Here is a 71,851-nt window from a genome sequence, read left to right as displayed (position 1 = left end):
GGGCAAAGTAATATTTATGGTTGGTGACTTTCGGTAAGTACACAGCAAAATTGCTCACAACTGACATGGATGAACATTTAAAATAGGCCTTTTCGGTAGTACCTGGGAAGTATTTTGAAATAATACATTTTCTACCATAGTTAATATGCAAGTGAAGTAACACCTTTTGATGCTTTAGTCATTAGACTTATTTGACGTTCCAATGCAGTCCAGCACATACCTGCTTCATTAAAATTTGCTTTGAGTATATAATAACTACTACAGATTGGGTAGAATTTGAATACATTCATAAACTAACTTTTGCAAAAGTGTGCATTCATTATGTTTAAGGAACAAGTGCACAGGTAACAGATGATACTGCTGTCAGAAGCCTGTCACAATACTGTGACATCTTTGGGAGCCCAATTTTTAAATAACTTAATAAAACAAGTTCCCCCTTCGCTCCAGCAATCTAATTATAGCCCTTAAAGGAGACTACCTTAGAGAGTTGACAGAACTTGGCAGTGTAAACCTCAGCCAAAGTAGCTGTTACTGAACTATCTAAGGGAGTCTGCATGTGTGCCTTATCATCAATGGTGATGGTTACAGGTTGGAACCCTTTTTGAAATTGTACCTCTTTTCTATTTGATTGTCTTTCTTAGGTTGTTTCAAGGTTGGAAGACAAAGACTTCTATGGTACTGCCAACAAAAGGAAAAGGTCTTTGAGTTCTGATGATTTAATTGATCTTCAGTGCCTTAAGGCCATCCTCTCCTGAAGGAAGAAGTGAGGGGTTATGTAACATCTGAACTCCTCATCAAAAAAGACAGGAAAATGTCACCTTTCCTGCTGAAGAACTAGAAAAGTACTTTCAAAAGAAGAAACACCTACAATTCAAGTTAACTCAAGGACAACTAGGATTGCACTTCATAGAAAAGAATGGGACCTTGTCAATGCAACAACACACTCTTACACTCTTCTGTCCCTTTTAATGTAAAGGGAGTTCTAAAAACCATTCCAAAATGAAGGCTCCTATGTGAGCTGATAGCAGTGAACTATGTAAGGGTTTTAAAACAATGGTTTAAAGTTTTAGATTTTAAAGATAACCTTTCTGTTTCTTTTATACTTTTCTTTCCCCCAATATTGCTGCATATGCATTTAGCATCATATTACCATTAAAACATAGGACTCTTAACAACTCATAAAGCCACTAGGGGCAAATACAGCATTGTCAGGTACTGAAGGGGCTCTTCCTTCCTACTCTTGGAATCAAAGCTACTAGTTACTGGCAATCATTTTAAGCAAAAGCTTCTGGATAACATTTGCCATTCATATCCTCTGTAAGCACTTCTTATTAGCAGTTAGTATGTTTGGGGTCATAAAAATAGAAAATATTGGTTATTGATTATCTACTTTTATTAGGGTCTGTGGTGTATTTCTTGTGAAGTATAATGGTTCTCATTTGCTGATAAATTTTCTTATTTTTTAAATAAAGGTATTAAAAGATGTTTTCATAGTGCCAAGCAACATGGTGATCCAGTGGTAATAAAAAATGATAAAACATGAGGTGTTCTGAAAGTTTCAGGACAGTTTTTAGCTTAACATATTATGCTCGTGCCCTCCAGAGCACTGCAGCATACATATGTAGGCTATAAACCTTTACAAAATATCATTTGAAATTTTAATTGTATTTCTTCTTGTTTTTTTTTTAAGTAGATGTTGTCTCAGTATGTTACCCAATGTATAGTGCAATGATTATTCAGAGGCACAGTCATAGCATACCACAGCCTGGAAATCCTGGCCTCAAGCAATCCTCCCATGTCAGCTTAGCAAGCAGCTGGGACTATAGGTGTGTACTACCACCTCTGGCTTCATTTTGCAGAATTTGAATATTAAGCATTTAACTTTTTGTCTCATCAATACCTGCTATCTTCAAGAAGGACTGAAACAAAAAATTAAAAGGTTAATATTCAGGAGCTAGGCATGCCTGTAGTCCCAGCTACTCATAAGGCTTAAATGGCAGGATCACTTGAGGCCTAGCATTGGAGGCTGCAGTGTGCTGTGATTGTGCCTGGAAATAGCCATTGCACTCCAGCCTTGGCAACATACTGAGACCCTGTCACTCTAAAAAATGGCAAAACTAAATAAATGTAAAAGAAATATAACAAACCTTTCAGTGATGCTTTGTAAATGTTTGTAGCATTGATACTTCTACAAGTATCAAAGCTTAAAATTACACTAAGCCTTTTGGAATTGTTGTATTTTTATAAAGCGCCCTTTTCTCTTTTAAAGTAGTTCTTTGCAGGGCTTTCATCTGCATTGATCACCGAAAATTATTTTCTCTAGATGTGATACAGAATAGGATCAGTTTTAATGCACATGTAACAAATTTGAAGGAATTGGACCTTAATAGTAGTAGATGATCTAATACATTTTATTATCCCACATGTTAACCTGGAGGCAGGTATCATATTTTATGTCCATAAACCTTAGGAAACTTACCTCCTAAAAAAATTATCATTTATGGAGTGCAGAGCTTAGAGATTAAAGTATTGACTGCAGTTTTATTTTCAAAAAGTAAATGCTACAATTTATGTGGTTTTTATTTCTCATGTTTACATTAAAAGAAAGCCTAACAAACTTTTAATTAAAATGTGACTAGTGGGCCTGGCACAGTGGCTCACACCTGTAATCCTAGCACTTTGGGAGGCCAAGGCAGGTAGATCAGAAGGTCGGGAGTTCAAGACCAGCCTGGTCAACATGGCGAAACCTCATCTCTACTAAAAATACAGAAATTAGCTGGGCGTGGTGGCGCCCACCTGTAATCCCAGCTACTTTGGAGGCTGAGGCAGGAAAATTGCTTGAACCTGGGGGGCGGAGGTTGCAGTGAGCCAAGATCGCGCCACTGCACTCCAGCCTGGGCGACAGAGTGAGACTCCGTCTCAAAAAAAAAAAAAAAAATTGTGACTAGTGTGTTTTTAACTCTTCTATTCACATAGTGTTACATCTCTGCATAACTTAAATGATTCAAGTCAGTCTTGATATGTCTTAAAGCATTTTTATAAGTTGCCTGGACTATTCACAAATTGGTTTAATCCATGCCTCTATGTAAGACATAATATTTGTTTTTTCTGGCTTAAGCTCTTTTCAATTTTAAGATAATTTATTACACTTAAAATCACTCTCTGGCCACAATACTTAGTGGCATAGTGTATTAGATGGCATCTTTGAATAGTTGGTTATTGTGTCTGAGAGGAAAAAGCATGTTAGAATATAAAATTAGGTCAATACACCAAAGAGAAAGGATTCCCAGGAATAGCGTAGAATTAGAACAAGGGTGTTTGAGGTTTTCAAACAGTTACACAGAAAAAAATGGAAGTACAGAAAGTAGAATTAAAGTTGTTGTACAGAGGGCAGCTTAGACCACATAATTTGACTTTAGCACACTGCTTTCAAGCTTACATTTTAGTTAAAAATATATCAAATCACTGTTAGTTTTTTTTTTTAGAACTAAGAGTCTAGCTACTTAGCTTCAGTGATTCTCACTAAATCCTAATAATATTGGTGTATTTTCATCTACTTTAATTCTTTAGCACCTAAGGTAAAATCTTTAAATAACTCATCACCTCATCTTGATAAATTGCAGACTAGAATCAGTGATCTGATTTAAAAGAAAAAGTCTATCATGAATCCCTGTTTATAAGATGCTTTGCACCATATAATATGCAATAACTAAGTAGAGGTCCTGACATATATGAGTGGTCAAAGGTTTAAAAAACTAGTTTGGGAGAGGGACACTGGACATAAATCCATGACTTCAAGAGTAAGTCAGGGCCAGGTGTGGTGGCTCACGCCTGTAATCCCAGCACTTTGGGAGGCTAAGGCGGGCAGATTACTTGAGTCCAGCAGTTCAACACCAGCCTGGCCAAGGTAGCAAAACCCTATCTCTACTAAAAATACAAAAATTAGCCAAGCATGGTGGCATCTGCTGGTGGTCCTAGCTCCTTGGGAGGCTGATTCATGAAAGTCGCTTGAGCCTGGGAGGCAGACGTTGCAGTGGGCAGTGAGCATGCCTGCACTCTAGCCTGGGTGACAGAGCGAGACCTTGTCTCACACACACACACAAAAGAGTAAGTCAGTAGAATAAGGACCACTAACATTGCTCTCCCCTTTGGCTTGAATTCTAGAAGGCAATACAGTCATTTTGATAAATGGAAAATTGGGTCAATTTAGAATAAGAATATAAATGTGACTGAAAGTGGGCAGGTTCTCTGACAAATGTTTGGGGCATGGAAACTAAGTTTCTAGTAGAGTGGTAACTATGGCAGTTTTCTTAGAGTTTGATATCTAGGAAAGATTTGTTGTCTAACACAAGACTATGAGAAAGATTATCTGACTACCAAAGCTCAAATTTACTTTCATTTTTAGGGTTATTTCCACTTTTGTAATACAGACGCCAGTGAAATTTTTAACTCTGGTATTGTGTGAACTAAAACTTACCTTTTCATTACAAGGAAAAGACAATAGATCACTACCCATCAATACAAAAGAACAAGCTACTAAAACGTGGATGACCTGGACCTGTGACGGACTAAATGGCACTGTGTTTGACTTGTGGATCTGACACAAACTAAGTGGGTCTGGATAATTCGTGGACAATCTGAGGTCCAATCTCTTAATAGTTTCAAATGAGTCACAAGTAGATGACCATAAATACCTTTCATGAACCATCACTGTGGAATTCTGTGAGGTTAAGATATCAAGACTAGCGTGACTAGTGTCACATGTGATTATGGACAGGTGTGAGAGCAGTGCAGTGTCTTTCAAGAGTGGGAGTTGTTTAGAGATGGAGGAAACAGGATTTCCACCCTCTGCCTGCTTACCTCTTACCCCTAGACCTCCCCACAAGCTCTCCATTGAAGTGGCCTCCTGTCTCCCCTTGGTCTTCTCAAAGCTGGTCCAGGCATTCCACTGTCACAGACTCTAGTGGTTTCTGGAGATAATGACATCACCAGATCCAGCTCATTCTGGCAGGTGGGTCAAGCACTGTTTCTGGCTATGCTCTGTCCTGTCTGGGCTTTTCTGCCTCTGCTCAGAAGCTCTGGAGAGTGGTAAGGTCAGACGGGTGTTCTCTTTCTAGGAAAGATTCCTGTTCCCAGTGGCCCCCTGCTTCCTAATTCACAAGAGCTGCTTTGCTCTATAGTGAAATTATTTCTTGGGAGCTGGGACCAGGGCCTGGGAAACAAATTTTAGGGACACAAACTTGGCCCTCTGGAATTCAATACATTGGACTGAAAACATAGACAGATTGGTAGTGCAAGAGTGGCTAGAAGCCTTCGTGTGACCCAACGGATCTGACCAGACACTACCAGAAAGCCTAAAATATATCTGACACAAGGTAAGGTTCTATCCACATTCACTTCCCATTATATCCCTGTGTATTTTGGGTCATGTCACTTTGCTCAGTGCTGTAAAGACTGCAGGGCTGGTTTTAGGCAGGTGTGATATTCGACAGCACCTGAGATCGGAAATAAATCACAGCTGCCCTTGAACCTAAATTTCCTCACTGCTAGCTTGTGACCTGGGCGCACTGTTCCTCCAACCTGAACCTCGGTTGTTATTTTTAATACAGACGGTTATGCCGGCCTCATAGAGTGCTTGTGAAGTTTAGGTGAGTCATCCAATGAAAAGAACAAAGTGTCTTCTAAATACAATAGCAGCTGTCACTTACTCAGCGTTTAGTAACTGCACTTGGCTGTTTGCTTTACAGCCAAGTGTATGACTTACCTGAGTTTCAAAACAACGCCATGAAGCAGGCATTAACACCCTCATCTTCAGGCGAGAAACCTCTTACCCGGTTCCCGCCCTCGCCCCCCGCTTACAGGTGACAAATTTACCCAGCTCTTTCGGTCTCCACAGCTCGGGGTCTTGCCACAGACACAGCGCCCACGAGTTCTGGCGCTTTGGTCAACGTTTATAAACGGGCTCTCCTCTGCCGCCGCGGGCATGGGATTTTCCCAAGGTTCGCACCGAACACCTGTTCCTAAAGTGGGCGCAGCCCCACCTGCGTCCCCGGGACCTCTAGCGTGAGGGGGTCGAGCCTGGGGTCCTCCCGGGCTTCCCGTTCTCACCCTCTGAATCACAAGCCCCATTCTCACTAGAAGTTGACAGGCTGTGGGGAGACCCGGTCTCCCCGCGTCCCACTTCAGGTGAGCACCCTCCCCGCCCGCGACACCCAAGGGCCCCGGGACCACCTCTCAGCCGTAGCCACAGCGAGCTAAGCTTGCACATGCGCAGATGTCATCCAGAAGACCCTTTCCTAGAGTGTGGCGCGCGAGCCATCCGGATTTAAGACTACGTTTCCCAGAAACCTCCACGCCACGACTTACTTTGCCGCGCTTTCTCTATTGGATGATTGGAAGATGTCCCTGACTGCCTCGCCTGCCAAGGTTCTGCCAGAGCCCCTAGAGATATGGGTTAAGTTTGAACTTTGCTGCCAAAAGGTCCTCCATCAAATCCCGATTGGAAAAACAGCTGCCAAACACGTTGGAAACAATTTGGGAAATTTGGATGTGTACTGACAATTATAAATATTAAAGAACATTGCCGTTATTCTTAACTGTTAAGTGGAGTTATATTGGAAAATACTAGTTTTTATAAAGACATGCACAGGGAAGCATTTAACATTGAAAGGATAGTTAATTCACTTTACAATTTTTCAGCAAAAACTAACAAAGCGAATATGGCAAAAGGTTAACTTTTCTTAAATCAAGGACATGCATGGCTGTAGATAGATGCTCATTTTACCGTTTCCTACGTTTCTGTGTGCTTAAACATTTTTCAATACAAAGGAAGAAAGAAAGAAAAACAAGGATCCTCCCTCCATCAATTTGCCTTTTCAACTCAAAGCAGCCCCTAGACGTTAAGGTACATACAAATATGTCTTGGGAATAAGGCTGTGAAATGTGAATGAAATACTTGCGCACGGAGCACAGCGTTACTATAAAAGAATGGTACCTGTGACCCTGACCAACAAGGTTTCAGGAAAGGGGAACAAAAGAAAAACAAAAAGTCTTCAAAAACACATAATAAATGAAAATACGCACAACGCAAAATAAGAAAAAAATGGCTATGGCCGGGCGCTGTGGCTCACGCCTGTAATCCCAACACTTTGGGAGGCCGAGGCGGGCGGATTGCCTGAGTTCAGGAGTTCGCGACCAGCCTGTGCAACACGGTGAAACCACGTCTCTACTAAAATACAAAAAATTAGCGGGGTGTGATGGCGGGCGCCTGCAGTCCCAGCTACTCGGGAGGCTGAGGCAGGAGAATTGCTTGAACCCGGAACTCCGTCTCAAAAAAAAAAAAAAAAGAAGAAGAAAAAAGAAAAAAAATTGGCTATCAAGCAAATCATGGATCTCCCAGAGATGTCCCTACTTAAACTTTACATGAGCACCTGTTGATTTTTTTAACCAAACCAGGGAAATACGGTCATAATATCATAGGAACATCTTTTTACTAAATAATACATATTGAGCATTTATCCGCTCAATATTATTCCGTAACATCAATAATTTCTTCTGTGAGATGATAAATTTAAATAGTAGCACCTATTCCCCCAAGGGTTGGTTACGAAGTCAGTGCGATCCCTGTGAACACACGCGTGAAGCTTTGCTTCCCAGCAACTTTCCTGGGGGACGCGGGCAAAGGGACATCCCCGGATGCCGCTGCGCAGGGACAGGGGACGCGCCCAGACATAGGGGCCCTGACCTCTGAATCTTGGCGGGGCACCCAGGAGCCCGGCTTCGCGGTGCTTAGCGGGGCGAGGCCGCCCCCGGACGCGCGTGGCTCCAGCCTCCTGGGGGTACCTGGCAGAGGGGGCTGCAGCGAACGCCCTGCCCCGCTGCTTCCTTCGCGCGTCTCCCGCCTGGCTCCGCCAAGACTGGGGGCTTCCCCACAGGCCCGCGTCCGAGCGCGTCCTCCGGCTTCTCTCCGCGAGATCTGGGGGCCCCGTGGGCTGGGGTTCGGGCAGGGTCCGTTCCTTGAGGTCCGCGGTCTTGAAGCAATTTCCCGGCAAAGTCCCGGGACAGCGGGAAAGAAACTGGTCTCCCTGCCTGGGGTCGTTCCCGGTGGATGCGCCTCTTCATCAGACGGAATTTTCCGTCTGTGCAAAAATGAAGCTTACTCGGTATCATGTGTGCTTTTGGGGGGGAAGGACAAAAAAACATATTTTCTATAAACAACTTAATTGGCTTATTAATACTCAAATACCCTGCTTCTGTTTTATTAAATACAGTCTTCCATATAAAAATCCTTGAACTCGTAATGTAAAGACTAAAGGTAATAGTATAATAAAGTCAACCCAACCATATTTGTTCGCTTTGTAGTAAGCTTGGCAACTTGGCAACTTGTTATTTTATCTTCCTTAAGTTCTGTACTGAGCAAGGCTGTTAAGCCTAGTTTCGCTCTTGTTGCCCAAGCTGGAGTGCAATGCCGTGATCTCGGCTCGCCGCAACCTCTGCCCCCCGGGTTCAAGAGATTCTCCTGCTTTAGCCTCCCGAGTGGCTAGGATTACAGGCGCGCGCCACCACGCCCGGCTAATTTTTTGTATTTTTAGTAGAGACAGGGTTTCACCATGTTGGCCAGTCTGGTCTCCAACTCCTGACCTCAGGTGATCCGCCTGCCTTGGCCTCCCAAAGTGCTGAGATTACAGGCGTGAGCCACCGCGTCCGGACTCCCCCGTTTATTATTTAAAGTAAATATATTTAAACGTTTCTTTAAAAAAATTTAGACACTGTAAATTTGCTTATAGCAGTGCATAAAGCTATAATGTAGCTCCCCCTCCTAATCTCCAGCCCACCTCCCAAGTACAACCAATGTCCATTGATGCCTAACTCTACACTTTAGGCTACAGCAAACAATGCATTTTTAAAAACATGGTTACAGCTTCTTTACAACTTGCTTTTAACATGTAAAGTTGTCTCCTAATCGAGTTATCTGGTCAGGCTACAGAGAACGAAATCTTTCTGTTCCTTAACTACATTGTAGGGAATATCATGTTTATTTAATCAATTCTTTGTGATGGATGTTTGTTTCCAGTTTTCACTATTATAAATAATATGTGGCAAATAGCATTGTTCATGCATCTTTTGATATTTGTGAGATTATTTCTTTGCACAAGCGCCAAAATGATAGAATTGTGCAGTTAAAATGTGTACAAATGAACGTGTAACAGATGCTAACACGTAATCCTCAAAGAGGCTTGTATCAGTTTATGCTGTTTCCTCACATCCACTCCAACACCAGATAGCACGCATTTTTGGTAACCGATTTATAGAAATGCTTAAGGTTAAACATCAAATGGTGCACCATAAATTTCTTAAAAACAACAACAACAACACAATGCCTAAAGAATTACTATTCATGTTTTAATGGAGAGAAAGTGGTCCAAACATATATTCATTCAACAGACACTTATTGAAAACCTGCTGTGTGACAGGCATCATTGTAGATGCTGGCATAATAACATGGAATAAAAGAGATAAAAAATCCTCACTTTGGCATAGTCAATTGTTAAGAAACAATGGGATACTTAGGTCTGGCGCAGTGGCTCACGCCTATAATCCCAGCACTTTGGGAGGCTTAGGTGGGCGGATCACGAGGTCAAGAGATCGAGACCATCCTGGCTAACATGGTGAAACCCTGTCTCCACTAAAAAAACAAAAACAACAACAACAAAAAATTAGCCATGCCTGGTGGCGGGTGCCTGTGGTCCCAGCTACTCGGGAGGCTGAGGCAGGAGAATGGCGTGAACCCAGAAGGCAGAGCTTGTGGTGAGCCGAGATCGTGCCACTGCCCTCCAGCCTGGGTGACAGAGCAAGACTCCGTCTCAAAAATAAACAAAAAAAGAAACAATGGGACACTTAAAGACATCTAATAAAAGGGACTTTTACAAAGCCTGGGCAGAGTTGGTGAGGCGCCCGGTGACTAGTGACAGTGAAGTCATTATCACCGCCAGGGTTGATGTGAGGGGAAGGAAATGTTACCAGAACCTGGCAAAAAAGACCATCCCAACAGGAGCTATGGCCTTAAAAAGAGGAACATTGCTAGATTTGTTTCGCTTTTTTGAAGCTATTGTAAATAAGCTTATGTTTTTTATTTCAGTTTCCAACTGTTTTTAGCTAATATGTAATATGGTTGATATTTATGTGTTGACTTTGCATTCTGTGATCTTGCTTAACTCACTTATTAGTTTTAGGATTTTTTTTGTTTTTTTTTTTGTAGATTCCTTGGGATTTTCTATGTAGACAAACATGCAATCTGTAAATAAGGATAGACTTATTTTTTCCTTTCCAATTTGTATGCCTTTTCTTTTCTTACATTACTGTAATGGCCAGGATTCCCAGTACTATGTTGAATAGTAGTGGGGAGCTTTTTTGGAGCAACTGTAAGTAACATTATGTTCTTTATTTCAGTTTCCAGTTGTTTTTGGCTAATATGTAATATGGTTGATATTTATGTGTTGGCGTTGCATTTTGTGATCCTGCTAAACCCACTTATTAGTTTTAGAATTTTTTTTTTTTTAGATTCCTTGGGATTTTCTATCTAGACAATCATGCAATCTGCAAATAAGGATAGATTTATTTTTTCCTTTCCAATTTGTATAGCTTTTCTTTTCTTACATTATTGTAATGGCCAGGATTCCCAGTACTATGTTGAATAGCAGTGGGGAGATCAGACACACTTGCTTTGGTCCTGATTTTAGGGGAAAAGCATTGAGACTTTAGCCATTAAGTGTGATGCTAGCTTTAGTTAATCTGTGGTTCCTCATTTTTTAGGTTGAGAACGTTTTCTTCTAGCTCTAGTTTTCTGAGAGTTATTATTATAAATGGATGTTTGATCTGGTCAAATGCTTTTGCTGCATCAACTGATATGATCCTGTGGTGTTTTATTTTTTCTTTAGTCTGTCAAAATTGCAGATAACATTGGCTGATTTTCAAATATTGAACCAGCCTTGCATTTGCTGAATAAACCACACCTAGTTGTAGTGTATCCTTCTTTTTATGTATTAATAGCTATGATTTGCTGATATTTGTTGTAAACTTTGTGTCCATGTTCAGAAGAAGAATTGGTCTACAGTTTTCCTTCTTTGTACTGTCTTTGGCTTTGATATCAGCATAATGCTGGCTTTGTAAAATAAGCTGGGAAGGGTTCTCTCCACTTTTGTTTTCTGGAATGGTTTATGTAAAACTGATGTTATTTCATTTTCAAAAGTTTGGTATAATTACCCAAGGAAGACATCTATGCCTGGAGATTTCCTTTTCAGCATGTTTTAAACTATGAATTCCATTTCTTTAATATAAAACTACTTAAATTATCTATTTTATAGTGGTTGAGTCTTCTTTGTGTTTTTCAAGCAATTAGAACATTGAAGTTATTGAATTTTGGATAGACTTGTTCATATTATTCCCTTATTAAGCTTTTAATGTCTGTAGGTTCTATAGTTAGAACCCCTGTTTTCTGCGTAATGTTGGTAATTTACATCTTCTCTTCATCTTTGTCAATCTTGCTAGATGTTTATCAATTTATCTCTTCCAAAACCCCCCACAACTTTTGGGTTGATTTTCTCTTTTGTTTTCATGTTTTCAATTTTCTTGATTCCTCGTATCTTTATCTTCCTTTCTCCTTCTAGCTTTTAGTTTATTTTGCTTCCCTTTTTCTGTCTTGTGGTAGAAACTTACATTGTTAATTTGAGACTTTTCCTTTTCTAATATAAACATTTAATGTTCTAAATTTCTTATAAGCACAGCTTTAGGTGCATCCAATAGATATTATATTGTAAATGATACAAATTGTGAATGGATGAGTGATCAACCAATAGCTCTGCTGGTAATTGATTTACTTTTCTTCAATAAAGTTGCATAAACCAATGGAAAAAAATTAAAGACTATAATCCATTTTGTGTTAATTTTTGTGTATGATATGGAACATGTAGTAAGGCTTGAACTTTTTTTCCTCTTCAAATATCTAATTGTTCCGTCACTATTTATGGAAAAGACTATCCTTCCCTTGTTGAGGTATCTTGGCACCTGTGTAGAAAATCAGTTGTTCAGACCATAAATGTTCATTTTCTGTTTCCGGACTTCATATTCTCCTCCATTTATTTATATGTCCATTCTTATGCCAATATCACACTATCATAAATACTGTAGTTTTATATTAATTATTTAAATAAAATGTAAATCCTCTAGCTTTGTTTTATTTCATAAAGTTGTTTTGGTTATTTATGTCTTTTGCATTTCCACATAAATGTTAAGCTTTCCTTGTTAATTTATACAAGAGCTTGGATTGTATAAAATGAACTATTTTGGAAGTATGAGTGTGTGTGTGTGTACTCATTGTAATAACATGTTATCAGAAATCTAGAAAATAAGGCCTAAATTCATTAAGACAGTCTCTGTGAAAATGGGATGTTAAAGGTTATGAGAAAAGTTACTAGATCTGCATTTTTAAAATAAAAATGACTTTCTGAGATATTGGACAGAAGCAGCCTTAGTTATTTGGAGGTCGAGCATACATGTCTACTATGATTCACCATAAAGCCATATTAGCAGCCATCAGCCAGTACATTTCGCATTATTTCCTTTTGCATATTTCATATGATAAATTCCTTTTAAGTTTGAGCACCAATAAAAAATTAGGCATTTCTTTTTAAAAAAGTAGGCTTCCTTTAATCAGGGATTTTGAATTATCTTTTGATTCTCTTTTCCATTGTCAATTAGCAAATTACAGAGATTATATTAATTTATTATAAATGTACTCCCATTTTATTTAAAAAGGTGATAGTATTATACATTTTAATCTCTAATCGCTGTAAACTATGGAAATATCAAGCCTCTAATTGAAAATATTCCTGAAAGCATCAGTAGGGAAGAATCAATCTCTTGGTCTCAGTCATGTAGCAAGAGCATTCTATGATTGTTTTAACTGCATGCTTACATATTTTAGTTACGTCTTATTGTAAAATGTCAATGCCATTATAGAAATTTCAAATTTAAAAAGTACATCTTGTCCTTGGACACTGTGGCCTCAAAAGACTAGCTGAAGTTTTCCTTCACCTTAATTATCATTGCTGAACTTGTAGGAGGGGTGGTTTAAATGTGTCAGTGACTTAAAACGAGAATTCTCTCTTTGATTTGGATAACCCATGAACACTAGTGATGTTACCTTATCCATGAAGGAACAATGCAGAGAAGACACCACACTGGCTGTCATGAGAAGAATGGACAATAGGAGATGAAGAATGAAAAGACAGAATTCTGCAAGACAACAGTGGCAGTAAAGTTGTTTAGTTTCTTTGCATTGCCACATTAAAAAAAGGAAAGACAAAGCAGCTAGATATCGAAACAAAACTAAACACGAAACACCAAGGACAATATATTTTTAAAAAACATGGTGATAGGATGTTCTCATGAACCCCAAAATATGGGGTGTGGAGACAAGCCACCTGACTACAAGTGACATCTTGTGTAGGAGGAAGCAAGGAAAGCATTGGGGTGGGATGATTCCAGAACAGCAGCTCTAAAAGGAGGGGTTTGCTTTCTCCAATACCAGTAGGGCTCAAGGGGCTTGTATAAGATAAGCTGAAGGGGATGGAGCAGTGTAGCTCCTCTGAAATCACCTGCCAGGGATCCCTTTTAGGGCAGGGCCCTACACTGAAGAGAGACTGCTTCTAGTGGAATGAAAATCAAGCAGAATAGGGACAACAAAGATGACAGAGAGAGAGGGTTTAGACTAAAGGGAGGGAGGAGAATAAAAGCAGAACATCTCAGAAAGCCAAGTTGCCGTATTTTTGAGCCCTAGACACAACCAATAGAAGGGAGCTCTGTGAAATTTGAAAGGCTTTTCACACCTCTTTCAGAAAATTCAGAAACCTTCACATCTCTTTCTGAAAGTTCAGAAAAACTAACGATATAAAAAATAAAAGTCCTTCCTACTACACATAGAAATCTTTGGAAACAAAACAATAAACAAGCACAGCAAAACTCTGAAAAGATACATGGAAGAAGATGGGCTGTCCAGGGACATCAAGAGTTGATGAACTGTGGGGTGATGAGTTCTCTGTTTCCTTCTGCTTCTCGTATGCCATGGACAGGGCACTACAGAAACCTCCAACCCAGAACTACTAACAGGCACAGACAATGAAACAAAAGCCTTAAGAAAAATGTGTTCTCTTTAGCCAAAGGTCTTGGAATGGATGGGCTATGAATAGAAAACCTTTTAGCCATATCAGCCCTACACCAGCCAAATACCAACAGAAAAGCTGTACTACCCTCTACCCTGTGGAAGCAAGCAAGGGAACTCTGATTTCCCAGTCTGGTGGTATTGGCAGGGCTGAGCACAGAGCTAATCTTGCATCCTCTGCCTGGCAGAAGTGGGTGGCAGGAGGAGCTGAGATTCCATGCCTTGCCTGGAAGCAGACAGTGCTGTGATTCCCCCACAAGGGTAGTGTCAGTGGGGTCAAACAGTGAGCTGAGCCTTCACCCCCACCCAGCAGCAATGAAATTTGACAATGCAGTAAAAGGCAGAGCTGGTTACAATGAGGCTTCACTCCTCCAGACCCTGTCGTGAAGGTCCTTTGGGTGCTGACCCTTCACCTTCACTTGGCAACAACAAGGCAGAATAGAGTGCCATAAGGAAGGGTAGCTGATGTTTTCCTTCTGCCTTTTCCTGATATCAATAATATGCAGAGCGGAGCTGACCCTCCACCCCTACTCACAGCAACAAGGTGGTGTGAGTCAGCCTTCCACCTTTCCTCCCTTCCCTCCCACCCCACAACCTTGAAGGCAGCGGAGCCAGTCAGGGAGCTGGTCACACAGTCACACTCAGAGGCAACAAGGTGGTGTGAGTCAGCATCCCACTTTGACCAGGAAGATGACTGTGAGATGAAGAAGGACTTGAACTTTCACTCCACCCATCTGCAACAATGCAGTGTGAGTCAGTGCCCCATTTTTACCAGGATGGTTTGGAGGAGTCTATTAGGAAGCTGAACAAACACACCACCTGACCCTGGCACTATACCCACTTAAAAAAGGTTAAATAGCATTCACGGTCTCATAATATAGAAGATATCTGGGATGCAATTTAAAAAATGCTTGACATGCCAAGAATCAGAAAAATCCCACAGAAATGAGAAAAAAAATGACAGACACTAACATCAAGATAAATCAGATAGGGTATTATCTAACAAGTGTTTTCAGGCAACTATCAAATGCCTCAACAAGCAATTGCAATTTTAAAAAAGATTAAATAGGATTAAATTTAAAAAAGATTAAATAGGATTCACAGTCTCATAATATACAAAATATCTGGGGTACAATTAAAAAAATGCCAAGAATCAGAAAAATCCTACAGAAAGAAGAAAAAAATAACAGATACTAACACCAAGATAAATCAGATAGAGTATTATCTAACAAGGGTTTTTGGGCAGCTATCAAATGCTTCAACAAGCAATTGCAATTTTTTTGGAGTAAAAAATTAGAAAATTTCATTGAAGAAACAAAAATTACAAAAAGAAACCAAATGCAAGTTAGAGAACTGAAAAATATGATAACCACAATAAAAAGCTTGCTGGATATGCTCAATAGTAGAGTGGACATAAAAGAGGATAAAATCAATGAACCTGAAGACAGATCAACAAAATTTACCCAATGTGAGCAGCAGAAAAAAAGGTAAGAAAAGAGAACAATTACAGCATGTCAGGGATCTGTAAGACAATAACTAAAAGGTTAACATTTGTGTTAACAGAGATCCAGTAGGAGAGAGAGAGAGGCACTGAAAAAGTGTTTGAAAAAATAATGGCTGAAATGTCTCAAATTTGGGAAAAGACATAAATCTACAGATTGAAGAATCTGAGTGATTCCCAAACATGATAAGCCCAAAGAAATTGATGCCAAGACACATCATAATTAAGTTTCTGGAAACAAAAAAAAAAACAAAAAAATCTTGAAAGCATCAGAGAGAAACAACACATTACTCGCAGAGCCTCAATTTAAATAACTTCTTTCTCCTTCCTTCCTTCCTTTTCCCTTTCTTTCTCTTCTTCCTTCCTTCCTTCTTCTTTTTCTTTTTCTCCTTCCTTCCTTCCTTCCTTCCTTCCTTTTCTTTCTCTTTCTTTCTTTCTTTTCTTTTTTTCTTTCTTTCTTTTCTCTTTCTCTCTCTCTCTCTCTCTCTTTCTTTCTTCTTAGAGAGAGACAGAGTCTCACTCTGTGGCCTAGTGCAATCATGGCTCACTTCAGCCTCAACCTCCCAGGCTCAAGTGATCCTCTAGCCTCAGCCTCCCAAGCAGCTGGGACCACAGGCACACGCCACCATGCCCAACTAACTTTTCTATTTTTTGTAGGGTCAGGGTCTCCCTATGTTGCCCAGTCTGGTCTTGAACTCCTGGGATCAAGTGATCCTCTTGCTTCAGCCTCCCAAAGTGCTGGGATTATAGGCATCAGCTATCACACCTGGCCCAACATTTTCAATCTGAAACCCTGGAGCTGGAAGAAAGTAGAAAGCAATTTTTAAGTACAGAAAAAAAAGAAAAAAAGAACTGCCAACCCAGAATTCTACATCCAGTGAAAATATCCTTTAAGAATGAGACCAGACACAGTAACTCACGGGTTGAAACTTAAGACAGGAAAGAGCATCAAAATGGGTAAAAATAAAGGCAAATATGACAGACTATCCAAACTCTCATGAGTTTCTTAAATGATATCTGAGTGTTAAAGCAAAAACTCTACACCTAATGTGGTGTTCAATGTATAAGGAGGAAATGCCACAGAAATTTTATTTTAAAAGTGGAGAGAGTAAAGGGGTGCAAATGTAGAAAAGGTTGTTAAACCACACTAGAATTGGTTAAACATCAGTATTAGTAGACTGTGATGAGTTACATATGTATATTGTTATACCTAGAGCAACCACTAAGAAAACTATCCAAAGCTGTATGATCAAAAACACTATAAGCCTGGGCATGGTGGCTCACGCCTGTAATCCCAGGACTTTGGGAGGCCGAGGCAGGTGGATTGCCTGAGGTCAGGAGTTTGAGACCAGCTTGGCCAACATGGCAAAACCTCGTCTCTACTAAAAATACAAAAATTAGCTGGGCGTAGTGACATGTGCCTGTAGTCCCAGCTACTCAGGAGGCTGAGGCAGGAGAATTGCTTGAACCCGGGAGGTGGAGGTTGCATCATCACTGGCCATCAGAGAAATGCAAATCAAAACCACAATGAGATACCATTGTGCTAGGTATTATAAGGAATCTAGAGATAAAGTATAAGGGAGGATGTGTGTAAGTTATATGTAAATACTACACCATTTTATATGAGGTAATTTTGAGATGCTCAAGTTATATATACTACACCACTTTATGTAATACTACACCATTACATAATGGTGTATTACATACTTTATGTAATACTACGCCATTATATGTAAATACTACACCATAAGTTACATGTAAATACTACACCATTTTATATGTAGTTTTGAGATGCTCAAGTGGATTGAGCATCTGTGGATTTTGGTATCTGCAGGGGGTTGTGGAACCAATCCCCCATGGATATCAAGAGATGACTGTATGTGTGATGGGGCATGAGGAGGCCCTGAAGGCACAGGTAAGTTACAGGAAGAAGTGGTCCCAACACTGACAGTCCTAACTCCTGCTACATCATGTTTTCTTTCCCAGCCCACACCTATGGCCTCATAGAGAGTTCCCTACCATCAACTGGGTGAGGAAGAGAAAACTTGGGCCTGATTATAGATGGTTCTGTACAATATCCAGGAACCAACCAATGGATGCTACGGGATTACAGCACGTTTCTGAGACATCCTTGAAGAACAGAGGTGAAGGGAAACAAAACTTCAGCAGTGTACTTGGTTGTTCATTTTGCTTGGAAGAAGAAATAGCCAGGTGTATGATTATATACGATTTTATGGGCTACGGTTAATGATTTGGCTGGGTGGCCACAGACTTGTAATGAACATGATTGGCAAATTGGTGATAAAGGGGTCTGGGGAATGCATATCTGAACAGATCTCTCTGAATGGGTAAAAAAAAAACAAGTGAAGATATTTGATCCCATGTGAATTCTCACAAAAGGGTGACCTCAGCAGAGGAGGATTTTAATAACTGAGTGAATAGGATGACCTTTCTCTGGATACCAGTCAGCCTCTTTCCCCAGCCACCCTGGGGTTCACAAACAAAGTGGCCATGGTGGCAAGGATAGAGGTTATGCACGGGCTCAGCAACATTAAGAATGTAAGCAAGGGAGGGAGTGTGACTATTTGCTTCACTCGTGTCCCCAGAGCCCAGCACAGTGCTATTGCATAGGAGCCCAATAAATAGTAGATCCTTGAACAACATGGGTTTGAACTGATGGTCCACTTATACACAGATTTTCTTCCACCTCTGCAACCCAAGACAGCAACTCCAACCCTGCTTCTTACTCCTCCTCCTCAGCCTATTCAATGTGAAGACAACAGCGATAAAGACCTTTATGATGATCCACTTTCACTTAGTAAATGTAATTTATCTTCCTTGTGATTGCCTTTTTTTTTTTTTTGAGACAGAATCTCGCTCTGTCGCCCAGGCTGGAGTGCAGTGGCACGATCTTGGCTCACTGCAATCTCCGCCTCCTGGGTTCACGCCATTATCCCGCCTCAGTCTCCCGAGTAGCTGCGACCACAGGCGCCCGCCACAACGCCTGGCTAATTTTGTTTTTGTATTTTTATTAGAGACGGGGTTTCACCATGTTAGCCAGGATGGTCTCGATCTCATGAGCTTGTGATCTGCCTGCCTCGGCCTCTCAAAGCACTGGGATTACAAGTGTGAGCCACCGTGCCCGGCCATAATTTTCTTAATGACATTTTTTTCTCTACCTTACTGTAAGCATACAGTATTTTATAATACATACACAAAATATATGTTAATTGGCTGTTTATGTTATCAGCAAGGCTTCCAGTCAACAGTAGGCTATTAGTAGAAAAGTTTTGGAGGAATTAAAGTTATATGCAAAATATTTGGCTGCACAAGGGTTGGCGCCCCTAACCTCTGCGTTGTTCAAGGATCAACTGTATCCAAATGAATAAATACACTGCAGAACAAGAACATGTTGCAGCTTAGTAATAGTTTTACTTATTAACTTACCTAAAAAGAGATAATGAACGTTTGCAAAATTGTTTACAATTGAGATATCCATACACACAAGTCATGTGCTACATGATGTTTTGGTCAGTGACTGCATATATGATAGTGGTCCCGTAAAATTATGATCCTATATTTTTACTGTACTTTTCTCTGTTCAGATACACAAATACTTAACCACTGTGTTACAACTGTGTACAGTATTCAGCACAGTGATGTGTTGCACAGGTGCGTAGCTTGGGAGCAACAGGCTGTACCATATAGCCTAGGTGTGTGATAGGCTATACCATCTAGGTTTGTGTCAGTGTACTCTATGATGTTCACGTCATGATGAAATCACCCAAGACACATTTCTCAGAATGTATCCCCATCAAGCAACACATGACTGTATATATACATTTACTAATGTTATTTTTAATACACAGAAGTTTCTTCTTTGCTTTTTAGAAATTTTATATCAGTTACAAAAGGAAATACATTTAGAAAACAGTTTCAACTTTCATAGGCAAAACACACACATGAACCACACATAGGGCTGAGTGGATGTTTCCTAATTGCTGAGTCCATGGCCTCTAGTATGATGCCAAAGCGTCATAACTACACTCCCACATCAGCAAACTCCTCCCTCTTAATATGCTCAATCATTTCTATCTCACCCTTCCTTACTTCCTTTGCAATTCAAATAAGAAAACAAACAATTTAGATGTTTGAGTATAGGAAATATTTGCCGAGACCAGCTCAGTCATGGAGCCTAACCCAGCGGCGCTAGAGAAATTAAAGACACACCCAGAAATATAGCATGTGGAGTGGGAAATCAGGGGACTCACAGCTTTCAGAGCTGAGAGCCCTGAACAGAGATTTACCCATATATTTATTGACAGCAAGCCAGTGATAAACATTGTTTCTACAGATTATAGATTAACTGAAAGTATTCCTTCCAGGAAACAAAGGGATGGGCTCTGGCTAGTTATCTGCAGCAGGAACATGTCCTTAAGGCACAGATCGCTCATGCTATTGTTTGTGGTTTAGGAATGCCTTTAAGCCTTGGGTGGGCCAGGTGTTCCTTGCCCTCATTCCGGTAAACCCACAACCTTCAGCGTGGGCGTCATGGCCATCATGAACATCATGAACATGTCACAGTACTGCAGAGATTTTGTTTATGGCCAGATTTGGGGGCCTATCCCCGGCAAATATTGGTTAAGTCTGTGCTTCAGACTAGATTTTTCAAGTCTACTGGCTTGTCTGAAAAACGCTTTTAGACAACACATCAGGTTTGTAACTTTTCACAAGTTTAAAATATTTCAAAGGTCTTTGAAAATTATAAAATCTTGAAATATCTCCATTTTAGTTTTCTGAGGGGTGCTGTTTTGACAGATTTGAAATTTTTTTATTTGAATAAAAAGCCATCACTCTTTCATTCAATTTAGTGCCTAGATGTTTCCTTAGAGCCTGGGTTATTGTTCCAAGAATCTGTGGAGAGTACCGACTTAGCCTGCCGCTGTAAAGATGAAGGAATCCTTTCTCAGAGAAAACTCAAGAGTGAATATGGTAGACTGGATTTTCCACAGATGGCTGTGGACATAGGCTATTGAAGGGTTTTCGGGATACACAGTCCCACATGCCCCTTCCCTCCCATTGCATTCACAATGGATCACCTCTCAATTAAATTTCACCAGCTCATCCCCTGTATTTTTTTTATTTGACTGGAAACATGGGCTTTTAAAACACACATGGGGCTCTCCTTTAGCCTGCAGAATGTGGGTATATCTTTACTATTTTCTCCTGCTCATAAAAATACATGCTTTCCACTAAACAAGTTAAATAATCATATAATTCACCCACAAGTTTGGTGTACTTTCTGCCAGTATTTTAAATATGCAAAGATATCGTTTTATTTGTATTTACTACCTGTGTAACTATATGCTTAGGCTTTTTTCCCCCATTTTGAGTTTATTTTTAATTCACGGATTAGGTAGCCAGAGTCTGGCCTAGTGACTTCTGACCTTTCACTTGTGATCTCTTATCCATCTTCGGCCAGAGGCCTCTTTTTGTAGCCCAGCCTCATCTCTTGTGGACCTTGAACAAATTTCTCCAGCTACTGCCAAATGCCTGAGATTTGTTAACCATACCATTTATTTTTGCTAACACTAGTTAACAAATAAGCTTTTCTAGAGGAGCTAGGTGGAATATGTCATCAGAGACAAAATACCCTTGCTAACTTACTTGCACCTGCGTCTTCCTCAGACTGCAAAGTGGTCACCAGCAATTCAGAGAGGCTCCAGTAACAAGCGGCTTCACTTTTTATCACATAACCTAACCATCTTGAGGTTATGTGTCAAAGGAAGAAGACATCTCCTTTTCTAAAAAGTCAACTGCTTTCTTCTTTACTAAAACAATTTAGGGGCCGGGCACAGTGGCTCACACCTGTAATCCCAACACCTTGGGAGGCTGAGGCGGGTGGATCACGAGGTCAAGAGTTCAAGACCAGCCTGGCCAAAATGGTGAAACCCTCTCTCTACTAAAAATACACTAGGCGTGGTGGCACGTGCCTGTAATCCCAGCTACTTGGGAGGCTGAGGCAGAGAATTGCTTAAACCTGGGAGGCAGAGGTTGCAGTGAGCTGAAATAACGCCACTGTACTCCAGCCTTGGTGACAGAGTGAGACTCCGTCTCATAAAAAAGAAAAAAAATTTAGGTTTGTCCTTCCAAATTGTTTATCAAATTTTGGTAGATTCAGGAGTTGGGTTACACACAGTAACTGGGCAGCTGATATAAAGTCTGTATTTTCATAACTAGAAGAGCCAGGAAGCCAGCTTTCTGCTAGCATCTTTCTCCTAACATACCATTGGCACATGAAGTTATTGTTTCAGAGCTTAATTATATTTCGTGACTACACAAAAAGCCAATGCATTAAAAAAAGAAAAGGCCCACCTTTATATACGAATTAAAATTTATTTTGAACTGTTTTGTATATCTTTTTAAAAAATGAAAACTCAAAAGTCTTAGAATTAAGCAATGAGTCTTTGATATCATAAAGCTGTGTATAACAATAATTAAAGTAGTGGTAACATTTTACCCTTGTAAAAATGTCACAGAATTCAAATCTCAACTTGGATCCTCAATGATTCAAGTGGTTTATCTTACACAATAAGCGTTTGGTCAGTTTCAAGATAAAATTCCCCCAGACATGCTGTCCTTAAGTCCTTCCTCCTCACCATCCATCAGCTCACACATTGGGGTAGCTGGCTGCTGTGGCGATTCCACAGTGGTTGTTCTTGTCTTTGGCTATTTTTACATAGCCATTCGAGCCCCATTCTGGACCCCAGCTGAAAGAGGAGCAGGTTTTCCGTTTTATACAAGGAATCAAGGGAAAATTGGCTCCATTAATAATAATAGCTAATACTTAAACAGTGCTTCCCACGTGTCAGGCACTATTCTAAGTGCTGTTAATATTCATTTATAAATGTCCTGAGGCTGGGCACAGTGGCTCACACCTGCAATCCCAGCACTTTGGGAGGCCGAGGTGGGCAGATCACTTGAGGTCAGGAGTTTGAGACCAGCTTGGCCAATCTGGTGAAACCTCATTTCTACTAAAAATACAAAAATTGGCCAGGCGCGGTGCACGCCTGTAATCCTAGCACTTTGGGAGGCTGAGGCGGGTGGATCACCTGAGGTTTCAGGAGTTCCGAGACCAGCTTGACCAACATGGTGAAACCCCGCCTCCACTAAATTAAAAAAAAAAAAAAAATTAACCGGGCATGTAATCCCAGCTACTTGGGAGGCTGAGGCAGGAGAATCATCATTTGAACCCAGGAGGCAGAGGTTCCAGTGAGCCAAGATTGCACCACTGCACTTCAGCCTGGGCAAGAAGAGCAAAACTCCATCTCAAAAGAAAAAAACAAACAAAAAAACCCCCACAAAAATTAGCCAGGCGTGGTGGTGCATGCCTGTAGTCCCAGCTACTTGGGGGTCTGAGGCAGGAGAATCACTTGAACCTGGGAGGTGGAGGCTGCAGTGAGCTGAGATTGCACCACTGCACTCTTGCCTGAGTGACAGAGCAAGACTCCATCTCAAAGTAAAATAAAACTGGCTGGGCACAGTGGCTCATGTCTGCAATCCCAGTGCTTTGGGAGGCCAAGGCAGGCAGATCACATGAGGTCAGGAGTTCGACAGCAGCCTGGCCTACATGGTGAAATCCCGTCTCTACTAAAAAATACAAAAAAAATTAGCTGGGTATGGTAGCACATCCCTGTAGTCCCAGCTACTTGGGAGGCTGAGGCAGGAGAATCACTTGAACCCAGGAGGCGGAGGTTGCAGTGAGCTGAGATCGTGCCACTGCACTCCAGCCTGGGTGATAGAGCGAGATTCTGTCTCAAAAAATAAATGAATGAATGAATGAATGAATGAATGAATGAATGTATTGATTCTTGTGGGTCCTTAACTTTTTAAGATACTGAGGCAGAACTGGAATTCCACTGTAGCAGTCTGTCTCTACATACTACCTTATGTCACATCTCAATTAAAGAATGCTAATTGTGAGAAAATGGATTCTGACAACCTTCAAAGCCTGAGAGCTGGGGAGTGAAATTCGATGACAGGGCATCCAATGACAATAGAAGGATGCACACAGACCACTGGACTCCTGGATGATCTTTCAGACTTAACAAAGAACCAGCAGAGGCAGATGTTTCTGCTTACTATTCCTTGTTGAAAAATTAGACAGAAAAAAGCAATCGGCTCTCAAACCTACAGGTCCACAGTCCTTTGTCTAAACCCTTGAGGCCTAATGTGTTTCAGAATTTAAAAATTTTCAAAACTTAGTAATAAAATATTACAAATACATAGTAGTAACTCCAAAAAGCTTGGTATGGAATCTTATAATCAAACATTAATATTTCTGTGTTCACCCTAAGTAGAAGACAGACTTCTGGAATTTCAAAATTGAGCTTTTGTGAACTTGTATCCAAATACTGATTTGAAACAAAAATTCCCTTTTCAATTTTGAGTTTTATACCTGTTTTTGACGAGCCAATACTTGCTGTTATTCGAATTTGCTCCTTCAAAGCCGTAGCCAACCACCAGAACACCATGATCCAGGTTTTCGCTGCTGCAGTCTGGTTCAAAATAAATGCCTGGAAGAGTAAAATCAATGCTGGGGTGAGAAGCTCCAAGTGACATGTGACAGTAACCCACCCTACCACCCTCCATAAGGGAGGCATCTCTAAATTCAGTAAAATGTCATAAACAAATGCCAAATAAGGACCCAAACAATATTGGCCAGAAAACAGTAATGGCTGATAAAGGAAAAAAGTCAACCTCAACTCACTAGAAATCAACTAACTTCAACTAAGTTCAAGATATTTTCTACCTAAAAAAAAGAAAATCCAAAAGCTAAAACCTATTGTTTACAGCTAAGGTGATTTAGATACTTCTCTCTGAGCCCAAATACCAATTCGCATAATCCCTTTCTACTCCTAGGATGTCAGTCTAAAATAGCACCAAAATAAACAAACAAAAACTTGAAGGGGGTTCTTTACAGTCCTAATTACAGTAGTAAAAAACTTTTGAGACAAAAAGGCCCAACAACCAGAAAATAGTTTGGAAACAATCACAGTGATGCTTCCCAATTCTGCCTACATTTCTATAATAAAATGATACTTACCTGATTTGTAGAACTGGAAGGACGAATGGCCTGCATCCATAGCAACAGAGATGGGCCCCACAGTTGCGACTGCTTTCATCAGGGCCTTCTCCTTTCCAGGTGGGACCACCGTGAAGCCAGTGTCATTAGCAACAGAATTCTCAGGTCTGTACTTACAGATTTCATCCTTTTAAAGTTAAAGGGGGAGAGACTTGATCACTACCATCTGCCTCCTGGGAAACATTAGTTATAGAACCAAAACACTCAGCAATTTGCAACCTAGGATTTCCAAGTTAACACCCTTATAAATCGTCCCATGAAATAAAATGATATTCGTTGATTTGAAAATGAAAAATTAGTTGACATTTCTTCAAAGAGAACCCCTAGGTCAATCTGTCCACAAAAAATTTTTCACAATAGATAAAGTTCTATATTATGTAGAATGGTTTGCTTATTCTCCATGTTATGTAAAAGCAAGAACAGCTATGTGTTAATCATCTAATGTTACTTATATGTTAACCATTAGCTGTTGACCATCTCACCAGAGAACTGTGCGAACGCTAATAATTTTTTTTTTTTTTTGAGACGGAGTCTCGCTCTGCGGCCCAGGCTGGAGTGCAGTGGTGCGATCTTGGCTCACTGCAAGCTCCGCCTCCCGGGTTCACACCATTCTCCTGCCTCAGCCTCCCCAGTAGCTGGGACTACAGGCACCCGCCACCAGCCTGGGCTAATTTTTTTTGTATTTTTAGTACAGACGGGGTTTCACTGTGTTAGCCAGGATTGTCTTGATCTCCTGACCTTGTGATCTGCCCGTCTCGGCCTCCCAAAGTGCTGGGATTACAGGCGTGATCCACCACGTCTGGCCAAAGGCTAATAATTTATAATGACAATACTCATAGTTTGCAGATGTAGATTCTACCATATAAAATGTGAATTCTGAAAAAAGTATCTGTTATCTCTGAAAGTGTTCCACTTTCCAAAAGCAGAGCACGAATGACAAGATAAAGAGCTCCATTTACCATTGCTACATATGGATAGGATTCCTCAGAGTCCAGGCCTCCATTCTCCTTGACATACTGGAAGGCCTTACCCATGAAGCCACCATTGCAGCCCTGATTGCCTTGAGGACGCGAACAGTCCACCAGATTCTGCTCGCTCAGTGAGACAAGTTTCCCAGTTTTCCGGAACATCTGTCCTTCAAGAGCACCAGTTGCACTAAAAGCCCAACAAGAACCACACTGTTTCTAAAAAGGGAGAAAAAAACTCAATTTACAAGACCAATACAAATACAGTATCTTATATAATTGAATTATCTGAATATTCTTTAAAAAAAAAAAAAAAAAAAAAAAGGACCCACGAATCGGCCCGGCAGTCGCTTGCACCATGTCTGGCTCCTCCAGCGTCGCCGCTATGAAGAAAGTGGTTCAGCAGCTCCGGCTGGAGGCCGGACTCAACCGCATAAAAGTTTCCCAGGCAGCTGCAGACTTGAAACAATTCTGTCTGCAGAATGCTCAACATGACCCTCTGCTGACTGGAGTATCTTCAAGTACAAATCCCTTCAGACCCCAGAAAGTCTGTTCCTTTTTGTAGAAAAATGAATCTTTCAAAGGTTTCCCAAACGACTCCTTATGATCCAGTGAATATTCAAGACAGCTACATTTGAAGCCTGTACAAAAGCTTATCCCTGTAACACATGTGCCATAATATACAAACTTCTACTTTTGTCAGTCCTTAACATCTACCTCTCTGAATTTTCATGAATTTCTATTTCACAAGGGTAATTGTTTTATATACACTGGCAGCAGCATACAATAAAACTTAGTATGAAACTTTAAAAAAAATAAAAAAAATAAAAATTAAAAAAAAAAAAAACAAAAACCCATCACCACACTTTGGGAGGCCGAGGCGGGCAGATCACTTGAGGAGTTTGAAACCGGCCTGGCCAACATGGTGAAACCCTGTCGCTACTAAAAATACACAAAAATTCGCTGGGCATGGTGGTGAGCACTTGTAATCCCAGCTACTCGGGAGGCGGAGGCAGGAGAATCTCTTGAACCCGGGAGGCAGAGGTTGCAGTGAACCGACATCACGCCATTGCAATCCAGCCTGGGCAACAAGAGCAAAACTCCGTCTCAAAAAAAAAAAACAACACCAAAAATCAAAAATACAAAAAACCCATCACCATATGTTGTGCCACCATCTACCACAGCAATGACACCAATTCCTTCTTGGCTTTCCTGTGGAGACGGGAGGTCTGAATCTGACACTGTCTCACCTGATTCTTCACTGGCGTCACGTAGCCTTTCTTTCTCCAATCCACAGATTTGGGAAGATCAAGAAACAGAGGCTCACGGAACACTTTCCCCTTCCTGAATTTCTGGTTTCGAAAGCAACCCATCATCTGTCTGAATTCTTCATTGGTCTTCAAGGAGAAGTAAATAAAATGTTAAAAGCAAGACTATTTTGGTGAAGAACTGAGAAGCTGCACAGAGTTCAGCAATCCTTGCCACACTCACCATGTCACCGAAAGCATTCATGGCCATTGTGAAGCCATGTTTCCCTTGGCTGTATTCCCCATTGTGCAGTTCAATCATTTTCATATTCTTTTCCCACACTGCTCTCCTCCATCCTTCTTCATTCTAGAGGCAAACATATAGCTGGTGGACTTTATGTCTACTTACCCAACCCATGTTCACCAAGCCGATTTGCGGGCAGAAATGGAAGAGAAACCATGGCCACGGATGGGTTGATACTTCTCTGGGAGCTGTTCTCCAAGCCAAGACACAATGGAGATATATGCCCATATTGCACCTATAATGGGTGCTGTTAGGTTATTGCCTGGTAAGGTCTGGCGTCTAGAAGCTACTCTCTGGCTATCAACTCCCAACAGCAAGGACCATTCTCTCCAGAGTCCCACTGGACAGTTTCAGATGTTACCAACCGCGCCATATAATCTTCTGTGTGTTGCCTTCCACTGGTACCACTTTGTATCCAAATTTTGGTCAAATTTTGGAACAGCGGAGGCTATTCCCAAGCAAAAGGCAGCCAGGACGAGCGAAAGATTCATGTTTCAAAACCTAGAAAGAGAAAATAAATGAGTATCTGATTAGACCAATCCTAAAAAGCCATCTTACAGCCCCCGTGGAATAAAAATATTTCAATTATTCTCCCTAGCATTTCCCCAAGGACTGTGGAAGAGGCTGAAACAGGCCAAGTGGAGGTATTTGATGGGCCCAACAAAATGAAAAGCAGTCTGCAGAGTTGGAGGCGTTGAAACAGCATATGCGATAATTTAGGGTATGAGAAGGGTGTGAAAGATACCTGACGGGTGAGAAGCTTAAAGCAACAACTAGAAAACTAGGAAAGAGTTGGTCCAGGTTTAGCACCAATTGTATTGAGGTCATCCAGGCAAAACCTCACTAATGAAGACATACCATCCCAAGTAGATGCAAGCGGATCCCCAAGGAACACCACCTCACACCTTCTCGGCTGATACACAGCAGGAGATGAGCTATGTCTTCCAACCTCTCCTTTTGGAATAAAACCTTTCGGGAATCCCTTTACAGGAGACACTGGGAAGGAGAGCACCCACTACTCCCGCCGTCCCACACTTGGGTCTGTGCTACTCGCTCCCCTAAACTGGGGCAGGGTCACGAGGCCGCGCCGCTGGAAGCCAGGGGCCCCAGGGCCAGGGCCCGGACCGGGGAAGGCAGCTCCCGGGGGGCCAGGGTCGGGGCCGCACCGCCTGCTCTCGCCCTCCGCACGCGCCGCCGCGCCCCGAGAATGTTTGCGGCCGCGCAGGGAGCGGGGGCTCCGCGGCCGGGCTGCGGGGATGAAGCCGCCCAGGCCGGCCCGGCTTCAGCCCGCAGGATGACTGACCTGCACCGCCTGGGCCCTCCCAGTGGTCCCGGCGCCTCCCTGGGGTCTCCAATCGCCCTCCCCCGTTCTCCACCTCGAGGCTGGCAGAGCTCCGGGCAGAAGCTCTCACTCCCAGGGGTCGCGCCCGCCTCTTCTCAGTGTCCCTGAAGGGGTGTTCCCTCCTCCAGTCCCCCTTCGCCCTGCCCCTCGGTCTGCTCGGGGGCGCTCACCAGCAGCCGTCGCAGCTGCGCAAGCGCCCTCGGCAAACAAGCCTCTAAGATTACAGACGTCCGCGGTCTGGCGCAGGTTCGCCCGCCTCGGGATTTAAGTTTCCAGGCGGCCTTCCCCGCCCCCACAGCCTTCCCGCGCTGCGATTGGCTGTGCCGGCCACTGGGCGGGGCCCCGGGCTCTCTGAGCCCGAGCGTGACGCAGTCCAGTCCCAACCCGTCTCAGGTCTGGGCGCGTCTACCTCAATAGACCCTGGCTGCAGGAAGCGAAGCCGGGCGCCCGAGGGCTGCGCGGAGGAGGGGGAGGCGCCTCCTTCAAGGGCTCAGATCTACTGACTATCCCAACTTACTGCGCTGAGCCGGTGGTTTACAGCGAGCTCTGTGTGGTTTTTCAGCCCCTACTTTTCCTTAGTCCTAGAGTTTTTGGTGAAAATCTGCAGGGCCGGGAGCCAGGGTACTCTCGTTCAGTGGCTCCTGTTTAGTCCAGGGCAAGGGTGGGACCGAGTGGAAGAACGCACAGCCCCCGGCAGAAGCATTACCTTCCACTTAAGGGTGGGTGCATCAGGGCTTTAAAAGAATCTGGTAACGAAAGGCACCCTCAAAACACGGGATGAATGGTCGAGACCGGACACCAGGAGGGACGGGACTGGCTGATAGGGTGTCCAGAAGCCGCGGGGCGTTTTGTGGTGCGTCCTTTCCAGTCTGTTGCATTCAGGGATTCTTCCTTCTTCCATGTCTTTCAATACCAGAAAAAAAAAAAAAAAAAGTTACAGAAATATTTGGTTAATAAAAAGGAGAAAAGCGTTGAGAATGGTGAAATTGCTTAAAAAAAATTTTTTTTTGTAGAGATGGAGTTTGGCTAAGTTGCCTTAGGCTGCTCTTGAATTCCTGGTCTCAAGGGATCCTCCCCTCTCACCCTTCCAAAAGTGGTGGGATTACAGGAGTGAGCCACTACGCCCAGCCTGAGAGTGGTGGAAATTGCTTTTACTTACCTACTCTCAGCTTATGGGTTACAACGTCTCTTCCTCAGTATTCAAAGTTTGCTTCTTTTGAGATTTAATAAATTTACTTTAAAACTGCTTAATATCGGCCGGGCGCGGTGGCTCACGCCTGTAATCCCAGCACTTTGGGAGGCCGAGGCGGGCGGATCACGAGGTCATGAGATCGAGACCATCCTGGCCAACATGGTGAAACTCTGTCTCTACTAAAAATGCAGAAATTAGCTGGGCGTGGTGGCACGCGCCTGTAGTCCCAGCTACTCAGGAGGCTGAGGCAGGAGAATTGCTTGAACCCGAGAGGCGGAGGTTGCAGTGAGCCGAGATCATGCCACTGCACTCCAGCCTGGCGACAGAGTGAAACTCCTTCTCAAAAAATAAAAAAAATCTATATAATATCAGGGTTGAGGTGATGCAGTTTGAGGAACTGCTCTTTATGGAGAAATATATATAGCTAAAGATTTAAGGAACTCATTAATTCAGAAACATTTCTAATTCTTTTTAAAGTTATATAAAAAACATCCATTATAAAAAATATGTTTTAGAAAATAAACGTCCCTTGTCCCTTCTCCATAACCCTTTTCTAGGCATATCTTTTTTTGTTTTTACAGAAATGAAGTTATAATGCCTATTGATTAATAAACTCTTAAAGATTAAATTGAATAATATCCACAGTTTTTACTTGTTAATTTGAAAATTTGTTAAATCAAGTTTAGCCTAAAGCTGCCTCCCCATATGATTTAAGTTTGGCCTAAAGGTTTCTCTGTACATAGCGAATTGTAACCTAAATGGAGGTGTAAACAGACTGTAGCCTGCTCTTGTGCCCATCCCCGAATTTCTGTAAATCAGAGAGGTTCAGTTGTTCAAAACATGTTCAAATAAGGCAAACATGGAGCTGTAACCAATTCTGCAGTTTCTGTGCCTCACTTGCCCTTTTCTGTCTATAAGTCTTCCCCCATGTGGCTGCACTGGAGTCTGTCTGAGCCTACTCTGGCAATGGAGGCTGCCAGATTCACGAATCATTTTTTGCTCAATTAAATTCTCTTAAATTTAATTTGGCTATGGATTTTATTTTAACAAATTAAAAACAAACTGACAACTTTTCAGAAGCACCATCAGGCAAATACATCTTTTTAAAAATCAGTTTATTAATAATTATATGTCCTTCCTTTAAATAAATAGCAGCTTTTCCCTCTCAAACACAACTAGGGTCCAAAGCTCTCAGATGATTATATAAAAAATACAAAAGTATATTGTATTGCAGGCCAAGGTAGGTGGATCTCCTGAGCCTAGGAGTTTCAGACCAGCCTGGGCAACATGGCAAAATCACGCCTCTACCAAAAATACAAAACAAACAAAAATTAGCCAGGCATGGTGATGCATGCCTATAGCCCCACCTACCTGGGAGGCTGAGGTTGTAGTGAGCCGAGCAGAGCATGCGCCACAGCACTCCAGCCTGGGTGACAGGGCGAGATGCCTTCTCAAAAAACATAAAAATAAAAAAAAAAAGCATCTTGTACTACAAATAGCTGGAGTTTTTTTTTCCTTTTGAAAAAATTAATCATTGTGTTGAACACAATCATCATTCACATGTGGAAATAAATGAAGACCACCACATAAGAACAAACAGAGGCCATATATTCAGAACTTGCTATAACAAAGGAGATCATTCAAAGACAAGGGAGAAGAAAAGCTTTAGGGGAAAAAGAGGGCAAGTTCAGGTATGTCCTCTTTGCAGAGTGTCGTCATGGAGAAGCTGGAGGAGGGATAACCAGAGATGGTGCATCTTATGTGATTTGTTTATGGAGTATATTTGAGTTTTCTGGTTTGTCCTGGGTTGGAAGCAGAGGCAAAAATGAGGAAGCTGTCAGCCACTGAGTAAGTTTTGACTGTTCTGAGTTGATCTCTGCAGATATTATGCTTCATTTCTTCTGTGGGTCAGAGTTCTATTGCCATATACTATGGCCATTGTCCATTTGTTTACTCAGTCTATCACAAGAAAGCTAAGTTATTCTAACACGTGGGTTTTACAGTTGCCCTTGGGCCACAGCTCCCTAAGATTGTAGGGTGGAGAAACCTGCCAGGCCATTAAGATCTGTGCCTTAAGCAATAGCCTGACAGCAGATGAGTGGCAGGTGCTGCCCTGAAGAATGGCATCCCCTTTGTTTTTTGGAATGTGAGACAAAAGTAGTGGAGAAAACATAGACCCTTTTCAAACCAAGTGTGCCCCAAATCTAAAATTATACCAGAAATATGTAAATGCAGAAGAAATATGGGAGAAAGCCAATAAGCAAGAGGGCGGAAGACGTTATTGTTCCAACTTAGGACATCTATTTATATCTATTTATACACATCTGTAAAAAAATGCATTACAGAAATGTGGTATTACTAGCCAGGATAGATATATTTAAATATTTGTTTCTTTCCCTACTCCTCTATTCCTATTTCTTTGCAAAATAATTTTGATGAGTGATAATTTTTAGAATGGTCACATTTTAGTGAAGCAACCAGGCCTTGGTTATGCCTTTAATAAAACGGAGTTGGCAGAACTTCCTGATTCCTATTTAAAACGCAGTGCCTGTGAAAGTATATTCTCACGTGCATCTGTGTAGCTTTCTTTTACTCTCTATTAAAAGAGGATATAGGCCAGCCATGGTGGCTCATGTCTGTAATCCCAGCACTTTGGGAGGCTGAAGTAGGTGGATTACCTGAGGTCAGGAGTTCGAAACCAGCCTGGCCAACATAGTGAAACCCTGTCTCTACTAAAAATACAAAAAAAATTAGGCAGGTGGTGCATGCCTGTAGTCCCAGCTACTTGGGAGGCTGAGGCAGGAGAATCACGGAGAGGCAGAGGTTGCAGTGAGCTGAGATTGAGCCATTGCACTCTAGCCTGGGCAACAGAGTGAGACTCTGTCTCGAAAATAAATAAATAAATAAATAAATAAATAAATAAATAAGGATATAATTCTTTACCCAGTCTCTGGAAATTTTAAACCATAGAGAAACTGGCAAACTTAGTGTGGTGGCATTCAAGACCCTGACATCACTTAACACCTCTCCCCAGTATAATAACCCCCTCCGATTTGTTTAAATTCACTGAGCCAAGAATTACTCTTAAGAAGCATTATCCAGCAAACTGTCCACTTGTGAAATGGTTTGTCACCATCGATAATCATATAGCAAACAGCCTGTTTATGATTTGAGGTTCATGTGAAACCACTTATGAAATAACTAATTTTCTGGTTTACTGTAACTGTGCTTTTCCTGTAGAGTTAAACTATCAGCCAATTCATCAAGCACGTAAATCAATCAATGAGAATTCAGCTCTTACTTGGTACCAGTTCTCCTCTTCTGGTGTAGCATGAGCATTCACTTCCACATTCTTAGCTTTCCTAATAGCTTTCTGAGGTCCAGCCTTTCCATATTTAAATATGTGGTTCACTATAGTAATTTCAGTTCTATAGCAAATCAAACAGGACAGATATATTTAAATGGAACTATGGCGAAGCATCTTTGTATAGCAGGTAACAAGGAAACCAATTCACAAGAGAAATGGTGGAATTTCTCCCCTTCTCTAAAACAGTAATCCACAAACTCTCAGCCAAATCTGAAAAATTCTTCAAACCTCAAAAAGTCCTTTCAAGAAACAAGGTGTATTCGTTTCCTGTGTCTGCTGTAACAAATCCCCACAAACTTGGTGGCTTGAAACAGTAGTCCTTTATTCCCTCACAGTTATGGAGGTCAGAAGTCCTAAATCAGCATCACTGGGCTAAAGACCAGATGTGATAGGGCTCCCTCCCTTCCTCTCTCCTGAGGTTCTAGGGGAGAATCTGTGCCTTGCATCTCCCAGCACTGGTGGTTGCTTGCATTCCTTGACTTGTGGCCACATCACTCCAATCTCTGTGACTACATTGCTATTTTTTCTGTCTGTGTCTAATCTCCCTCCCTCTTATAAAGACACCTGTGATTGCATTTAGGGCTCACTCAGGTAACCCAGGATAACCGTTCCATTTCAGAACTATTCATGGAATCGCATTTACAAAGTCTTTGCTGCATAAGATAACAGCTTCAGGGGCCCGGAATTAAGACCTGTTGTCAGTGGGGGCTATAAACATCCTGCTACACATGGCATAAATAAAAATCAGTTTCTTGACGATGCTGATGAAAACTTTGTGTTTATTATAACTTGAGGCTGGCCAGGCGTGGTGGCTCACGTCTGTAATCCCAACACTTCGGGAGGCTGACGCGGGCAGATCACTTGAGGTCAGGAGTTTGAGACCAGCCTGGCCAACATGGTGAAAACCCGTCTCTACTGAAAACACAAAAATTAGCTGGGCTTGGTGGCGGGCGCCTGTAATCTCAGCTACTCGGGAGGCTGAGGCAAGAGGATTGCTTGAACCCTGGAGGCAGAGGTTGCAGTGAGCCGAGATCATGCCACTGCACTCCAGCCTGGGCAACACAGTGAGACTCTGTCTCAAAAAATAAAATAAAATAAAATAAAATAAAATAAAATAAAATAAAATAAAATAAAATAAAAAACTTAAGGCTGGCTTGACTAAGAGAGTTGGACCCTACACTCCCTGGGAACTTCCCACAATGTGACTTCTTTGCTCCATCTCAGCATCAGATCCCTGCCTCATGTACCTGAGTACTGGCAACATTTCCTGCCTTGTGTTTCCCTTGAAATGCTTGACACAGCCTTTTAAGTTTCAAGACCCTGGCCAGGCCTAGTGATTGGCTCATGTTTGTAATCCCAGCACTTTGGAAGGCAGAGGCGGGAGGATTTCTTGAGCTCAGGAGTTCGAGACCAGCCTGGGCAACATAGGGAGAACTTGTCTCTACAAAAAATAAATAAAAATAGCCAAAGCATGGCGGTGCATGCCTATAGTCCCACCAACTCAGGAGGCTGAAGCGGGAGGATGGCTTGAGCCTAGGAGGTTGAGGGTGCAGTGAGCTATGACTGTACCACTGCACTCCAGCCTGGGCAACAGAGGGAGACCGTGTCTCAAAAAACAAAAAAGTTTCAAGATCCCCACACAGCAGCTTTTATAACCCCTCCTTACTCTTTTCACAGCCAGCTGTCCCATGGTCTCTGCATAAAAAAGCATTGCTTACCCACCCTTTTCCTGAGACACTTCTGGTTTCAGCTTTGAGCATCTCCTTGTTGCAATATCTTATATTAATAAAGTCTTTCCTTACTAATGTAGGAACTTGCATTTTTTTCCCCTTGACACCCTGTGTCACTTTAGTGAGTGGTGAAGACAGAGAAGGCTCTGTGCTGTGAGAGGCTCAGCTTGCAGATGCACCTGTCCTGGGGTTGCTCCAGAGGAAGAGCGTCTCTATCTGTGACTTCCTGGGTTTCCAATAGCTAAAGAACTCTTAGGTGTGGGCACTGTTCTGAGGTCATCTTCCCAACAACCCTATGATGCTGGTTCTCAAACACCAGCTTTATCAGAATCACCTGGAGGCTCCTGAAAGCTCAGGTTGCTGAACATATCCCCCAGTTTCTGATTCAGTAGGTCTGGGATGGGGTTCCAGAATTTGCTTTCTAAAAACTTCCCAAGGTGGGCTGGGCGCAGTGACTCATGCCTGTAGTCCCAGCACTTTGGGAGCCCGAGGTGGGTGGATCACTGAGGTCAGGAGCTCCAGACCAGCCTGGCCAACATGGCAAAACCCTGTCTCTACTAAAAACACAAAAATTAGCCGGTGTGGTGGTGCACGCCTGTAATCCCAGCTACTCAGGAGGCTGAGGCAGGAGAATTGTTTGAACCCAGGAGGCAGAGGTTGCAGTGAGCTGAGATAGCACCACTTCACTCCAGCCTGGGTGACAGAGCAAGACTCCATCCCCCACCCTCCCCAAACAACAACAACAACAACAACAACTACCACCCACACAAAAAACAACAACAAAAAAAAACCACAAAACTTCACAAAGGATGCAGGGGAACCCACTTTGAAAACCACTGCCCTAGGAGATGCGGGCTCTTCTATGCCCCATTTTACAGATGAGGGTGGTCAGGGCAGTGGAAGATACAGAATCAAGGGTGGGGACAGGCTCTTTTCTAAAGTGAATAAATAACTTAATGCACGTTAGGCCATCAGGGCTTAGAAAAGGAAGCTGAGCTTTTGGGCTCTTGCCCGGTCCCTCCCCCAGTGCCCATCACTTGCTTGGCAAACTGGACTCTGGGAGCCAGAGGGTACTAAGAGAGCTGGAATGTGAGCACCAAGGCCGTGCAGGTAAAGCCCCGAGGCTCCCCAGGGCAGTCTCTCCACTTCAGTGTGAATGAGGCTCAGCTGGATTCACACTGAAAGGAATAAAAGACAGGTGAGTCACGCAGCAGGCAGGCTGCCCGGGCAGGGCTGGGCCTCCACACCTTCCTACCCCACCAGCTTCCAGGAGGGCGTTTTGCCCGGTGCTTCGTGGGTGTTTTTATGCTTGATCATTTCTAGGAGACAAAGGCTCTGCCTCTTACCTGTGCTAATTAAATGTCAGATTTTAAGCCTGGCTCCAATGATAATACGTCACTGACTCATGGTTCTGAGAAGCCCAGGTATTATAAAAAGTGAGGTCTATTCATTCAACAATTTTAAAAACAAACACATAAAATATTCTTTTAAAAAAAATTGAGACCGCAGAAAGGAAATGGAACCAGATAATCAAGCATCTGTGATTCTCTGTATGATCTCCTTAAAAACCAAAACAGGGAAATCTTCTCCATATAAGCTTGAAAGTTTTTCTGAGCTACAAACTCTGCACTGGTGGTTTTATTTGCTTTTTTTATGTTCCTTGTTTTCTCCTTCCCACCTCCCCATACCAGTGCTGCCCCCTTGTTTTGGTTTTCTTGTCCTCAAATCAGACCCACAGCTATGGTCCCAAGCACTTCTAAACTTCATCCTCAAATCCAGAGGATCCACTGAGGACGCAGCTTCTCCTTAGGAGAACTAGCCTACCCTCTGCAAAAGGAATCTGATCTTTTTTTGATCATTGCTAAGATGGAGGAAACAACATGTAACAGTTCAGTATAAAACACAGTTCTGATCCGAGGAGGAACAACTGCTTTATTGATTGATTGAGATGGAGTCTGGCTCTGTTGCCCAGGGTGGAGAGCAGTGGTGCTATCTCGGTTCACTGCAACCTCTGCCTCCCGGGTTCAAGCGATTCTTCTGCCTCAGCCTCCAGAGGAGCTGGGATTACAGGCACCTGGTACTACACCTGGCTAACTTTTTTGTATTTTTAGTAGAGACAGGGTTTCACCATGTTGGTCAGGCTGGTCTCGAATTCCTGACCTCAGGTGATTTGCCCACCTTGGCCTCCCAAAGTGCTGGGATTACAGGCGTGAGTCACTGTGCCCAGCCTCAACTGCTTCTTTTAAATGCATTTTCTGTTCATAAGATCCTCTGCCCAGATGCTTATCTCCCACTCTAGGAGGAGGAGCCGGGCGATGTCAGAAGGCACAGGTGATTTGGCAAGGCTTGGAGTTGGGTGGTTCTGCCTGTGTTCCCTCGGCCAGCACCTCAGGTTTGCTACCAATGGAGCAAGGACCATACAAGATGACCTTTCCCAGGCTAATTAGCTTCTACACTGCGGATATGGCCTGCGTGTCCTCTCAATCCACCCACACCTCTGCACAGCACCCTTCTCCTCATGCACACTTCCCCAGCTTCTAAATTTCCATGCACTCTGTGTAGAAAGTTGCTGATACGCAACATTCATGAGTTAGCATCTGGTGATGGTTGCATGGCTCTGAGGTAACTGAGAGAAATTTGACCAAGAAAAATTAGATAGTGGTAAAAAAGAGTTTTTCTCCAAGTTCAAAGAGAGAAATGGAACTAAATGATAATTTGAATGATATAAGGAAAGTGTTTTAGTTACACCGGGAGGGCAAGCAAAACTAAGTTGCATATTCTTTCTCCTTAACCAAGTGAATTGAGGACAAAGACTTTGTTTTATAGCATTGGGGATCTCAGTGTATGACAGATGCTCAGTAAAAAGCATCACAGAATGGCAATTTTTAGGCTAAGAGAGGAATTGTTGCTAATTTGGCTACAACTTTATGGAACTTGGCACTTGGCCTAGAGCTCAGTGGGCCTCAGGGGGACTTGGGGAACTTCTTCTGCCCCCACAACACACATATCCTAGACCCTCCTTGCTGTCCTTTAGATGCTTAGAAATGCCTCAGGGAGCTTAGAAGTCTCTGTTTCTTTCTTTTCTTTTTTTTTTTTGTTCGGAGTTTCTCTCTTGTTGCCCAGGCTGGAATGCAATGGCATGATCTAGGCTCACTGCAACCTCTGCCTCCCATGTTCAAGCGATTCTCCTCCTGCCTCAGCCTCCCAAGTAGCTGGGATTATAGGTGCCCTCCACCATGCCCAGCTAATTTTTATATTTTTAGTAGAGGTGGGGTTTCACCATGTTGTCCAGGCTGGTCTTGAACTCTTGACCTCAGGTGATGTGCCCGCCTCAGCCTCCAAAAATGCTGGGATTACAAGTGTGAGCCATGCATCAGGCTGATGTCCTCTGTTTCTTAGAGAGTCCCCACAACCAGGAGCCAGCCAGCATCTTCAGCAAGGGTCCTGTACGGCCTCACCACCCCATCCTCAGGAATGCTAGAACTCTGCCAGAGTCCACTAGGGCAATGCAAGAGGCCTGTATTGGTGACTTCTCAGGATGGCCAGCCAGGTGGCTCCCACTCCTGCCTGATCCCAGTAGTTTTCACACCCGGGGAGGTGGGGCCCTTTTCTGCTGCTCCTACCCCAGAGAGCCCTGTAGGGACATTGAGAAGAACAGTTTGGGATGCATGAAGTTAATGGTACAAATGAGAACAGAGGCTACTTAAGGTAAGACACATCTTAACCTAGTATCCGATCTAGAGATATCCAAGAATATGCAGCATAATAAATCCATTTGAGATAATAATGTTCCATTTCCCCTAGGATCTAGGAGATCCTAGGGCATTGTACCCTAGGCAACAGAGATAGAAGCTTTGCACCCAACAGGCAACAAAGCCTTTCTGTAAGCACAAAGGGGAGTTGCCATCTGAAAATAGACATTTGGTTATTTTGCCCAATTGATGAAAGAGAAGAAAAGTGGGGACTTGTGTGATCTTTCATTTGTTTTTATAGTTTGTTTTTTTCTTTTGGATTGGAGAAGCACTGAAAAATAAATTATGTATGTTATCCCTTCTTTCTATTTATTGTTTTGATCGTGGTAATAAAACAGTGAGTTGATAAGTAAGTGTTTGCTGGAAATACCAAACTTTGATAACCAAACTGACAGACTATCCAAAAACTTTCATTTTAAAATGTCTCTGTGTTACAGCTATGTCGGCACAGAAACAATGACATCACACTGTACACCTCGAATAGATACAATCTTTATCAATTAAATATTTTTAAGTGAAAAAATCGCAGTGGTTAGTCTGAACCATGTAAAGCAATGAAGCTTCAGAATCTCCTGCAAAGATGAGGATCGAGCCAGGAACTAGGTGCTTTTTGGAATGCGAACCTATAATTTTGTGAAATGAAATCAAAAGATAATAATAAAAGTAATAATAGTAAGTGAAAAAAAAAAGCTCAGTAGAAAATGAACCAATAGGAGCAACAATTATCAGTACCCCTTGACCCAAATTATCACTGGCTTTGGAATGTAGCTATTTCCAATCCCATTTCTGGTAGGCATAAATTTTGTACAACTTTCTCAGAGCTTTGGTTTCATCCACTAAAAAATGTGGACAATATCAACTACCCCATAAAGTAGTATTAAAAATTAAATGAGAGACTGGGCATGGTGGCTCACACCTGTAATCCCAGCACTTTGGGGGCTCGAGACAGGTGGATCACCTAAGGTCAGGAGATCGAGACCAGCCTGGCCAACATGGTGAAACCCTGTCTCTACTAAAAAAACCAAAATTAGCCATGCATAGTGGCATGTGCCTGTAGGCCCAGCTACTAGGGAGGCTGAGGCAGGAGAATTGCTTGAACCTGGCAGGCAGAGGTTGCAGTGAGCTGAGATCACACCACTGCATTCCAGCCTGGGTGACAGAGCGAGACTCTTGTCTAAATAAATAAATAAAAAAAATTAAGCAAGAGAACACAAGTATTGATATAGTCAGCCATCTATAGAAATTTCTCCAGTGAAAATTGGCATATCTTTGAGAAGTGACGTTCAATCCAAAGGCAGAGTAACTTTTCTGTGAAAATTGTTGCCATTGAAATTCTATATACTGACCATGTTTATTGCTTTAACCATTCTTGCCCATCTGCAATCCCACTTGTGATGCTGTGAAATATATATTTGGTTTCGACGCTGTTTCCTGACTTACGACTCCTAAAATCCTTAGAAACACCAAAATGGTGTCTTTCTGTTTGCTAATGATTGACTGGTGGCTGGCAGCCCTTCAGTAGCTTCAGGATGGGGCTGGTCACAGGAAAGAACAAGGCAGGATTAGAGGGGTAGGACTTGCAGCCTCACCCCCCAAACCTCTAGGGAGGGGAGAGGGACTGACGGTTCAATTGATAACCAATTGCCAGTGGTTTAATCAATCATGCCGACATAATGAGACCTCCATAAAAATCCAAAAAAGACAAGATTCAGAGAGCTTCCAGACAGCTGAACACATGGAGGTTCCTGGTGGATTACAGGCGTGAGCCACCTTGCCTGGCCCCTACTCTCTTACAGACTAAGAGTTTTCAAGGATTCAGGATGGGAGAGTTTATCAGAGGCTTGGACTGCCTCTGTGTCTCTTTGTTGTGCTTATCTGGGAGGGAGAGTTGTGTGTCTGTTCCTATACATCTTCCTGCAGCTGTAGGCGTATCCCTCCGAGTCTGCTTTTAGCTTTCCTATCTTAGTGCCCCTGAAGGGAAAGGAATGTGCTTATTAAGACCCACTGTTTTACTGGGGCCCATTGTATGAGGGTGAAGTTTGGCAGTTACCCAGGAGACTTCCCCCACTCCCCACTCTGTGCCTGAGCTGTCTTACCTGTGTTTTATTGTCTGCTTTTTCTGGCTGCTTGTTGTTAGAAGAGAAGTGATTTTCTTGAAATGCACAAGACTAGAAAGGGAGCTGGAACTTAAAGTGGCAGTGTTTGTCCCAGATGATGGTGCTCCTGCTCTGTCAACCAGATTTTTTTTTTTTTTTAAGACAATATCTCTGGCTCTGTTGCCCAGGCTGTAGTGCAGTGGTGCCATCATGGTTCACTGCAGCTGACTTCTTGGCTTCAAACAATTCTCTCGCTTTGGCCTCCTAAAGTGCTGGGATTACAGGCATAAGCCACCACATTTGGCCACTGGTGGAATTTAGAGATAGATCCAACTCTCATGGGATTGGTTCCCTGGATGCTTAAGAAAATGCAAACTGATAAGTAAAAAGCAAAATATTCAATCCCTTGGTTACTGTTATCTGTGATAGCTATGTAGACCAAAAGTTGAAATAACAGGCACTATAAACTCAAAGAAATTTACTTTTATCCTGAGCCAAGTTTGAGGACTAATAGCCGAGAAACAGAAACTCAGTGCAAACTGAGAATGTGTCCCATGCACTATTTACTTGTTGGGAATGGGAGGAGGGGGCAAAGGTGACATTGTTCCAATTCTATTTACATGTTCTGTTATATAGAAGATGGGAAGAGTAAAGCAAAGGTGACATTGTTCCAATTCTAACTGGTGCTCAGTGGCTTTGTACCTAAGATAAAGCAAATGAGCAGTTAATGTATATGGGTTGAAAGGCTTAGGAAGCATGCAGGCATCTTAGGGTCTGGAGAGGGGTGTTTGATTCTATCCTGCCTTTGGGCTTCATCTGACAGGCAATGTTGTCATCAGTACCTGCCAGTGAAATATTGGAGACTCCAGCCTTGCAGGGGAGGGTTGAGCTTTAGCTCACAGATCTAGTATCTATTGCCTGTATGTCCAACCTGCAGCCATCTTGAATCGCCTAAACATTTTTTTCTGGGCTGGATGCAGTGGCTCACATCTAAAATCCCGGCACTTTGGAAGGCTGAGGTGGGAGAATTGCTTGAGCCCAGGAGTTTGAGACCAGCCTGGGCAATGTAGCAAAACTCTGTCTGTACAAAAACTATTTAAAAAAAAAAAAGCCAGATGTGGCAGCATGCACCTATGGTCCCAGCTACTCAAGAGGCTGAGGTGGAGGCCCTGGAGGTTGAGGCTGCAGTGAGCCACAATAGTGCCACTGCACTCCAGCCTGGACAGCAGAGTGAGACCCTGTCTCAAAAAAATTTTTTTTTTCATATTTTTCTTTTTCTGACAGCTGAAATGAAAACAAAAGAGAGTGCTGGGTCAGAGCTTGATGCTAGACCAAGCTCAGATTTCAGTGAGTCTGAACTTTGGCCACTAGCCTCAAAGCTACACACAAAGGAGAAAATTATGCAGGGACAACAGAAATACCTCTGAGACTCATGATTACCAGGAAAGTAGTCAATGTGGGGGGAGGACAAAACCAAGTAACTGTTGAAACCAGAGGGTATGGTGGAAGGAATTGTTTCATTTTGGAGACCAGTATCATTAGCTTTTACTAAAGCAATTCTGAAATAACTGACTTAGGAGCAGGGTCTTTGATTTTGTATGCTGCAGGGTGCAAGAGTATGTTTGGGTCGATGAAGGACTATTGAACATCACAGATGGCTATATATGATGCAGACGCAGAGGAGGTTATTTCCGAGGGAACAGCCAACCTGGTGGACTGGAAAAAAGCCACTGTAAGGTCTGTTTACCCTGAGAAAGGAAACTGTCCCTCTCCCCCTATAAATGCCAAGTGGAGCAACCCAGATGAAGCAATTGATATCCTTCATATGTAAGCCATGTGGGACTAGTTTTCTGATGAATGAATATTTACCTGCTGAATGTGCCTGTTACCCAGGTCATGGTAAATGCTGTGGTTAAGGGGACCCTTTCTGCATGGGCACCTCGTGTAACTTTATTGCTGTAAAATCCAGCTATGGTCAGAGAAGCCTTATGTAATTTACAGCTTTCCCTCATGGGGCTTACAGATGCTAATAAAACATTAGGGTAATTAACAAGAGAATGGGGAAAGGCAAAAGGGAGAGTCAAAGGTTCATCCCAGGAAGTGGAAATTTTTAAATGTTATTAAGAAATAAGGTGAATGTTTTTAAAAATTGATAAAGGTGAAACACAGGGGAAAAGGAAAAGGAGAGAGTCATGGGACTCATCCCAGCAGGGTGGAAATCTTTAGATGGTTATTTAAAAATGGAATGAATAAATAACTTGGTGGAGTTGAAACAAAGGTCTTAATACAATACTATCAAAGGCTGGATGGACCAAAGGGAGTCCAGCCCCCATTCCCCAATATTAAAGGATCCCAAACCAGTTTTCTGTATTTTCCCCAGTTTGGAGGAATTTTAAAAGGCAAAAAGATTAAAGATTACTATGAGAAATCCCACCTGGAATTGCCTGGGGCAATAGACTGGCTAATCAAGGTAACCAGAGACCAGAGTCACTTGGCCAGACCCTTGCTGGAGACCAAAAGCCTTTTATATAAAAGAGGGTGAAAGTGGTCTGGGGATGGAGAGAGAAGTTCCTGGGACTAGAAGATAAAAATGTAAGTGTTGATAAGATTAAGAAAGTTGGAATGTTTACACTGTCTTCATGTAAAGTAGTTGTGTCTCATTTACTTAAATGTTTTATAGGAACAGACATTGTATGTGAGTGAGGAATATTCTCCCTACTTATTTCTGGAAAACAGAAGGCATGTAAACCATCCCAAAAGCAATATTAATTGGACAAGCTAAAGGCGAACCAGTAAGATTACCCGAGTCCACACAGAAGAGAGCAGAAGCTGGAGTGCCTGGAGGGACAGATTCTCCACTTGAATACCCAGTACCCAGAAGAGCTTCATCATCATGAAAAGAAAATTGTCGGTCCAGCATGGTGGCTCACGCCTGTAATCCTAGCACTTTGGGAGGCTGAGACGGGCGGATCATGAGGACAAGAGATGGAGACCATCCCGGCCAACATGGTGAAACCCTGTCTCTACTAAAAATACAAAAATTAGCTGGCATGTGCCTGTAGTCCCAGCTACTTGGGAGGCTGAGGCAGAAGAATCGCTTGAACCCAGGAGGTGAAGGTTGCAGTGAGCCGAGATCGCGCCACTGTACTCCATCCTGGTGACAGAGCGAGACTTGGTGTAAAAAAAAAAAAAGAAAAAGAAAATAGTTGATACCGGGACATGCTACTGGGGGAATGCAGGGAGACACCCACCATCCCCACAAGCAGGTGGCCTCTTTTCCTCCAGGATTGACTTTGAAACCATCTGAGGAGCTGCTGGTACCGATTTCCACTTGCCCTACAAATACCTCTTAACTGAGTGATAAACAACTGCTTGGTTTGTGAACGGCAGTTCCAGGCAAGGGGACAACATTCTGTTTGGAAGCTGCCACTCTGATCAAGGAAGTCAAAAGCAAATCAGCTTGGTGGCCGACCTGCATGCTGCTTTCCTAGCAGTGACTGAGTAGTGGCGAAGCCTCTGTGTCTGGTTTTCACTGACTCATGGGCAGTGGCCAATGGCCTGGCCACAGGGTCAGGCAGAGGGGAAATGGAAACCTGGCCTGTTAAAGGGATGCCCATATGAGGCACGACCCTGTGGAAATCTGAAGGGTGCATGTAAGTAACACATCAAATGCCCATCAGAAAATTTCCCTTCCAGGTTAGAAGGTTGCCTGGAATTGGCAGATATCCCTGTTTGCTGTTCTCACTTAGGGTGGCCACCTGGGTCCGTGAAATGAGTGGCTACGGGAACTACAGCAGTGCAGAGATGGACTGAGTCTAGACACGTTCCTCTTGCACCCACTCAGGCACAAAATGCCAGTAAGAACTGTCCTGTCTGCCTGCAAGACAGACAGAGACTGCCAATGGCTCCGGGATAGGCTCCCTGGAGGGAAGGCCCTGAACACAGCTGGCAAGTGAGACTGATGGGGTGGCCCTGGGGGCTACACACGGGTTCTGACGGGAATGGACGCTGGCTCTGGACTGGGTTTGGCTTACCTGGTGGGAGATGCAAGGACTCAGGGTGATCTCCAGAGCAGGAGATACTACACAGATGTGGAAGCCTACCATCATTTCTCCAGAGGAAGGAACACACGGTACAGCCCGTGCTGTCTGACAGTGGGAGGGAGAGGTCCCCCTCAGAGTTATAGTTTGAGAGGGAAGTGGAGTGGGCCTTGGTTATCTGAACCAGGGGGAGATAAGAGCATGAAGGGCTGGCTGACCTGCCTTCACAAGTGTGTGCTTATATGTACCAGGAGTGGGGCTAAAGAAGGGTCCCCATTCAGTTTTCCTCTATTTTTCTAGTGGACCTGGGAAAGGAGGGGCAGGGAGGATGCTGGTATGACTGCAATTCTTCACAAGGGAAGAGTACACTAGTATAATGACTATGGTTTTTTCCTTTTTCTCCACATCACCTCAGGTTTCTTTTTCCCCTGCCTGATGCAGTGGTCCCAGGATAAGGGCTACAAGTACAAGTGCAGGGAGCAGGGATGACTCCTAAGCAACAAACTGTAGCTATGTTTCTCAACTTTATGCCAGCATTTCTAAGGGCCTGATAGAAGTGGGTTGTACAAAATTTGGGTTCATTAGTTTATACCTATGTAAACTTACCTCATCTGAGTGGGAGTGGGAGTGGACTGGGGGGAAGCACTCGCTAGGCTAATATTGCTGCCTGCAATCTAGACCACCACTGTGGTGATATATATATATATATATGCCTGTGTGACAGAGACCCCTGTCTCAAAAACATAATACATAATTTTTTATATAATTTTTTATTTTTTGAGACAGAGTTTTGCTCTTTCGCCCAGGCTGGAGTGCAGTGGTGTGATCTTGGCTCACTGCAACCTCCACTTCCCGGGTTCAAGCGATTCTCCTGCCTCAGCCTTCCAAGTAGCTGGGCCACCATGCCTGGTTAATTTTTGTATTTTTAGTAGAGATGGGGTTTCATCATGTTGGCTAGGCTGGTCTCGAATTCCTGACCTCAAGTGATCCGCCCACCTCGGCCTCCCAAAGTGCTGGCATTACAGGTGTGAGCCTCTGTGCCTGGCCTTTATATAATTTTTTTTTTTTGAGACAGAGTCTTGCTCTGTTGCCCAGGCTGGAGTTCAGAGGCCCAATCTCGGCTCACTGCAACCCCCGTCTCCCAGGTTCAAGCGATTCTCCTGCCTCAGCTTCCCAAGTAGCTGGGATTACAGGCATGTGCCACCATGCCTGACTAATTTTTGTATTTTTAGTAGAGACGGAGTTTCACCATGTTGGCCAGGCTGGTCTTGAACTCCTGACCTCAAGTAAGCAGCCCGTCTTGGCCTCCTAAAGTGCTAGGATTACAGGCGTGAGCCACTGTGCCTGGCCTTTATATAAATTTTTTATATAAAATTTTATATAATTTTTTTTGAGACAGGGTCTCGCTCTGTCACCCATGCTGTCATGGCTCACTGCAGTCTTGACCTCTTGGGAACAAGTGATCCTCCCACTTCAGCCTCCCTAATAGCTGGGATCACAGCTGCATGCCACCATGCCTGGATAATTTTTGTACGTTTTGAAGAGATGAGGTCCCCCTATGTTGCCTAGGCTGGTCTCAAACTCCTGGGCTCAAGAGATCTGCCTGCTTTGATCTCCCAGAGTGAGGGGAGTACAGACAGTGGCGATTTTAATTTCCCTTCCAAAGGTGGAAAAGTTTGGATATTAATGGAGAGAAAGGAATGGTAGCTGAGTGTAAACAAATGAATAAACGGGTTATAAATTGAGGGAAATCCAATATTACATGAACACCTTGAAAGAAGCTCAGAGCAAGAGACTGTACTGTCTCTTAGCTCAATGATCCCAGATGCCTGAAAGGATGAAAGATGTGTGTGCCGAGACCACTGGCTTTTGGAACCTGACAAGATGGGCTGGAAGCCTGCAAACCTGAATGGCCTTGCCCTGGCAGACATTCATACAATCTGATAGACTGGACTAATTATTAGTGACTGAACTGGATTCCACTAATGTAGCAGTATCTTTTGTGTTGCATGTCCTTTGGTTGTAAGAGACCCTGGTTCAAAGATCGGGGTGGACTGTGATTGCTCTTCAACCCGATTCCTGAGTTACAACTCCTAAAATCCTTAGAAACACCAAAATGATGGGTTTTTGTATGCAAATGAGTAGACTGGTGGCTGGTAGCCACTAGGTAGCTTCAGGATGGGGGCTGGTCACCAGAAAGGCAAAGGCAGGGTTAGGATTGGGACTTTGAGCCATGACTGGAAAGGGGAGAAAAGTCTAAGGCTAAGCTGAACACCAGTGGCCAATAGTTTAATCAATCAGGTCTGCTTAATAAAACTTCCATAAAAACCCAAAAGGACAGGGTTCGAAGAGGTGGCGCACCCAGGAAGGGCGTGGAAGCGCCATACCCCTTACCCCATACCGTGCCCTATGCATTTCTTCACCTGCATCCATTGTAATATCCTTTTAAATAAACAGGCAAATGTAAATAGGTGTTTCCTTGAGTTCCGTGAGCTGCTGTAGCAAATTAACCAAACCCAAAGAGAGGGTCGTGGGAACCCCATCTTGAAGCCAGTTGTTCAGAAGTTCTGGAGTACTAGACTTGTGACTGGTGTCTGAAACGGGGACAGTCTTGTGGGACTGAACCTTCGACCTGTGGGATTTGAGGCTATCTCCAGGTAGATAATGCTGGGATTGAATTGGAAGACACCCAGCTGGTGTCCACTGCAGCAATGATTGCTTTTTTGCTGGTGGGGTAAAATCCCTGCACATTTGGTCCACAGAAGTCTTCTCTCTGCTCCAAGGATTCCACATGGACCTTTAAATGAATCTGAAGTCCTCTAAGCATAATAGAATTGTCAACTATGCTCCCAATTCCACTTTGGAAAAGGGAGTAGGTGTGAGGTAGAGGGTCTTGAGGTATCCATGAAGCCATCTCATTCCCTTGATAGAGGGAATCTCAGAAAGTATGGCCACTTACTCTTCTCCAGCTCTCATCAGGAAAAAGAGAAGTCCTGAATGATGTTACGTAAAAGTATACCATGCTACCCATTGTCTCAGAAGACATTCTGACCAAGGCTACTGGTGCCTTTTTTTTTTTTCTTGAGATGGAATCTTGCCCTATCGCCCAGGCTGGAGTGCAGCGGCACAATCTTGGCTCACTGCAACCTCCGCCTCCCAGGTTCAAGTGATTCTTCTGTCTCAGCCTCCCGAGTAGCTGGGACTACAGGCGTGCACCACCACACCTGGCTAATGTTTGTACTTTTAGTAGAGACGGGGTTTTACCATGTTGGCCAGGCTGGTCTTGAACTCCTGACCTCAAGTGATCCGCTCACCTTGGCCTCCCAAAGTGCTGGGATTACAAGCATGAGCCACTGCGCTTGGCCATCCTGGCACCTTTCATCATGAATGGAACATGCCTTGCTGATTCAGGTTTTCAGCCCTAACCATTTGTCAGGTAGCTCTGCTCTAGCTTACCCTATTGTGACCTGGTGTCTGGTCTCCATTTTCAAGGAGTTGCGTCACTGCACCGTGGAACCCCAGGCTCCTGCACAGCGACTCCTGTTGAGGTTCCCACTCGGGGAGAACATGGTGTGGATGGGGCAGCTATTGGAGGCCTGCAGCCTTGGAAGTTTCAACTGAAACACCCCCACCACCTTAGAGTTCCTCCTCAGGGACATAGCATCCATTTTAACAGAGGAGTAAAGGACCCATCTGCTGCCCACCACCAAAGGCAGCAGAAAAATGTCTAACATCATAAAGGGCATCAAATAACACACACTCTTCTATTTAGATCTAATAGACTTAACAGATCTTCTATTTAGATCTTTTATTTTAGATCTAATATTATACCATGGACACGTTTCTTTGTCGATATATATAGAGCATTCTACTGTTAGACCACATCATAATTCATTTAACAATCTCTTTTTCTCCTGTTGATAGACATTTAGATTTTTTTCACTTACAAACAACACTGCAATGAATATCTTTGTGTGTGTGTTTTTATAGATGTTTAAAAATATTGTTATAAAACTAATATCTGGGCCGGGCATGGTGGCTCACGCCTGTAATTCCAACACTTTGGGAGGCCAAGGCAGGCGGATCACCTGAGGTCAGGAGCTTGAGACCAGCCTGGCCAACATGGTGAAACCCTGTCTCTACTGAAAATACGAAAATTAGCTGGGCGTGGTGGGGCATGCCTGTAATCCCAGTTACTCGGGAGACTGAGGCAGGAGAATCACTTGAACCCGGGAGGTGGGGGTTGCAGTGAGCTGAGAATGCACCATTGCACTCCAGCCTGGGCAACAAGAGCAAAACTCCATCTAAAAAAAAAAAAAAATAGAAATAAAACTAATCTCTGGAAATGGAACTACTTGCTGAAAAAAGTTATTTTAACGTGTACTCCCTCTGTAGTTAAAGAGAATGTCTATAACCTTCACAACTCATAAATCAGCTCACTTTATAGGCAGAACATGATCTAATAGCTGGATTTTTTTTTTTTTTGAGATGGAGTCTCCCTCTGTCGCCTAGGCTGGAGTGCACTGCAACCTCCGCCTCGTGGGTTCAAGTGATTCTTCTGCCTCAGCCTCCCCAAGTAGCTGGGACTACAGGTGTGTGCCACCACACACAGCTAATTTTTTTTTTGTATTTTTAGTAGAGACGAGGTTTCACCATGTTGGTCAGGCTGGTCTTGAACCCTTGACCTCAGGTGATCTGCCTGCCTCGGTCTTCCAGAGTGCTGGGATTACAAGCATGAGCCACTGCGCCTGGCTGATGTTTTTTATACAAAATAGAGGGACTGTACATACACAACTGGAATGGATTTAATTAACTCCTCACAACATCACCAAGTAGGAATTGCTAATCCATTCTCCAACTGAAAAATAAAAAGTGAGTTATCTGTGTGTCCTTAGCCAAGTAATTTCAGTTCTCTCTGCTTCTAGTTCCCCAGTAGAAAAAAGTAAATGGCAATATCTTCCTTCTCTACTACATAGGCGTGATGATCAGTTTTGCTTGTTAATTTGGGTGGGTTACAGTTCTCAGTTATTCAGTCAAACACGAATCTAGGTGGTATGCATGGATTTTGTGGATATGAAGAAAGTCCCTATTAGTTACGTTTAAATAAAGGAGATCATCCCAGATAATCTGAGTGGGCCTAATTCAATCAGTTGAAATATTTTAAGAGCAAAGCTGATGCTTCCCTGGGGAAGAAGAAATTCCACTCATGGGCTTGGCTGTACTGGACAGTCCTAGCATGGTTTTCGTGAGAGCCCACCCTACAGATTTTGAACTTGCCTGGCCAGGCCCCACAATTACATAAACCAATTCCCTGCAATAAATCTTGTCATGTGTATCTCCCACTGAATCTGCCTCTTTGAGCACAATGGGCATGTGTTAGAAACTAAAGTACTATATATCTGCAAGGTATTTTACAGTGCCTCTGGATTGTGTGAGAACACAGTTTATAGTTTCAATGTGCTGGGGAGGATGACAAAATAGAAAGACTGAAAAGATCTCTTGTTGCACGCTGTACCTGGGTGAGTCTCATCTGAAGAACGAGTCGTGGTGGTCACTGCAGGAAGGACTCTGCAGATCCAGAGTGAAGCTGGCATCAAACCCTGCGTCATGGTCCAGGTTCTCTGGAAAGAAAGAAAGGGAACAAATGAATGAGAAAGAAGGAAAGAAAGAAAGAAAGAGACAGAAAGGGAGAGAGAAAGAAAGAGAAAGAGAGAAAGAAAGAGAAAGAGAGAGAGGGAGGGAGGAAGGAAGGAAGCAAGGAAGGAAGGCAGGAAGGAAGGAAAGGGGAAAGAAGGAAGGGAAAGAAGGAGAGAGAAAGAGAAAGAAAAGGAAAGAAAGAGAAAGAAAGAAAGAAAAAGAAAGACAAAGAGAGGAAAAGAGAGAAAGAAAGACAAGACTGAAAAAACACAGGTCTGAGTGCTGGAATGTGGCTTGACCTCTAGCAGGCTGTGTGATATTTAATATAATAATAATAATAATAATAATCTCTTTGGAACTCCATTTTCCTTTTTATAAAATATAACAGGTAGGAGTTGGGTCTTTTTTTAGACCTAAAAAAGACCATTTTTTTTAGAGCTAACAAGGTTAAACTACGTGTTTGCTTAATATCCATGATTAGGCTTTAAAATCTTTTTTTAATTATCAGCTTTATTGAGGTATAGTTTACGTACAATGAAATTCACCAAATATAAGTATACATGTTGATGAGTTTTGAATACATACGTACAAAATGCATACAATTGTGTCACCACCACCACCATCACAATAATTATTTAGAATATGAAGAAAAACAGAAGCCTGGACCCTGCCAGACACTGATCAGCTCTGTCCCTATGGCTTTGCCTTTATTAGAATCTCATAGAATAGATGTATGTATGTTTTTGTGTCTGGCTTCCTTCACTTAGCACAATGCTTCTGAGATTCATGTTTGATCATTAGTGCATTTTGTTCTAATTTCACACTGGCTATTTGTATATCTTCTAAAATAGACAGTTTATATCCTTTGCCCATTTTTTATTGGGTCATTGATTTTTTTCATCAGAGATGTATAGAAGCATATTTTTTGAAAGGCAATGAATAATATGAAAGTTGATTTTATTTTTCCTAAAGCTTCTTGAATGCATCTTGTCCCACCAAATTCCCCATTTGGAGCCACCAATGGCTGGAGACGCCGTTCTTCATTCTCTACCACCCTGGAGGTGCTTGCTCCCTTCCACCACCCAGGTTGCCACAGAGGAGCACACCCTGGTGCACCCACACTGGCCTGATTCTCACCAGTGCCCAGGCTGGACAGAGACTGGGTCCTTGGAGGGGAAAGGAGAGGACAGAGCACCAGCTTCCACCCCTGCTCCTTGGCTCCCATCTTTGGGTGGCTTCCCCAGCTGCAGAGTTGTAGACTCTGGCCTTTGTCATTGTCCCTGAGTCTGTGCACCTGGTCCTGGGACCAGAAACCCAGATGGGCGGGAGAGGCTCTCCATCTCATGACATTCTGCTTCCTTACTGGCTATAAACACTCAGAAAACCTCACAGGGCTGGGCATTCTCCACCGAGGCTACTTTCAAATCCTTAGCAAAGAAAGAATGCTAGACAAATCTGTTAGGCTGGAGGAATGGAAAACGTACTTGGACAGACAAGAAGATTACTCCAGCCCTGCTCACCACTAGAGGCTAACTGAACCCCCCAATCTCATTTCTCTTCTTTCCCAGCCTGCACTGTTAGGACATGGTGCTGAGAAGAGCCCATCATCTCTCAATGCCCAGCACTGGGCAGCAGGGAGGGAGGGAGGCCTTGATCCTACTGCACTGGGACAGGTGTGTGCCTGGCTACCTGGGGAAATACTGTGGCCCACAAGGGCTAGGCTGCATTGTATGTCATTGACAGGGCACCACCCTTCAGGTGCGCACCCAGTTAAGCAGGCTGTTATGTACCAGCCTCAGTATCCAACCACTAAGTGCACAGTCTTTGGGGGAAAATACATCTTGTTTTCCACACAGCTGACTGACCACACACCGAAGACACACAACCTGCTTATAAACTGGGACTCCCCTGTTGGAATCTTCTGGAAAACTTGAGTGTGCTTCTCAAGCAGGAGTTTACCCTTTAGGCAGGGAAAAATGGAATTTGTGGCTCAGTTTTTCTTTCTATTCTAACTAGTCCAAAATGGAATTGAGGAGGAATAAAACAGCAAGGAACTCTGAAATTAGAATGGCAACAATGGAAGAAAATTGTCTTGGTTCAACTCCAATGGCCACCTTAGATCTCTTATTAAGAGCTATTAACTGGAAAACAATTATGTAATAGCCTTCCTATGATAATTCCAAATTTGTTTGTATTCCAGAATTTCTTTCTAGAATGCTCCAAAATTCCCATCTCTGAACCTATGAAGTCTTCCCTAGAATCTGCAAGTTCTCAAAGTCTTTAGAGACTTGCTGGTCACTTGCTGGACAGGGGTTCTGTAAAAGGATTCTGGGGAGTTTGACTCAGTGTTCAACAAAGGCCCTTCCAAAGTTTTAGGGTCTGATTCTGGGATTCCCAAGGGGACCTGGAGCCTTTCTCATGTCTTCTGTGGAAGAGCACCTGCTTCATCCTCTGTTGCAACACAAAGAACCATTGTGAAGCTCCATGGTGAGTTTCTATGAATTTATTCCACCACGTGTGGCTCAGGCAGGGATGGATTTACAGGTATGCCTGTGCTATGTTTCATATTCAAATGTATAGTTCCAACAGTTTACTTTATCAGCTGTACTCTTTGTCTTCCTTGTGTTCTGTCAAGCATCAAATCCAGTGTCATCTCTGTGTGGGTACCCTGCAAATGCTAATTGGTGGTGACAAAATAATGATGTTGACTGACGAATCATTTGACCCCATAAAACTGATGAATCATTTGGTTGGAGAGTCCCGGGTTCAGCAGTTATGTAATGTTGCTTCACCAAACAGGTATTGTTTCATACCTCAGAGCAACATGGAACATTTTGCCAGGGCCTAGTTGTTTCTATTCACAGCTGAAAAGGCTTCTCTGAAGAGTAGAACTTTTTTTTTTTTTTTTTTTTTTTTTTTTTTTAAATCAACCCTGTAGACAGACGTTTCATGTAAGAGATACAGCTGTTTGCTTTGATTCAGGCTTCTACCAAAACTGCTACTCAAACTCCCACACTGATTGGCAATCAACTGAACAAACAGATGGAGCAAGAGCCTGAATCAGATCATAAAACAAATAAACGAATTCATGTGAGTCTTAACACTTCAATGGTATTGTTCCCACCTTCCTGTGGAAAGGTATGGACATCTTAAAATAAACAGGCTATGGAGGCCTGGCGCAGTGGCTCACACCTGTAATCCCAGCCTTTGGGAGGCCAAGGTGGGCAGATCACGAGGTCAGGAGATCGAGACCGACCTGGCTAACACGGTGAAACCCCATCTCTACTAAAAATACAAAAAGTTAGCCGGGCGTGGTGGCGGGCGCCTGTAGTCCCAGCTAGTTGGGAGGCTGAGGCAGGGGAATGGCGTGAACCCGGGAGGTGGAGCTTGCAGTGAGCCGAGATCACACCACTGCACTCCAGCCTGGGTGACAGAGCGAGACTCCATCTCAAAAAAAAAAAAAAAAAAAAAAAATTAAAATTAAAAATAAATAGGTAAGTTTTTGGTTAACCAAAACTTTGACAATTTTTGACCTCCAAAAGTGCAATTTTATATGGTTCAACCTAATGAAAGGTTTAAGAATTCTCAGAATGTCTATGTTTCAGTATAGGTATCTGTCAATATAAAAATTAGCACACTCCTAATACTTGCCTCTGGGCAAATTCATGCTTGTTCTTACTTGGTATCCCTTTTTAGGTAATGAAGAAAATGTATTTCACATGTTTTCTAAAAATTAAAAGTCAAAAATTTTAATTGAAAATTAGAATTTTAAACAGAATTTTTTTCCTTTGCTACAGAATCCAAAATCCAGTACATTTTGCAAATTGGTGCAAGTTGTGCAGATCTGACCCACTGACCTGTGGTAGTCAGTCTACACAATCATGAACAACTTTTTTTTTTTTTGAGAAGGAGTCTCGTTCTGTCACCCAGGCTGGAGCGCAGTGGCGTGATCTCAGCTCTCTGCAACCTCTGCCTCCCGGGTTTAAGTGATTCTCCTGCCTCAGCCTCCTGAGTTGCTGGGATTACATGGGTGCGCCACCACACTCAGCTGATTTTTATATTTTTAGTAGAGACGGGATTTCACCATGTTGGTCAGGCTGGTCTCCATCTCCTGACCTCATGGTCTGCCTGCCTAAGCCTCCCAAAGTGCTGGGATTACAGGCATAAGCCACTGTGCCCAGCCATGAACAATTTTTAAAGCATGAATTCTTTTTTTTATTATTTTTTGAGACAGGGTCTTACTCTGTCACCCAGGATGGAGTGCATGATCTCAGTTCACGGTAGCCTTGACCTCCTGGGCTCCAGTGATCCTTCTACCTCAGCCTCCTGAGGAGCTGGGACTACAGGTGTGTGCTACCACGCTTGGCTAATTTTTATATTTTTGTAGAAGTGGGGTTTGCCGCGTTGCCCAGGCTGGTCTGGAACTCCTGGGCTCAAGCAATTTGCCCACCTCGGCTTCCCAAAGTGCTTGGATTACAGACATGAGCCACCATACCCAGCTGTGAATTCCTTTTGATAAGATATGCTCTCTCCAGTTGCCAAAGTCCTCTATGCTATCTACAGGTTTGCTTGAACATTTGTATTTTCCTATAGGGCCCTCCAGCATTTCAATTTTCCACCTCTGTCTTAGATGACACTGATATCTCATTGCTCCTCCTCCGATGTAATGAAACTTTGATGAAGTCAGGGTGTTAGGAGGGGAAGCCATACTTCCTCCAGGGATTCCACCTTATGGCCACTATTTTTCTCACAGTGAGAACAAAAGGAGACAAGATTCCAGGAGAAGATGCTCAGCTTCTCTCAAATCCAAAAGATGCAAATTAAAGTAAGATAACTTCTTATTTTTAACCTCTAAGTTTTATAAAATTAAATAGATTAAATAATATTTAGGGTTGGTGTGAGTGTGGAGAAGTGAGTTCCCTCATTTACTGGTGAGTTGATGTAATTTTGTTGACCAAAAAATTGGAAATATTTATGCTTTGTAAAAAAGTACATACTGTTTGCCTCAATGAATCCACTTATAGTCTACAAAAGTAGTCACACAAGCATGGATATTATATTCACATATTCAAAGATTTTTCTGTAGTATAGTTTATAATATAAAAAAACTGAAAAGAATCTGTAAGTTTATCAATAATGAGATTTTAAATTATGGTTACATGTGATGGTTAAGCAGAAGGAGTTGTATCTGTGTGTATAGTTGTATCTGCGTGTAATGAAAAGGTGTGCAGGATAACTGTAAGTACAAAAAAAAACAAACTTCAGGACAATGTTTATAGTATGATCCTATTAAAAAACCAAAATAATAATACATTATTTGGCAAAACTCTCCTTCATAAATAAGGGAGGGATAAAGACTTCTTCACACAAACAGAGGGAGGGAGTCCATTACCACTAAACTTGCCTTACAAGAAATACTAAAAGGAGTTCTTCAAACTGAAAATGAAAGGCTGCTAATTAATCATATGAAAACATATGAAAGTATAAAATTCACTGGTAAAGGTACATATATAGTCAAAAATATTAAGAGTAACTTTACAATAACTCATTGATACACAACATAAAAGATATAAAGTGTGATATCAAAAACAGAATGTGTATGTGTGTGTGCAGAGCTTTTATACAGGATCAAAGTTAAGTTTTTATTAACTTGAAATGGCCTAGTATAACTATAAGATGTTTTAATATGCCTCATAGCAATCATGAAGCAAAAACTTAGCAGATACACTAAGATGAAGAGAAAGGAATCAAAGCATACCACTACTGAAAATCCTCAAATCACAAATAGAGACAGCAAGAGAGGAAAAAAATAGTAAAAGAGCTGCAAAGCAACCAGAACACAATGAACAAAATGACAATAATCAATCCTTCTCTACCAATAATTACTTTAAATGTAAATGAACTAAATTTGCTGATCAAAAGACACAGGGTGGCTTTATGGATTTAAAAAATACAAAAATAAGGCCAGGCCCGTTGGCTCACACCTGTAATCCCAGCACTTTGGGAGGCAGATGTGGGTGGATTGCTTGAGGCTGGGAGTTCGAGACAAGCCTGGCCAACATGGCAAAACCCCTTCTCTACTAAAAATACAAAAATTAGCTGGGTGTGGTGGTGAATGCCTGTGGTTGCAGCTACTAGGGTGGCTGAGGCAGGAGAATTGCTTGAACCTGGGAGGCAGAGTTGCAGTGAGTTGAGATTGCACCACTGTACTCTAGTCTGGGAGAGAGAGTGAGACTGAGTCTCAAAAAAAAAGAAAAGAAAAAACAAGACCCAACTATATGTTGCTAGAAGAGACTCACTTCACCTTTAAAGTGACACACAGACTGAAAGTGAAGGGATGAAAAAAGATATTCCATGCAAATGGAAAGCAAAGAGCACAGGGGTAGTTATACTAGACAAAATAGGCTTTAAGTCAAAAACTAACAAGACAAAGATGGTTATTATATAATGATAGAGCAGTCAATTCATAAAGAGGACAGAACAGTTGTAAATAATATGTGCCCAACATCAGGTACACTTAAATATATAAGGCAAATATTCACAGATCTAAAGGGAGGAATAGACAGCAATACAATAATAGCAAGAGACTTTAATACTCCACTTTCAACAATAGATAGAACATTCAGACAGGTAAACAGTAAGAAAACATTAGACTTGACCTAAACTTTAGACCAAATGGACTTAACAGACATAAATAGAACATTCCATCCAACAGCAATAGAGTGCACATCTTCTCAAGCACACATGGAACATTGTCCAGGACAGAGCAAATGTTGGGCCACAAATCAAATCTTAATAAATTTGAGAAGATATAGATCATATCAAGTATCTTTTTGGACCACAATGTTATGAAACTAGAAATCAATAACAGGAGAAAAATGGGAAAGTTCACAGATACATGGAAATTAAACAACATGCTTCTAAGCAATCAATGGGTAAAAGAAGAAATCAAGGGGGAAAATGAAACATTTTGAGACAAAGAAAAATGGAAACAAAACATACCAAAACTTATGGGATGCAGCAAAAGCAGTTCTAAGAGGGAAATTTATAGCAAGAAATGCCTGCATTAAAAACGAAGAGGCCAGGCATGGTGGCTCACCCCTGTAATCCTAGCACTTTGGGAGGCCAAGGTGGGTGGATCACTAAAGCCCAAGAGTTTGAGACCAGCCTGGGCAACATAGGGGATCCCTATCTCCACACACACACACAAAATAATAAAACATAAAATTAGCCGGATGTTGTGGTATGAGCCTGTCATCCTAGTTACTCAGGAGGCTGAGGTGGGAGGATCACTTGAGCCTGGGAGGTCAGGGCTGCAGTGAGCGGAGATTGTGTCTCTGCACTCCAGCCTGGGCAGCAGAGCGAGACCCTGTCTCAAAAAAAAAAAAGAGATTTGGACTTGATGTTTCTGTGGTAAACAAAAGAAGTGAGGTGATGGATAGGTTAATTAGCTTGATTTAATCATCCTGTATATACACACATCACATTGTACCCCATAAATGTTTATGATTTGTCAATCAAAAGTAAAGAAAAGCAATGTTGAAAGCATTGAGAGAAAAGTTAGGCATTCAAAATGCAATATTTCTCTGAACTGTAGTTTTCTTATTTGTATAAAACACAACAAAATAAAAAATCATGTTGCATATTCTAAATATATATAATTTTTATTTGTCAGTCATACTTGAATGAAGCTGGGAAGGTGCGGAGCTGGGTTGGCGCTGCCTGGGGAGGAAGAGCCGCGGCGGGATTGGTCTAGGAGGAGGCCTATGCCCGGCCTGCGGTGGTGGGTCTTGCCGCACTAGGGCTGCTTCCCGCCCTCTCTTCTGCTCCAGCTTTGCCCACTTCCGCTTGCCAGCGGGCTAGGCACGGAGGAGACCTGCCGGAGCCACGGAGGATGAGGTGGCCCGCAATGCCAAGAAGATGGACGAGATGGTGCAGGAGAAGAACACGGCCGGAGCACTGAGTTTGTTAACCGAGCTTCAGAATATTCTGGAATTACTGCGGTCCATAGGAACTGGAATGTTACTTAATGTTAGTCTCAAGCAGAGTGCAGATGAAGAAGTTACATCTTTAGCAAAGTCTTTCGTCAAATCCTGGAAAAAGTTACCAGATGAGCCATCAACTGAGAAAGACCCCAACGAAAAGCGAATAGAACCTGCAATGACATCGCAGAATAGCAAAAGAAAGTAGCTCCAGTGGCAATGTAAGCAGCAGAAAGGATAAGACAAATGCTTGAGATATTTGTTTCATCTGTTCCTCGGCAGGAAGCGCTTCTGATTCTGTGCTGATGAAGTACAGGGAGATGCTTGCTGCAGCTCTTCAAACAGGAGATGACTGCATTGAAATGGGAGCTGATGAGGAAGAATTAGGATCTCGAATTGAGGAAGCTATAGATCCAGAAAGAGGGAATAAAGGCATGAAGTACAAAAATAGAGTCCGAAGTAAGATATCAAATCTTACAGATGCAAAGAATCCAAATTTAAGGAAAAATGCACCGTGTGGGAATATTCCTCCTGACTTACTTGTTAGAATGACGGCAGAAGAAATGGCTAGTGATGAGCTCAAAGAGATACACAAAAACTTGACGAAGGAAGCCATCAGAGAGCATCAGATGTCCAAGACAGGTGGAACCCAGCCTGATTCGCTCACATGTGGCAAATGTAAAAAGAAGAATTGCACTTCCACACAGGTACAAGCCTGCAGTGCTGGTGAACCAATGACAACGTTCGTTGACTGTAATGAATGTGGAAATCTACAGAAGTTCTGTTGAGATGGAAAAATTGGCAAAATATCTGGGCCACTAAGAAAATGGATTTTGTAATTAGCTTAAACCTAGGACAAGCAACTAGTTTTCCTGCAAATCAGATTTTTAGAGCAACATACATCCCGCGGGTTAGGCTTTGTTTTTGACCCAGCATCCCTTCCTTAAGTGCCTTCTGTAGTTCCTGATCAGTAGGGAGACCACAGGATAATTGTATGGGATCTGTTTTAAAACGTCTTTTTCATTTTTATAAATAAGTCGATATTAAACTTTTATAAATTAAACTTCTTGCAATTTATTTTTTTTTCTTAAAGGAAAATATACCTTAACTTTTTTTTTTTTTTTGAGACAGAGTCTCACTCTGTCACCAGGCTGGAGTGCAGTGGCACAGCTCACTGCAACCTCCACCTTCTGGGTTCAAGCTATTCTCCTGCCTCAGCCTCCCGAGTAGCTGGGACTACAGGTGCACACCACCACACCCAGCTAATTTTTGTATTTTTAGTAGAGACAGGGTTTTACCATGTTGGCCAGGATGGTCTCGATCTCTTGATCTTGTGATCCACCGGCCTTGGCCTCCCAAAGTGCTGGGATTACAGGTGTGTGTCACCACGCCTGGACTTTTATTTATTTATTTATTTATTTATTGAGATGGAGTCTCACTCTGTTGCCCAGGTTGGAGTGCAGTGGCACGATCTCAGCTCACCATAATCTCTGCCTCCTGGGTTCAAGAGATTCTTCTGCCTTAGCCTCCTGAGTAGCTAGGTCTAGAGGTGTGCACCACCATGTCCTGCTAATTTTTGAATTTTAAGAAGAGACAGTGTTTCACTATGTTGGCCAGGCTGGTCTCTAACTCCTGACTTTGTGATCCGCCTGCCTCAGCTTCCCAAACTGCTGGGATTACAGACATGACCCACGGTGCCTGGCCAACTTCTTTTTAACAGTGTGAAATATACACAGTAGAAATTCTGTTATTAGTACATAAATGGAAATACTTTTTTTCCCATATTGGCGTGTATCTACAAATATTAAAGGAGGAGAAAATGTAATATACTTTTAAGTTTACCATATATGGTGTGTATTCAAATAACATGTGACCAGCTTATCAAAATTGTATATAATATTTGAACTAACTTATTAATTTGATTTTCATTATTATGTCCAAAAGCTTGGGATGCTAGCTACTACTTTGCATCTGTAAATAACTATGATCCTCATTTCTTGTAATTTCTTGTGCTTGTATATTACTTGTTCTTAATAGATTTTACTTTGGAAACAAGACTTTGTTGATATCAGTTTTGTTTTGTTTTGTTGTTAATTTACCTGTTTGACTTCATAATGTATGTTAGTTTCGCAGAAGAACACTTGTAGATTAGAAGGCTTTTCATAAATCCCCTCACAGGCAAAGAGGCAAACTTCCCACTATTTTATTTCCCTCATAGGAAGACGTACTGGAAAGAAAATGTTTAGCATCTTAGTATAGTGTAGCTATTCTGAACAGTTCATGACTTGATCTTGGTCTGGAAATCTGTACTGACCACGGATTAAGCTTAAGGATTGTAGAATCATTAAAGCTGTGGTCTTTTCATGTGGAGGTTGATAGAAAATATTTTTGTCCTAAGTCTTGTTTGCTGACTTTTTCTGTCAATGAGGGAGGTTATTGAACAAACTGAATCTATGGGCTATAGCAAGTAGCTTTACAGCAGATCTTACCATGAAGTTTTACTTTGTGTTTAAGTGGGTACCACTTTTTCTGTTTAGAATAATTAAAAAAAATGATTTTCACAGGTTCCTTGGGATATGTTTGCTCTAGCAACCTTAAAGGCCAGTGTTGCAAAGTACATTTTATCATGCTGAATCAGCATTCTATCACACACCTGTAGAAAGACCTCAGTACATGCTTTGCACTCTGCGCCCCCTTCCAATTTCTTATTGCAAATCATTTTGATGTAATACGGAACACAGCATTTTAAAATGTCCATGGTAAGAATTGGCCTACTGGTACCAACTCACCTCTATTTTGTCAGCTCATAGTTGAAGCTTTTGTTTTATCGTTTTCAAAAATAAAGTATATTTTTGGAAGAATGAATTTAAGAATGAAGAAAAGCTGTGAAAAATGCCGCAAATTACCATATATGTGTATTTTGATATGCAGATGTAGCAATATGCATAGAGAGAGTCTAGTAAAGTGGTCTTCAACTTGGGGAGATTTCGGACCAGGAGACATTTGGCAATGTCAATAGACATTTTTGATTTTCATGCCTGGGTGAATAGACCAGGGATGCTGATAAACAACTTGTAACAAAGAATTAACTGGCTTCAAAATCAACAGGACTGAGGCTGAGAAGCCCTGGCTGAAAATTGCTATAAGAATATTGGCAATGATCTCTAGCATTGATAGGGACATTAGGATGCGGTGTAGGGAACAATTTTTTAATTTTTTAAATTATTTATTATTTATTTTTTAAATTTGAGACAGGGTCTCACTGTGTTGCTCAGGCTGGAGTGCAGTGGTGCGATCTTGACTCACTACATCCTCCGCCTCCCAGGCACAAGTGATCCTCCTGCATCAGCCTCCTGAGTAGCTGGCACTGTAGGCATACACCACCACATCTGGCTAATTTTTGTTGCCTAGGCTCCCACAGTGCTGGGATTACGGGAGTGAGTTGCTGTGCCAGGCCTTTTTGTCATAATTTAAACAGCGTACTTTTTTTCAACAGGTAAGTTGCTGGTTCCACACCTCTTCAAAAAAATATAACAAATGAAAGGTTTGAAAACATCTGGGTCGCTTCTCCAGCCTCACCCCTATAATATGCATCGTTGGTTTCTTTATTCACCCTTCCAGATATATTTATGCATACCAAACCAAGTAGAAATATAGCTTCTTATTCTCTCTTTTTCTTTCCCACCATAAGGTACATATTATATTTGGTTTAGCACTTTTTTCCTTAACAATATGCCTTACACTGTTGTATTGACAGTTGTATTGAGTCATTTTACAATCATATATATATATTTTGAGACAGAGTCTCACTCTGTTCCTTAGGCTGGAGTGTAGTGGAGCAACATTGACTCACCGTAACCTGTGTCCCCCGGGTTCAAGTGATTCTTCTGGCTCGGCCTCTTGAGTAAGCTGGGATTACAGGCACGCACCACCACACCTGGCTAATTTTTTGTATTTTTAGTAGAGATGGGGTTTCACCCTGTTGGCTAGGCTGGTCTCGAACTCCTGACCTCAGGTGATCTGCCTGCCTCAGCCTTCCAAAGTGCTGGGATTACAGGTGTGAGCCATGGGTGCCTGGTCTTACAATCATATATATTCCTTTGAAATTAAAACAAATGAGAAATACTGAACCTTGGTTGGGAGGGAGTTGGAATTGTCAGGAGGGGTTAGTCATTTTCATTCACAAAGATGACTGTTCCACTTCTAGCAGCTGGGAAGCTAAAGAATAATTTAAAAATTGAGACAAAAATAGCTATTGCAGGCATAGAAGTAGGTACCAGTAGATGATGAATTTGCCTTCTCAGTACTGATGTTGCTCTGTTGAGAACGATAATTCCATGTCTTTAGACATCAGTGCTTTTTATCCAGGAATACCTCTCCAAAGCACTCCAGTGCTCACATGTCTGCTCCTACTCACTGCACTGAACTTAGAGGGTCCACATGCCCAAAGGGCAGGGCATCGAGGGCAGCCTCTTGTCAAGAGACAGTGGAAACTGAGGCCCTCAGTCCTTCAGCCCGTGGAACTGAAATTCTGCCAACAACAGATTCTTCCCTCATCCAGCCTATCAGACACCCAGATTACAGCCTCAGGGGGGCCCCTGAGCAGAGGACCTGCTAAGCTGTGCCTGGACTCCTCACTCATAAACACTGTGTGATAAGAAATGTGTGTTGTTTTGAGCCACTAAGTTTGTTGTGATTTTCATGCAACAATAGATAACTATCACAGTTGTGAAATCACCACTTTTCACAATGACTAAGAGCCAAAGCAGGTGCCAATCACTAAAATTTCCTTGTCAAGGAGGGCACTGTAATGTCATTCCACTGGCGAAGAGAACATGGAGCAGACTTCCTGAGTTTCAAGGAATCACAGGAAACAAAATCACCTCCACTACAAGCTGGGACCTGCAAGGTGTGTGTGTGAGAGAGACGTGAGCTGAGACCTGCAGGGTGCGTGTGTGTGAGAGATGTGAGCTGGGACCTGCAGGGTGCGTGTGTGTGAGCGATGTGAGCTGGGGTCTGCATAGTGTGTGTATGTGAGCTATGGAAGCTGGGGTCTGCAGGGTGTGTGTATGAACAATAGAAGCTGGGGTCTGCAGTGCGTGTGTATGTGAGTGATGGAAGTGCCATCCTGATGTGTGTTTCTGCTCCAGAAGAGCTTCAGATCTCGGGTGTAGTCATTCTTGAAAAAATTTTGGAAATAGATAGCAGTGATGGCTGTACAACATGGTAAGTGTCGTTCATGCCACTGAATTGTAACTCAAAATACTTACAATGGCAAATTTTATGTTACATATATTTATTAAGAAAAGATAAATACAAAACAGTGTAGAGTCAAATTCTCAACAGTGCACAGCACATTCTCCAACCTCTAAAGGGAAACTTGCATGGAAAGCCTGTGTTCTTTCAAATCCTGGCAGTAGAAGAGTAAATTGGTAAACAGCTGCCAGTTGGGCAAAAAACAAAAAGCCCAGGTGTTGCCTTAGGTTTTTGTTTTTCCCTCCAGGTAGGAAATGAAGGAGCCCAAGCATTCCCAAAGGTGAACTTCAGGTGGACCTAAAATGCTAAAAGTTTGTGTTGTTCTCTTCTACAAAAAGCTAAATTAGGTACTAGGGCTGGGGCAAAGCATTAGATAAACTGGAAAAAAGAAAAGAAAAACCCCTAAAAATAACGAAAAAAAAAAAAAGAAGAAGAAAGAAAAAAAACCCATTTTAGATGTTACGAGAGCCTCCCATTCCCCATTCTAGGCATTTCTTGGCAGCTGTAATGTTAACTCTCAAATGCCAATTGCACTGTTGAAGGTTTGAGTAAACTTGAAATGGAACGGAAAATTTTAAAAACTTGAAATGAGAGGGAGTTTTTAAAAGCTGGCTTTGTGTCTTATGGCTACCGCATCTAGATATATGATAAAAAACATATTCTATGCTTGTAATTTGATAAACATTGGAGGAATCATCCTGATCAGGAAAGCTGCCAAAAGCAAACAAAACCCAGGATGGTATACGACTGCCTTGCTTGTTGCAGCTGGTGAGGGAATTGAAATGCAAGTTTTTGAGTATTAAAATGAAAATAATTTCCATAACTGACAATTTTTAGTATGATTTTCACCTATGGGAGCCTCTGAAAAAAGGGAGACAATGTGAAAAGACAGGCAATCTCTAATCGGAGATACACTTTTAGAATTTTAAATATGAGTTTTTAGTTCCTAAAGAGCTCTTGTAAGATCAGATGCCTACGCCTTAGAGTCTGATAATTTTCTGGCCCCTGAGCGTATTTTTGAGTGGGTCCATTTGGGCTCAGCAAATAACAAGCCAAACAGGGCTTAGGAAAGCCTTGTCCATCACTGGGACCAGCAACACCGCTTTCCCACTCTTCAGGGCTTTGGCTTTGCTACAGCGGAACAAAAGCTGTTGGCTTTTTGTGGGGAATCCTAACTCACAGATCCTAATTGCCTGGACCTGACTCCGAGATGAAACCTTATACTATCTGCTGCTGGCTCTTTCAGCCTCAGCACAAACTGTGCTGAACGAAAAACTCTATAAGCACAATAAACAGAACTCAGACTCTGGTATCACTGCAGATTAGGACATGCCTGCCTGGGATCCCAAACTATGAAAACATCATGGATGCTGGCTAGACTGTGTGCGTCACACACAAATGCCCACAAGAAAGGGCTTGTTCTCTTATGGGACCATCTGCAATCAGGCTTCTGATCAGCCTCATATGTCTGACCCAAAAACTAATTGCGTTCCTAAACTTGTGATTTCTGTCCCAAACAAGTTTCAGGTGGACACACCACAGGGACTCTGAACTCCCTGCCTGCTCCTGGCAGATTGGACTCGTGACCCCCTTTGGGGGATGACTTTTGCTGCTGTCTGTTGATTATTTTATTTGGCTTTCTGGATTACTTGCAGCTTGCAACAACAGTCTTCCTTATGTTTCTCCTGGTATACACACTTCAGTAAAGCAAATTGATCTATTTAAGCCCATTTTGAATTTTTTTTTTTTGTGAGACAGTCTTGCTCTCTCACCCAGGCTGGAGTGCAGTGGTGCCATCTACACTCACTGCAAGCTCCACCTCCCGGGTTCACGCCATTCTGCTGCCTCAGCCTCCCGAGTAGCTGGGACTACAGGTGCCCGCCACCACGCCCAGCTAATTTTTTGTATTTTTAGTAGAGATGGGGTTTCAGGGGGGGTTTCACTGTGTTAGTCAGGATGGTCTTGATCTCCTGACCTCGTGATCTACCTGCCTTGGCCTCCCAAAGTGCTGGGATTATAGGCTGAATTTTTTTTGTAATTCAAGATTTCATCCTAATTTCTGAACATGGCATGTCTTTTTACTTAAATTGCGTAATAATGTTTTCCTGTGACAATGTTTTTGTTCCTCTTCCAGACAATCCTTCCTGACGACATGTCTGAATGAAAGTAGGGTATGATTTCAAAAACGTAAAGTTATGATTGCTGAAAAGGACACACTGATTTTGCAATAATGAGAGAAAAAGCAAAATCCTAGTATCTGGAAGGTCCAGGAAGGGGGAAGGCATTCGTGATCTCTGTTGTTCAGGGCTCTTCCTGAAAGCTCTCTCCTCCTCTGGAAGAAAACCCCCCTGTGCTGCCTTTCCTAGCTGCGGAGAATGTTTTGAATTCAGACTGACAGCCAAGGCAAGATCATGGGGCAGGGCAAACTATCGTCAAAAAAAAAAAAAACCAGCGTCAGATAGAAGTTAAAGCAGCAAAGGCAAATTTTATTCAGAAACTATCTCCGTAGGGGAAAAGCGAAATCAGTACAGAACTGGGCTCCATTCCAAATAGAACAAGCACAAGTAGGAATTTATGGCCAAGGGACAGGGGTTACTGGACACAAAATTACTAAGAGGAAGCATCAGGGATAAGGGGGGTTCTGGTTAAACTAACTTAATAGATTCTCTCTCTCTCTCATTTTGGCTGGAGCAAAACTTTACTGTTCAGAGGCTCTGCTGGGCCACAGGTCCTCAGGATACCAGGCTGCTCTGGCCTCCTCTAAGGCATTCAATAATATTAGTAATTAAATAGCAAAGCTCATCCCCCAACTGTAATGTACAATAGAGGTCCCATTGTGACATTCCTGAGAAGTCTGGTCCCATGAGGTCAGGAACGCAAGACGCAGAGGGGGCACCCTGATGCAGAAGGGGTTAAAGCCACAAACGAAAAGGAGAAGGGATAGGGTTTGGGGGCAGCTGGGCTGGTCCAGGAACCTGGCTGGAGGCATGCAAGCTCCCTTCCCCTTCCCCCCGCACCCCCAACTCTGTGGGTCTGGAGGAACCCGGGGGAGACCCTAGGCATGGGGATGCCTGAGGGTTTGCAGTCTGGCCGTGTCTCCATCCTACCCGGTTCTCAGGTCCTCGAGTGTTCTGGACCAGTCAGGGGGCTCCCAGGTGCATCTAGTAGCCCCTCCCATGCCAGGGCAGGGCTTTCCTTCACTGGAGGAGGAGCTGGGAAGGGCTTGACAGCGGGCCGGGCAGCCCATTGGTCTTAAGGCCAGAGTCCCCAGGTTGGCCACGTTTGCCACACAAGAGAAGAGGGATGAAGAGGAGGAATTGAAGGATCTGTAGGCCGAGTCAGGAGCTAGAGGGTCTGGGGCTGGAGCCCGGTTAGGGGCTGGTCCAGTGGGGGTCCCGCTAGTAACAGCCTTATGGGTCCCGGCATTGGCCAGAAACTCCTTATCCAGGCGTCAGAGCAGCTGCTCTGGTGTGTGCGGAAGACGCTGGCAGGTGTGGTGCTAATCTCTAAACTGGGGTTGGACTGGGAAAGCCAGGGTGCTTCAGGGCGGTGGGCACAGAGAGCCCAGGGGTGCTCCTGCCCGAACCCCGCTGCCCCTGCCCTGTGGCTCCCACGAGTGCTGCCCATCTCCATCCTTGCGCCCAGCCTGCTCCTGCGCCCACCGGGCAGGGCTGAGGGCCGCAGCTGGGCTCCCCTCTCTCCTGGACCTCCCCGGGGCCGGCCCGGATCCAGCCGGTCCCAGGACTGGCTGCGCGGGGCAGGGGGTCGTCTCGGGGAGGCCAGGTGGTGGTGGTCAGCCCCCGTCTGGGTCGCTTCCTCCCGGCCTAGTGCCTCATCCTCGCTGCGGGCACCAAGGGGGCAGCTCTGGGCTGAGAAAGCTGAGGAGTCACTGTCCTAGAAGTAGGAGAGGGGATGCGGCGGGCAGCTGATCCCAGGGCCTGGGAGCCTCGGCCCCTGCTTTATGGTTTATAAGCGAATAGGGGTCACCTAGGGTCCGGAGCGCCGGCTCTCTCTCGCGGGGACCAGGCTACCAGGGCAGGGGCTAGGGGTGGGCGACACCCTCTGCGGGGACAGGGTGCGGACCCTCGACGGGGGCGGGCGGTGGGTGGTGGAAGAGCGGCGGCGCGGGTCCTGACTGTCCAGGTAGCTCTCCAGCGGGTCGCCACACCCACGCGCGCCGTCACGCGGCTCCCCCGCACCCGCACAGAGACCAACAGGCCGGAGTCTCCCACGCGGAACTTCCCCTCCGAGGCCTTTATCTTGGGGAGCTGAGCGGGTGCAGAGGCCCAGTGTCTCCCTTGCCAGCTCGCGGAGCACTTCGGGCTCGCCCAGATCCGTGTGCCACTGGCCGATGAAGGTGGCCGCACTGTCGCGGGCCACGAAGAAGCCCAGCGCCAGCCACCCTGTGGGCCTGGAAGGTCACACTTCGGGATGAGCGGACAGCCTCATGGGTTCCCATAGACAGGCCAGCCGAGCCACTGTGGGCGGGGGTACAAACCAGGATCGCTGAGGACCCGGCAGGCGCTCAGTGCAGACTAAGCCGCAGAGCACTGCACCGGCCTGTCACTCAGGCCAAATGTCTGGTTTACCTGCTGGCTCTGAGAAACCTCAGTGCCTCAGTTTCCTCATCTGAGAAATGGGTACAGTAAATTACCTGCTTGGTAGGATTCAGTGGGATTTTTAATAAGCAACTTAGCGTCCATAAATACTGGCTACGCAGCCTTTTTTTTTTTTTTGGAGAGGGGATTAGGGGCTGGCTGGGGCCTCCCTCACAGGCAGGGAGGTGGCCACTGTGAAGGGCTGGGACCTGGAGAGATTAAGACAACGGCTGGGACCCCCATTGGATAGGAAGGGAACCCAGGTCCCGACCTCAGGGCGGGTGACCTCCATGGTTCAGGGGTGTGCCCAGCCCACCTCCTGTGGGAAGGTCCAGGCTTCTCCCTTGATCCCCCTTTCCTAAGGGCTGTGCCATCAAAAAATGACGTAGCAGCAGTAATGGTATCAGTAACAGCAATGAAGTGGCTAGGGCTGAGTGCGTGGTGATATTATCTCCATTTTACAGATGAGGAAACTGAGGCGCGGAAAGGGTAACAGCTCGCTGGAGGTCTCAGAGCTGTGGGTGGAGCCAGGGTGTCCAGGCTGCGCCGCGCGGCCTATCTCGGCGATCCAGCAGCCGAGCCGCGAAAGCCAGATCCTCCTCAGCCAAGAAGCTCCCCAGAACCCCAGGCCGTCGTTTGTGGGATCAGAACTGATGGCCCAGGCCCAGAGGGGGTGCAGGGCCGCTCAAGGTCACACAGCTCCAGAGAACAGAGGCTGCTAACGCTGCTGTCTGGCCCCGGGCAGGGAGTGCTGGGGGTCTTCCCGCTTTCCTGGCTCATCCACCGGCCCTGGGGAGCATCGCCCCTGCAGGGGCGGGAGCCAGGCCCAGCCCGCAGCAGGGAGGCGCCTGCAAGCCACAGCTGGATCTGTCGGGCCGCTGCGGCCTCCTAACGGCGGGCCAGGATGATAACGATATCGAGGGTAGGGGCTGAGGAATTTGATCCGGTATCAAGGTTGATCGGAGACCTTGGTAGTGGTGGGAATTTTGCCTAATTTGACTCAACAGCGTCTTGAATAAGCAGGCCAAGGTCAGAGCCCCAGGTTGGTACCTTAAGGGCTTAGAGGGGCCTGAGTAGCGTGAGCTTAGCACCCTTGCAGGCTTGACATCAGGGAGTCCTGTCATCAGGGCTGACTCTATACTGAACTGCTGGGGAACTCTGAGACCCACAAAGGAACCATGAGAAACACTTTCTTCACCAGCAGCTGTGCTCTTAACAGTATACAACACATTATACAAGGCCTCCAAAGGGCCACTGTAACTCCAAACTCCGGTTAGTGAAATTGTGTCATTTAGATAAAACGAATAAGAAGAGGGCCATCATGTTTAAACATGTAACCAGCTGGAGTCCCTGGAGAGGCGGGACTTTCAATTTCCTTAGAAGCAGAGGCTCCCATTCTCACCTTGTGAGAACTTAAAGCGAGAGCAAGCAAAAAGATGGAGAGCCCTACCAAGAAACTCAAACAAAGGCAAATACCTCCACCAAGACAGGAGTTCTTTTGCATGAATGAAGACTTGCGGCTTCAGGTTCCAGCAGGCGCCCAGATCTCAAAGCGCAACGAGCTTTAATGAGTATCTCACAGATGTCGAAGAGACCACCAGAGCCACGGAGGATGAAGTCACATGGCTTCCCCACTAACAAAAAGGAGGAATTAGCGGGTCAGGCCAATAACTGTTTACTCAGGAATGTGGGTTGCAACCTGGGTACCAATCAGAAACTGTACCACCCAAGAGAGCAAGGGCTCACATTGATAGAAACTTATTTAGATTACATAAATTGTTTGCCAGATTATTTCATAAACAAAGAATTCTTTAATTGTTAGTAGAAGAGTCCTTTTGCATCAGTGGGTCAGGAAAAACCTATTCACAGTTTGTAAAGACAAGGACCAGAGTTTGGAGTTACAGTGGCCCCTTGGAGGCTCATTTGACCTTTCCAAACATATATATATATATATATATTTTTTTAAAGATAACATCTTGGAAATAAAAAGGTTTGCACTTCTCAGAATGGATGGGAAGCATACTTTAATTAGCATTCAGAAGGGATACACATAAAAAAGACCATGAAATCTAAAAGAGTTTTCCCAAGACACTGTTTCTAAATTAGTAAAAGAAAACAAGCATTTAAATAAAAATCTTCAGGAGGCTGGGCACGCATGTTCCTGCAATCCCAGCAACTCAGGAGACTGAAGCAGGGGGATCACTGAGCCTAGGAGTTCAAGTCTAGCCTGGGCTAAATATAGTAAGACACTGTCACAAAAAATAATAATCAAATCAAATCAAATCTTCAGGAGAACGTTCACGCTCAGCCTCATCATATGCCCTGCCAGCAGAACTCCGACATTCCTATTCCCTCCCCTTTACAGCCACCTAAAACAGCTGAACCAAAACTTAGACTAGCAACCCCTACGATGGCCTTCCCTACCACTGTCCCCATTGCTACATACCCCTTCCAATACTTCTCAAATAAAAAAGAGAATTTACTGATGGCATCTTACACTCTGGTCCAGTTCTGAGTTGCCTGTGATACAACAGCCAAATGATTTGCCAAGATGACTGAGGACCTCTCAGATTTGCCGAGGAATTCTCGACAGTCTGTACAAGTTATGTCCTAGAGTTTTCAATTTCTATCGGCTGATACATGTGCTGGTGGGACCAGGAGGAGGGAGACATCGGGCAAAAATTGGCAGGATGGGAAAATCCTTCTGATTATTTATTTATTTATTTATTTATTTATTTAGATATGAGGACTCACTATGTTGCTCAGGCTGGTTTTGAACTCCTGAGTTCAATGATCCTCCCACCTCAGTCCCCTGTGTAGCTGGGACTATAGGCACACACCACTCACATTTGGCCTCTTCTGATGATTTAAATCAAAATTTGCTCCAAGATATAGAAAAAGCGAAATAATTGGTTGACACATTAATTAAAGTTATTCTCATGGCTTTTCCAAAGCCAGTAGATTGGAATAAAATTTTGGCTTGTGCTCAAAGAGAAGGCAGACTAGTTCATGGTTATTCCAATAAACTAGAAAATAATATTTAAATAAAATTCTGGTCTCTCAAAATAACAGACTGATGCCACTTAAGTAGCACTTAACTCCAGGTTTGTCAATGGTCTCAATGAAGATTTAACCATATTAGTGAAGAGAGCACAGAAAATTAACAAAGATATTCAAGACCTGGACTCAGCTTTGGATCAAGTGGACCTGACAGATATTTACAGAACTCTTCACCCAGAAACAACAGAATATACATTATTCTCATTGCCACATGGCATTTACTCTAAAATTGACCACATAATCAGGAGTAAAACACTCCTCAGCAAATGTGAAAGAAATGAAATCATAACAAACCTTCTCTCAGACCACAGTGCAATCAATTCAAGATTAAGAAATTTACTCAAAATCACACAACTACCTGGAAATCAAACAACCCGCTCCTGAATGACTCTTGTTGATTAATGAAATTAAGGCAGAAA

At 43.2% G+C, this 71,851-nt stretch overlaps 2 protein-coding genes and 1 pseudogene across 3 annotated transcripts; 2 read left to right on the top strand and 1 right to left on the bottom strand.

The window, feature by feature from the left end:
- Positions 1–19,131: 19,131 nt before the first annotated feature.
- On the bottom strand, positions 19,132–29,465 carry CTSV (cathepsin V). Of its 2 annotated transcripts, none has more exons than XM_012500814.2 (8): positions 29,429–29,465; positions 27,746–27,881; positions 27,321–27,443; positions 27,080–27,226; positions 25,824–26,048; positions 24,826–24,991; positions 24,178–24,295; positions 19,132–22,489 (listed from the first exon to the last, which is right to left on the bottom strand). In XM_012500814.2, the coding sequence occupies exons 2-8, from the start codon at positions 27,869–27,871 to the stop codon at positions 22,390–22,392; spliced, it is 1,005 nt and encodes a 334-aa protein (XP_012356268.2). In that variant the 5' UTR covers positions 27,872–27,881; positions 29,429–29,465; the 3' UTR covers positions 19,132–22,389. The 2 variants fall into 2 exon arrangements, with proteins under 2 accessions (XP_012356268.2, XP_012356267.2); XM_012500813.2 differs by lacking the exon at positions 29,429–29,465 and adding an exon at positions 28,893–29,132.
- LOC100586578 (guanine nucleotide-binding protein G(I)/G(S)/G(O) subunit gamma-5) lies at positions 26,160–26,645 on the top strand. The gene has a single exon (XM_003260533.4). It carries the CDS (start codon positions 26,188–26,190, stop codon positions 26,392–26,394), a length of 207 nt encoding a protein of 68 aa, XP_003260581.1. The 5' UTR covers positions 26,160–26,187; the 3' UTR covers positions 26,395–26,645.
- Positions 28,588–59,493, top strand: LOC100600789 (annotated as a pseudogene).
- The last annotated feature ends 12,358 nt before the right edge of the window (positions 59,494–71,851 follow it).

Source organism: Nomascus leucogenys, chromosome 1a, assembly GCF_006542625.1.
Source record: "Nomascus leucogenys isolate Asia chromosome 1a, Asia_NLE_v1, whole genome shotgun sequence".
In the NCBI taxonomy this organism is placed as follows: Eukaryota; Metazoa; Chordata; class Mammalia; order Primates; family Hylobatidae; genus Nomascus; species Nomascus leucogenys.
This window is presented reverse-complemented; position numbering and strand designations above follow the sequence as displayed.

Bases quoted from the DNA above. Each gene is read 5' to 3' on its own strand.
- LOC100586578 (XM_003260533.4), top strand. From the start codon at position 26,188: ATGTCTGGCTCCTCCAGCGTCGCCGCTATGAAGAAAGTGGTTCAGCAG.
- CTSV (XM_012500814.2), bottom strand. From the start codon at position 27,871: ATGAATCTTTCGCTCGTCCTGGCTGCCTTTTGCTTGGGAATAGCCTCC. The intron at 27,444-27,745 runs GTTGGTAACATC...GTTTGCCTCTAG, and splicing joins ACAGAAGATTATATGGCGCG to AATGAAGAAGGATGGAGGAG. The intron at 24,296-24,825 runs GTAAGTATCATT...TTACTCTTCCAG, and splicing joins CTTCCAGTTCTACAAATCAG to GCATTTATTTTGAACCAGAC.